Source organism: Vipera berus (assembly GCF_964194415.1).
Source record: "Vipera berus genome assembly, chromosome: 4".
NCBI lineage: Eukaryota > Metazoa > Chordata > Lepidosauria > Squamata > Viperidae > Vipera > Vipera berus.
In genome coordinates this window covers 18,852,961-18,925,049 of record NC_138206.1, presented here as the reverse complement: position 1 = coordinate 18,925,049, position 72,089 = coordinate 18,852,961, and the positions used below count along the sequence as shown (strand labels likewise).

Here is a 72,089-nt window from a genome sequence, read left to right as displayed (position 1 = left end):
CATTTCACTTTAGAGAATACAGAAATATTAAAGAAAATATGCTATAACTGGGCCAGAGTTGGTTAAGAACCAAAAACAATTGATCCTGAAGGAGTTTTGAGTTTTTTATGAGATATGGAAGATGAGCTACAAGAGGGTTTTCTTCTTAGACAAAGCCTACAAATAATAACTTAAGATAAGATAAGATAACCTTTATTGTCATTTTTTTTACTGTGGGTACAATGGCACACATCAAAAATGAAATTTAGGTGTCCGCTCTCAAAGTGAAACACATACATGACACACACACAACACTTACATAAAAGTATCTCTCTTCCAAACCCATGCCTTTCATTTGATCTGAATGTTTTATTTATGTATTTAATGATTTGATTTCTACTCATGCCAACCTAATCAGGATCAGTGTATGTAAACAGAAGCACTGAAGCACTGAAGATGTCTCCTAGTTGGATAATGAAACATCTGCAATAAATCAACCAGCAGAATTGCAATTTCTTATATAAAACTCAGGAGATCAGAGAATTGATTCCAACAAGAAAACATGGGTCAGAGCTTCTCTTCAATAAGGTCCCATTCAGTTTTTTTTAGTTAAAATAGGCATGATTTTGCTTGGGAAGGACCCTAATTGATAGTCTTTGCTTGGAGGCTGTACTGCATCACCTGGTTTCTCCAGCTACCCTAACGCTGCCTGTGTTCAGCTTCAGGTATTCCAAGTTTGGTGTTTCCTAAGGCTGACATTTCACTGGTTCAACTGGAGTAGATTTTTTAAACTGACAACCATATGAGCATGATGTTCTGTACTAACTAAAGATTCTCTATGGTTTTGAAAGCAGACCCACATAGATTCAATGTGGATTGCAGCTGTCTAAACAAGTTATTATGAGGTTGAGTAATATCAACTTTCACGTTAGCCTTCCCAAGCTAATTGTGTTGGATTAGACCCAAACCATAGCTTCCAATGCCATTCCTCTAAGCTTGACAAACTTGAAATCTAATCCATGATCTCCGAATTGTTTATCAAAGTTTGATAATTTTGTTAGATGTTAATGCACGGTGTATGAACACACTATGCAGAAATTACACTATCAAATAAAACATCCACATGAATCTCTGCAAGCAAATTCTTCTACCAAATAGGAGATTTTTATTTTTATTTTGGGGGGCTTTCTGGATCTTTTGCAAGCAAAAATTCTGGCAAAACTTAAAAATGTGAACAGCTGGGAAACAGAGTAGATGCATAAACCTCATCTTGAGTAAAGATGAGGTTAGTGAATAAATGCTAGCTAAATAGAGCAGTTTAAAACATCTATGTTCAATATATTAAAAAGAAAACAAAACAATATACATACTGTATAATTTTAACATAGATATAAATATTAACATAGTTAATATCATATACCCTGGTCAGTTGCACTCAACAACTCAGTGTGGCTTTACATGATATTTCCCCCCCTGCCCCAAGAATGAGAGGTGTGTGCTTAAGAATGGTAAGATTGTAATACTGATGTAGTATGGGGGGGGGGAGCAGAGTGGCAGCATTCATCAGAGCTCTGCCGGAGCCCCTGCCAACAACTGGTCAGTTGGGTGGCAGCTGGCTGAGCCCAAGATTGGCAGTGGTGCACAACTAATCAGGTTTCCTGGGACAGTGGTGGTCAGCCAGGGACTGGATGCAGTCACCTGAGTTGTGGCACAGGCTAAGTGTGGCCTGTGACCGGTTGGGACATCCTGGGATGAACACTTGGTGAGGGAATCTCCAGAAATGAGGAGGAAAGAGGTGGCACAGGCCAGAGGAGAATAAAAGGAGAAATTGGGGATAAAGGAAGACAGAGGAGGAGGAGGAGGAGGAAAGGAGACGGTGAACGAAAGAGAAGGAAGTGAAAGAACTGTGGAAGGGGGAAAAGGGACACTAGAGGCAAGCAGAGTAGGAGGCAAAGTAAATAGAAAAAGAGGAGAAGAGAGAGAGTGAGAGTGAGAGGTGGGAGAATACAGCACAGGACCAAGAATGACTGGGAGACAGCGTAACAAAGGAGACAAGAGGAGAAGAGAGGCTTACTGACCTGTCCTGCAACCATACCACAGTGTGGTCTCTGCTGGTGGGACTGCACAATGAGTGTGAGGCGAGAGAGAGAGAGAGAGAGAGAGAGAGAGAGAGAGAGAGAGAGAGAGAGAGAGAGAGAGAGAGAGAGAGAGAGTGCTAAGTAAGAAGGCAAGTGGGCAATCTAGTGACCAGAGGGGGTGCCAGATGCATTAGAAGACAGCAGAGTGAGATGAATCAGGCAGTGGGTGAGTCAGTGACCAGAAGGAGTGGCAGAGGCACCAAAGGAATGCAGAAGGCTGATCCAGGTGAGTGGGCAAGCCAACGGCATGTGCCAGAGTAGATCATAGGGGAATTAAGCCAGGTGAGTGGAGGCACATGTGCAAGCAACCAGGATGGGATGACAGCCAGGGCAAGGGGCAGAACAAGAGATACCGAGACACCAGTGACTGAGAGCGGGGAAGAAACTAATTGCCTGGAGAAAGGAACAGAGGGTTCCAAACTCCAGTGGCCCTTTCAGGGGTAGCGCTACACTAACATTGCCACAGAATAATTGAGAATTGACAACATACAAGTTTAATAAAGTAGTATGATTTTTATTAGCATGAAGGAACTGATAGGAATATTTAGCTCTTTTCAATCTAATCAAAGAAAGGGACCAAATTTTATATGGAATAGGGGGAGAGATGGTCAGCTAAACTTATCATATTGTTTGATTTTGCTATGACCACACACATAATCAGTCAATATTTATTTACCTAAAGAGATAAACAGAATAACCATGGGTGGGCAAAAAAGCAATGGGATCCAAGCAATGTCTGATTTCCTGCAGGCTTCTCCATTGATTTTGCTTGTGGGAAGCCAGCAGAGAACATTGGAAATCATGATCATGTTACCACAGGGATGCTGCAATGGTCATAATTTTGTGAGCAGTTCTCAAAACATGGGGATTTAATTTCTAAAGGAGTAATGAGTCCTGGATTTTTTACACATTCTTTAAGTTAGTGCCAATCTAATTTTATTGTTATTGTTATTCTTTATTACGTCTTTATTAGGTAAAATAATGCTTTTGACATTTTTTTACAGTGCACATCAATATCTTTTCAAATTGCCACACACTCTGCTGAGGAATAATGTTTTGCTTAACTATTGTCTCAGTGTATTGTATGAATTCAACTAAATGTAGCTTATTTCACAAATCACAGGCAAGAAAATTTTGACTCCATATGATGTGTTTAGCAGGTTGTTACTGATCTCTGCTGTTCCTGTAATAGCTAATTTTTTCTGTATTCGTAAGAAAACTGACTAGCATAGCTTTGTCAATTGGGAGCTTTACAAGCAAAACTGTATTACTAGAAGCTTGTTAGATTATTCTCTATGAATTTATGTATACATTTAATATACCACAAGGGGAGGATTGATGGCTCAGCAGACAACATGGGTTTGTGAACTGGGCACTGTGTAATGAATGAACTCTGGTTACTTATGCCAACTGCCCACCTAGCAGTTTGAAAGCATATAAATGCAGGTAGATAAATAGGTACAACTTTGGTAAGAAGGTAACAACATTCTGTGTCCCTTGGCATATAGCCATGCTGGTCACATGACCACAGAAATGTCTTCAGACAATGCTGGCTCCCTCGGCTAAGAAACGGAAATGAGCATTAACCCTAGAGTCAAATATCACTGGATAGGGGAAACCATTACCTTTATAATATACCACATTCTACACTGGAGCAACTTTTAGAGGAAGCATACTGATAGCCTCCCACAAAATACATTATATTAATCTAAATGTGTATGAACAATTATAATTAGCTATCCTATCCAAGAGAGGGCACCATTAATCCAACCAAAATTAGCAATAGGTACTCCTATTACAGTGGAGATCACTTCGGTCTCCAGTAACAATCACTGTAGGTGCTTCCTCAGTAATTTAGCCTTGATCATTTGTACTGAAAGTATCTATTCAGTTGAATTTTAATTAGGAATATCAGGACCTGTCCTGCATTCTTTTGTTTTGTGGCCTTTTATCAAACTGCCGCTTATAAAAAGGACAAGTATAAGAAGTGGAAAGAGGGGCACATAACTAAGGCAGAATATCAGCAAATAGCCCATGCCTGCAAAGATGAAGTGAGGAAAGCTAAGGCTCAAAATGAACTAAGGCTTGCGACCAAAGTCAAAAATAACAAAAAAGCTTCTTTCAACATATAAAAAACAAGAAAAAAGTTAAGGAAATGATTGGTCCATTAGTGGGGGAAAATGGCAAGAAGGTGACAAGCAACAGGGAGAAAGCAGAACTATTTAACTCGTTTTTTGCATCTGTCTTTACACAAAGGGAAAAAACAGTCCAACCTACCAAAACCAGTGCTATAAAAAACAGAATAGAAACGCAAGTTAAGATAGGCAAGAAAATGGTAAGTGAGCACCTGTCCAGCCTAGATGAGTTCAAATCACCAGGACCAGATGGATTACACCCCAAGGTTCTCAAGGAACTGGCAAACATGATCTCAGAACCACTGAACTATATTTTTCAAAGATCCTGGAGCACTGTGGAACTACCAGAGGACTGGAAGAGAGCTGATGTATTTCCCATCTTCAAAAAGGGGAAAAAATAGATCCAGGAAACTACAGACCTATCAGTCTGACCTCAATACCTGGGAAGATTCTGGAAAAGATAATCAAACAACAAATCAGCGAACACCTTGATGCAAACAAAGTCATCACTAAAAGTCAACATGGGTTTGTCAAAAACAGATCATGCCAGGCAAATCTTACATTCTTTGACCAAGTGACAAAATTAGTGGACCAGAGGAATGCTGTAGATATAATTTACTTGGACGTCATTAAGGCATTTGATAAAGTAGATCACAACCTACTACTTGATAAGATAGAAAAATGTGGGTTAGATAGCATCACCACCAGATGGATTCGTAGCTGGCTGACAGGCCATACTCAGCGTGTGGTTCTCAATGGAACTGCATCTACATGGAGGGAAATGTGTAGTGGGGTGCCCCAGGGCTCTGTTCTGGGCCCAGTGCTCTTCAACATCTTCATCAACAATTTGGGTGAGAGGATAGATGGGGAACTCATCAAATTTGCAGACGACACCAAGCTGGCAGGAATAGCCAATACTCCAGAAGATAGGCTTAAAATACAGGAGGATCTGGACAGACTCGAACACTGGGCACTATCTAAGAAAATGAAATTCAATGGTGAAAAAAGTAAGGTTCTACATTTAGGCAGGAAAAAACAAATGCACAGGTATAGTATAGGTGGTACCTTGCTCAATAGTAGTAACTGTGAGAGGGATCTCGGAGTCATAGTAGACAATCACTTCAATATGAGCCAACAGTGTGCTGCAGCTGTCAAAAAATCCAACACAGTGCTAGGCTGCATTAACAGAGGGATAGAATCAAGATCACATGAAGTACTAATACCACTTTACAATGCCTTGGTAAGGCCACACCTGGAATACTGCATCCAGTTTTGGTCACCACAATGTAAAAAAGATGTCGAGACTCTAGAAAGGGTACAGAGAAGGGCAACAAAGATGATTGGGGGACTGGAGGCTAAAACATATAGGGAACGGTTGCTGGAACTGGGTATGTGTAGTTTAATGAAGAGAAGTGTGAGGGGTGACATGATAGCAGTGTTCCAATATCTCAGGGGCTGCCACAAAGAAGAGGGAGTCAAGCTATTCTCCAAAGCACCTGAAAGCAGGACAAGAAGCAACGGATGGAAACTAGTCAAGGAGAGAAGCACCCTAGAACTAAGGAGAAACTTCCTGACAGTTAGAACAATTAACCAGTGGAACAACCTGCCTCCAGAAGTGGTGAATGCTCCAACACTGGAAGTTTTTAAGAGGAGACTGGACAGCCATTTGTCTAAAATGGTATAGGGTTTCCTGCCTGAACAGGGTGTTGGACTAGATGACCTCCAAAGTCCCTTCCAACTTATTATTATTATTATTATTATTATTATTATTATTATTATTATTATTATTATTATTATTATTATTATTATTATTATTATTATTATTAATTCTCAATTACACATATTAAATCCATGGTTTTATTCTGTGATAGGGCACATTTCTAACTAGCATCAATTCTTAGATGGCAATAATAGTGTAGCTGAATCTTCATTTAAAGTACTGATAGCAACTTGACATCTCTTCCATTTTGATTTTGTTTTTACTAAGGTGATGGAAAAGGGATGAGATTAAATTGACATCCTCAAATGTCAGAGTTCAGCAGAGAAACCCTAATTGTATATGGAACTTATTTCATAGTAAATGTATATAGCTGATTTCTATTTCCAATTCCAGACTCAGAGGAACAAGGGGAACAGACAGACCAATGGCTTATTTAAAATATATCAGATTGGAAAGCAAGATATACCAATGTTGTCACTTCTTTTCCTTCTGGTTTGATGTAATTGGATTTAATGATCTTGAACTTTTAAAGAGAAGACCCTGGAGAATGAAGCCTATATTTGTACATTGCATAGATTTAATTTCTCCCATTATGCATTCTGTCTTAAGTCCTAGAGCACGGGTCCCCAACCTGTGGGCTGCAGCCCGGTAGTGGGATAGGCTGGCCAGTGTGCGCACATGTGCGTGCACCCCTTGCTTGTGCTAGTACTGTGGTTGCAGGGCATGAAAACAGGATGCCGCACCATGCAGTGCAAAAATGGGCCACTGCTGTGCTGTGGGGTGCAAAACGGGACACCGTGCTGCTGTGTGGTGTGAAAACAGGCCAACAATGTGCCTCAGGGTGCAAAAATGAGATGCCGCTGTACCTCAGGGTGTGAAAACAGGCTGACGCCATGCCTCAGGATGCAGAAACAGGGCACTCTGCACAAGAATGAGACAGGGCTAGCGAGTATCACACAAGCAATAGCCCCACCCCATTTGTGTCACACACATGCTTGTGCCCTCATGCATGTGCGTGCGTAAAATGCTTCCTCCTCCCTTTTCTTCCGGTCTGCCAACCAAGAAAGGTTGGTGACCTCTGGCCTAGAGTAACATATGAAGCAGGCCATTTTTTTTAAAAAAAAAACATGTTTTAAGGCTTAATGAAAATTAACTTAGCCAGCTCTCTTTAATTAATCTCCCATGTAACACCTCTACTATGCGAGCTGCATTGGCTTCCGGTTGCCCTCCGGGTGAGATTCAAGGTGCTGGTGATGACCTATAAAGCCCTTAATGGCTTGGGCCCGGGATATCTGAGGGAACACCTGCTGCCGGCATCAGGTTCCCTTCGTCCAGTGCACTCCCACAGGGAGGGCCTTCTCAGGGTGCCACCGGTTAAAGATTGCCGGCGGGTAACACCCAGGGGGAGGGCCTTCTCAGTGGGTGCGCCTGCCCTCTGGAACCAGCTGCCCACGGAGCTCAGGACCGCCCCCGACCTTCGTTCATTTCGCTGGGACCTGAAGACCTGGCTCTTCGAGCTCTCTGGCCCAGGCTGAGAGTTTTTAATTGGGGTTTTATATTTTTTAGGGATTAAATTTAATTCTTTTTAATTGTTTTTAATTTTTGTATCTATGTTTTAATTACCCTGTAAACCGCCATGAGTCCTTCGGGAAAGGGCGGTATATAAATCCAATAAAATAAATAAATAAATAAATTAACAAATTGAATGAAGCCATGGCTAAATACCATCTGTGAATACACCCAATGCTGGTCCAAAGTGAGCTTTGTGTCTTACAGACTCTAGATTCTCCCTTTAACATTCTCTAATGCAAGCCGTATTAAATCCCTTCTTACAGATGTTCTCAGATTATTTTCCTGCTATGGCTATAAAGTTATGTTAGGCAGAGACCACAGCACCATGAGAATTGTCCAATGGGAAAACATTTTTTTAAATTTTGTATTTATTAATATATAAAACATAAAGAAAAATAGAAATAAGAAATTAGGGGAAGGGAAAAAAGGGGGGGAGAAATGTGATATACAAGGGAAAAAAGAAAGAAAAGGCGTTGAGTTCAGACTCTTTTTAGCACAGTACAAGATGAAAACACCCGAGCCTCAACTTTTTGCTTTTACACATTAGTATATAACTAGCCATTTCTATAACAACAAATCTATCTGATCGACAAAACCAAAGTCCAAATTTCATTTTTTTCATCACAAGCTCAAAATCCAGAGGTGATATCCAAGTAGAAAAAGTACTTAAATATATTCTCCTCTTTGAATAAAATGATCAATTTAACTATTCCTGCTTTGTCTTTCTTGCTATGGAAATAGTGTGTATTTCTAACCCTTTCACTTGTCTGCTTAAAAGGATCCTTTGCAGTTATAAACTTCCAAACACCTATTTGTACAAAAGAAAACATATGTTTCCTCCAAGATGACCTCGGAGGAAACATATGATGTCCTCTAGCAAAACGCGAGCCCAGTCAGGGAAAACAAGAAAGCACGAGAAAGAAACCTCTATCAATAATCAATATCAATAAACTATATTGAACTCTGGTGGTGCCTATTTCCTGATCTAGCTTCCCTTGAAAGGTTGACACCTCCCCAATGAATCCACAAAGAGAATCTGATAGGCAGTATCTAGACCAGAGGTCCCCAACCTTTTGGGTACCAGGTTACGTGGAGAGAAGTTTTTCCATGGACCGGAGGGGGCGTGGTTTTGTGTGCTGCCTGCATCCTGTGGATGGGGCTTTCCTTGTTTCTGCGGACTGGTTGCTGGCATGCTGTGGCCCGATATTGGTCCATGGACCGGGAGTTGGGGACCCCTGATCTAGACAGCTGCTTCCTGAATCTGGCAAATAATTGTTTTGATAGCTTTTTTCTGAACATCTAGTTTCAACTTCAGGTGGATTGGTATTTTTGTTCAAGGTATTAAAACCAATCTCATTAATGTTATTTTCCCCCTTAACTGAAACATCCACTTAATTCCAATTTCCCTTATATATGTTTATAGCCTTTTCGGAAAAAAAATCTTTTTTATTGTAAAGTACTCGTGGATGAGATGTTGTGTCTCAAATAATGATAGACAACAGGAGGCATCACATTATGGTTTCATCATAGGAAATGCTCTTCTCAGTTTTCATCAAATAATGGGAAAATGATAACTGTAGTAAAAACTTTATTGTCTACCCACCAGTTAAGTAACTGGTCTTCCTGAGAAAGATGGGGATAATGATGACATCTTGATTGAATTTGCTGCACAAATGACTTGACAATAAGAACAGATTTTGCCACTGGGGTCAATGGTCCTAAAAATGGGGTATCAGATGAATATGAAATACTAAAATATTCCAGTTGTATATTTTTTTTATTATTCACTGACCAGGGTTACTGTGTAATCGTAAAATAAGATTAAAATTAATACTAAATTCCATCCAACTTACCAAACATCTATTCTGATTTAACAGATCCTTTAAATCCATTGAATTCAAGCTAATGCTGTGCCATCAATATCTGAGGAAGTAGAAAATATGGTATATAAGTAATTTTATTTATTTATTTATTTATTTATTTATTTATTTATTTATTTATTTATTTATTTATTTATTTGATTTATATACTGCCTTTTTCCCGAGGGACTCAGGGCGGTTTACAGGGCAAATTAAAACAATACAATATATATACAGGTTAAAATAAAATTAAATTAAATAGCCCCAAAATAATAATTAAAAATTAAAACCTTAACCCAAAAACCCTCAGTCCAGGCCGGCAAGCTTGAATAGCCAAGTTTTTAGGTCCCGGCGAAACGAGCGAAGGTCGGGGGCCATCCGGAGTTCCACAGGCAGCTGATTCCAAAGGGCAGGCGCGCCCACAGAGAATGCTCTCCCCCTGGGGGCCGCCAGCCGGCACTCCCTGACCGGTGGCACCCTGAGGAGGCCCCCCCCTGTAATGTTCTAACAGGCGTGAATACTATATTGTCATTTTATTTCAAGTTTTTAGCATTTATTAAATAGTATAAGGTGCAAGGATTCTTCTAGAATTATTATCTTAAAATATATTATAAATTGTACCTTTCAAATTTCAGGACATTTCTTTTTTTAGTGGTTTTCTCTATTTGATCTTCTCATCTTCCACAGAAAGCCATCAGAATTGGAGGTGTCTTATATCATGGAAGGATGTAAAATAAGTACTGTATATTAACATTTGTGGAATTCAGTTTCAAACCACTTTGCTAACAACTCATCATCTTTAATAGTAGAGATATAAGATTGATGAAATAAAATCCCACAAGAGTCAAGTTCTACTATTTGCTATGGGTAAACCTTTATTTAATACAGCACTGAACTTGAACTCTGCTTCCTAAATAAACAAAAACAACTTAGCTATGATATTGGACTAAAATATTTCAAAAATCGCACGATGTACTCTAAGTACATATGTAACCGATGAATTTATTTACTTTCAGTGCCAAACTGATTTCAAAAAAATATAGATTTTTATTTGGCACCAGTAGCGGAATATGAGCTTGGTTGTTTATCTACTGGGATGTGAGCATTCCAGGCATACTATTCTTCATGGTTTTAGAAAGTTAAGAACTTAATGTTGAAAGGGTTACTGTTCTTAAATGTAGTCATCATTTAATAGATTCATGTCTTCATGTCTTTCATTCCACCTTTTTCATCTTCCCCCTCAGGCAGGAGGTACGGCTCATCATAAATACCAATCTACTTAATTGTTCCTCTTCAGTGTTCTGCCCACATTCATATCTCACTGCTCAGTCCAATTTTCTCCTCATGCTAGCTGTACTGAGTCCTGTGTAAGAGTAAGTAGAACTTCACTGTTTTATTATTAGCAGTCTGTTAAAAAGATAATAACAAGGTAGGTGGGAAGGGCAAGAATATGGACCGAATTATACAGGCTTAATCAAGCTTACTCCATCTTTAGCTGAAAGAGAAGAAAGTGTTTCAAATGCAACAAAGTTGGCATTCTGTATTTTGCTGTTGCTGAAATATATATATATATATTGCTTCCTAAAGAGCATCTGAATGGATGTTGAAGTTAAAACTGTTTACTGCTTCACCCATTAGGGACAGATTTAGACAGAGCTACCAGGTGTCAGGACTGTTTTGAAGTGAAATATATTTGCATTCTTACTCAAAATATTGTGAGATCATCTAGACATTTTAGATAAGATTGCATCATTTTGCTAATTTATAATTGTGAAAAATATAATTTGGGGGCCTGAAGATGAGATCTGAGGATATTCCCCTAAAAAGAGATCTGGGATAAATATTTCAAAATAAATATGTTTTAAATGTATAGGGCTGTACATCTAATTCTCATCACATAGTTTCTATTTCATTTCTATTCTTAACATTCTAATTGTAGTAATAATAGTAATCTAGAAAAAAGAGGATTTAGATATTAAGGGCAAATGAATTATAAGCCAACTTGTGCCATTTTTGTCATATATGGTCAGTTCTACATTCTGAAAAGACCACTTGCCAGATACTTGGGATGGCACTGATCTCTAAAAAGTGCAATCTTCCAAAAAATGGAAGATCCATCCATCACCATTACTCCAAAGTGCTTACAAAATGTTGGAATTATTCCAAAACAGTTGTCCGGTCACTCTAAGCTTCCTAGAAACATCTTATTGTAATAAAAAAAATCTTTTCAATGATCTTACTCCAAAAAAAATATCTCAACCCAAAATAGTTGCATGTCTCTTCAGTGCCAATATCTCAAAATCTGGATTTTAACTAAAGTAGAAGAGAGACAATCAAAATTATAGGGGGAGGAAAAGGGGGAAGAAGCAAAGTATTCAGATCATGCTTAAATAATACTGTACTCTTCTTTCCTAAGATTCTTGTTCTGGATCCAGAAGATACTCATGGACTTCACCATTAGTATTTGGGTCTTCTTAATCCTACTTTACTGGCCATGGGATTCAGAAACACGAAAATATGAAGCCATCCTTAAGGTGCCAAATGGAGGACGATGGGGTACCTGGGGAGAGATAATATTATGTCCCACAGGACATGTTAATGGCTTTGCACTGAAGGTATTTTACTTCTGCCACCCTATTACTCTTCTGGTTTATGAGCATGTTCCTCCAAATACAGAATGGCATAATAACTTAAACAAAAATTATGTAGAGGACAAAGGGAGGAAGAAGAGAACAAAGGGCTAGTACAAAGCCCTACATGGCATGGGTCCAGATTACCTATGGCAGCACCTGCGGCCGGCGTCAACTTCCCTCCGTCCAGTGCGCTCCCACAGAGAGGGCCTCCTCAGGGTGCCTCCGATCAGAGAATGTCGACTGGTGGCCCCCAGGGGGAGGGCGTTCTCTGTGGGCGCGCCAGACCTGTGGAACCACTTGCCAGTTGAGCTCTGGATGGACCCCAACCTTCGCTCCTTCCGGCGGGATCTAAAAACTTATTTGAGCAATCTGGCCTGGTCTGATGGGTTTGGGGTTGGGTTTTTAATATGGTTTTAACTATTGTATAGATCGGGTATAAATTATTTAATTGTTTTTAACTTTTGTACTTTGCTTTTTAATATTTACTGCCCTGTACACCACCCTGAGTCCTTCGGGAGAAGGGCGGTATAAAAATTTAATAAATATAAATATAGTGATAGAGCAGAAATGTTTTTGCAAGCATAAGGTGGCAGGTTGAAATTCTGAGCATCTTCTGTCAGTCCTATGGTAGACCAGGTCAGGAAACTGACTCCACAAGAAAGCTATACATTACAGGTAGTCCTCGACATACAAGCACACCTGGGACCAGAATTTCCATTGCTAAGCAAGGTACTGTAGTTGTTAAGAGAGTTGTGCCTGATTTCACAAACTTTTTTTTGCCATGGTTGTTAAGTGAATCACTGTGGCTGCAAAGTAAATCATGGCCCCATTAAGTGAATCCAACTTTCTCCATTGACTTTGCTTGTTGGAAGCTGGTTGGGAAGGTTGCAAAAGATGATCACATAATCCTGGGATGTTGCAACCATCATAAATACATGCTGGTTGCCAAATGTCCAAAGTTTGATCATGCAACCATGGGAATGCTATGATAATCATAAGTGCCTGGACTAGTCATAACTCACTTTTTTTTAGTGCTGTTCTAACAACTTCGAATATTCATGATTGTAATGGTTTAAGTCGAGGATTACCTGTATTTGTGTTTTCTTTTCCTTTTTTTTATACTCGTGGGATTCAAGGGGATCAGTCTGAGTCTTTTTCTAATACTTTCCCACTTCCCTGGACGTACCGCATGATTCTTCTGCTTCCGTTGCTGTCCTGATGACTTCTGGAAGCCTTTGTCAGGGGCCTGCCTAAGGCTTCCCACAATTAATGGTATCTTCAGGTATATCACATAGGGAAAAGTTCTATTTTGTGACTTTAGTAAGTCAGAACAGAGATAATATAAATGATCAAATACTCTGATGTAGTAGATGTAGCAGTGGTTTGCACTGGACTTAGAGCAAAATCTGAGGAACCTGGGATCATCTATGTCAGACATGTCAAACACAAGGATGCGGCCCACGAAGTGGTTTCATGCGGCTTGCGAAGCCATCCTGGAAACAGTGAGGGAACGGCCCCCACTGCCTTGGCCCTGGCCCAGAGACCCTCCTTCTGCCAGAGACCCTCAGATCTGTCCCACTCCTGCCCAGGCCCCCATAGGCACCTTTGATGCGACCGATGTAGAGCTGGCCATGCCCATCCAGTAGGCCATACGTACTCTAGCCACGCCCACCCAGTAGGCCATGCCCACCCTGGCCATACCCACCCGGCCCCCTGAGGGCAACCGCAATGCTGATGCGGCCCTCAATGAAATTGAGTTTGACACCCCTGATCTATGTGACCATCAAAGAGTAACAAGCATTTTGGTAAAAATATGAAGACTTGGCTTCCATGACATGGGCTGACAGTAAAAATTAGAATAACATTAACAGTTGAAACATTATTTTATGCTGTTTTTCACCTTGTAGTCCTTTAGATATGAACATGAACAATATGCATAGTTTTCAATTTAAAGAAAAAACAATTAGAGAAAATATTAAACTACTTATCTTCAAACCAGACAATAAAACAGCAGGAACATGACAGCTCAAATGAAACATTGGCAGACTCAAACCAATGTTTTTCATTCTCTTTTCACTTTTAAAACATGTAGAGAGGCATGCACAGAATTACAGAAGCCCATTCCATTATTTTTCTTTTTAAAAATGTAATTTTCTTCCAAAATGCATAGTGGTTATTCTGCTGTAAGGCACACAGCTGTTTAAATGGACACTTACAGCACTATTCTATCTAGTAGTACCATTGACTGAGGTGTCCACACGAAGGGTCAAAACAGTCAAATGGTGGCTGTGATCATTTGATTAAAGTCTCTTACTTTTTAGTCTTGTGCCATTGTGGCAGTATCTAGACTTCTTTTGAGTGCCCCTGCTGATACCCTAAACCAGGCGTAGGCAACCTTGGTTCTTTTATGACTCTTGGACTGGCTCAGGAATTCCTGGGCCATACTGGCTCAGGAATTCTGGGAGTTGAAGTCCACAAGTCACAAAAGAGCCAAGGTTGCCTACCCCTGCCCTAGACCACAGGATGTTCCATTTCATATTCCCCTTTCTTCAATCAATCAGTCAATTAACCAATCAATCAGAATAGAGCTGGAAGGGACCTTGAAGGTCTTCTAGTCCAGGCCCCTGCTCAAGCAGGAGACCCTATATCAGACATGTCAAACTCGCGACGTCACGTGACATCGTGCAATGTATCGGAACTTTTCCCCCATTGCTGGCAATGGGGTGGGCATGGTTTCCTCGTGATGCATCCGGCCTGTGGGCCGGCAGTTTGACACCCTTGCCTTATACCATTTCAGACAAGTGGGTGTCCAGTTTCTTCTTAAAAACCTCCAGTGATGAAGCACCCACCATGTCTGAAGGCAAACTATTCCACTGGTTAAGTGTCCTCACTGTTAGGAAGTTTCTCCTTAATTCCAGGTTGCTCCTCTCCTTAATTTCCATCAATTGTCTCTTGTCTTGCCTTCTGATGCTTTGGAAAATAAATTGACCCCCTCCTCTCAAATACTGGAAAATTGCTATCATGTTTCCCCTATTTCTTCTTTTCTCTAGACTGGCCATTCCCAAATCCTGCAACCGTTCTTTATCATCTTAGTTGCTCTTCTTTGCACTTTTTTCAAAGTCTCCACATCTTTGTTGTAATGTGGTGACCAAAACTGGATGTAGTATTTCAGGTGTGACCTTACTAATAATCAATAATAATTATCGATAATCTCTTGGTTGAGTTGGGAGGCTGAACTGAAATTGAATAAGTAAAATAAAATAAATAGAAGATTCTTTCCCCAGCCTGTTTCCAGTATTGTAGTTTGAGGACTCTGATTCTTTTTTGGTGAAGGGAGAGAAATCTTAATTGGGAAATAACGGAAAACTAACCCATGAATTCTAGGCCCACCTTAGGAACAAAACCAGGAAGTCAACTTTGGGCCAGTCACTCTCTCTCAGTCCCAGTGGCGTAGCGTGGGTTGTCAGCACCTGGGGCAAGGCAAGTAATTTGCGCCCCCAAACCCGTGAAAATACTGATGTAATTAAAGTAAAATGCATCTAATGCGCCCCCCAGATGTTGCGCCCGGTGCGGCCGGCCCCCCCTGCACCCCCCACGCTACGCCACTGCTCAGTCCTAGGAAGCAATCAGTGAGAATCTGCTTCTGAAATCTTGCCAAGCCAACTTCAGAGACAGTTGTGGAGGAGTCAAGACTGACTCAAAGGCATCAAAAGAAACAAACAAATTCCAGCCAAAGAAGCACTAACTGGAACAAAGTATCAAAGAGGGAAAACACAAAATGTTATGGTTTTTTTAACTGTTTGATTAAAAGCATAGATTTTGAGAGCGAAATAATACTTCATTATAAATCAGATGTAGAAAGCAACATAAAAGAGTCAAGAGAGAGGCAGTTTGGTGCGGTGGTTAGTGCATCAGACTAGAAACCTGGAGAGTGCTAGTTCTATCTTAGGTATGAAGCTAGTAGGTCACTTTGAGCCAGTCCCTCTTTTTCACCCCTAGGAAGGAGACAATGGCAAACCACCTTCAAAAACTTGCCAGGAGAACTGCAGGTCCAGGCAGCTGGCAGGAATCAAAAACTGATTTAAAGGCACACGCATACAAATTTTAAAAAAGCATAATAGCAATTTGAGTTGAAAGCATCCCAAATTAAGTTTCATTTATTGTTCAACTCAGGAACATTTTAGTAGAAATGGGCTGGTGATGATTTTGGGAACAAACCACTGCTCATTTCAGGGCAGAATGTGGCAAAGGTCTGTGAAAAGTCTGGGAAAAGTTTTTTAATCAATGAATTTTCTGCTAGCAATTCTTTCTTTTTCTGTTTTTGTTTTTGACTGATCCTAACAAATCAATCACTTATAAGAATTGCTTAGCATTTCTAAATAGTTTCTAAATGGCTAATGCACTTTTTCTCTCTTTCAGTATAGTATGTCTCCTTAGCGTATCAGGATATGGCATATTTCCAGGAGGATTCTGGGAAAGAAAAATGGCAGTTCTTATTCCTTCAAAAAGCAACTGAAATAATCTTAGAATCTGAAATTAGAATGGTGGAAGACATTCTGTTTGGAATAAAATTGAAATTACTTCCTTTCTGACTACAGCTTCTTGAAGTTTCAAAGATTTCTTGCATAAAGACATATGAAGAGGTGGTGGAACGTCTAGATCAGTACACAGAAAAGTTGCATTTTCATGCATCTTTGAAGCAAAGAATATATTATTGCAAAACAGTTGAGCTACATACACATTCACATTTGTATCCCAATAATGTGTATATAGGGACGCGGTGGCTCAGTGGGTTAGGACGCTGAGCTTGTCGATCAGAAGGTCGGCAGTTTGGTGGGTCGAATCCTGAGTGTCGCGTAGCAGAGCGCCTGTTACTCGTCCCAGCTTCTGCCAACCTAGCAGTTCGAAAGCACGTAAAAATGCAAGTAGAAAAATAGGGACCACCCCGGTGGGAAGGTAACAGCGTTCCGTGTGCCTTTGGCATCTAGTCATGCCGGCCACATGACCACGGAGACGTCCTCGGACAAGCGCTGGCTCTTCGGCTTTGAAACGGAGATGAGCACCGGCCCCTAGAGTCGGAAACGACTAGCACGCATGTGCGGGGGAACCTTTACCTTACCTTTACCTTTTAATGTGTATATGATTTGAAAAAAATATGGTTCATTCTTGATGTAGCCTGGTTGTAGGATTACCATCAGTATCAGACATGGCAGAAATTTTCATTGACATTTCCTATTTTCCATCAGATCCAACCATCCCAAACAATATGGGGTGACGATATAAGAGGTGTCAACAGTGTTCGTCTTGAATGTACTGATAGGACCATCATTGAAACTAAGAGTGGACGGTAAATTGGTTTTGCTTCATTTCTTTTGCTGACTTTGTTTTCCTGGAAATGGATAGAAAGAGGAGGTTAAAGGAAAATCAGCATTGCTGATTGAAAAGCAAATGATATTAGTCCCAAATCTTTCTGATTGCTTTTGAATGACTGGAGTCTACCAATGGTTATTTTATAGAGTGTAGGTTTTCACAGCTGCTATTTATTGGTGAAATATCTTCTGAGTAATATAAGAAAATGAATATCTGCCAATGTTCAAATTGAACTTGGCAACAGTAGTTATATTCTTTTCTACTGTCTGGGAGGAGAATGGCTACAACTACTAGGTAACTGTCACATAGCTGACATTTGATAATCTTCCTCTCTATTTTAATTGTTCAAGGAAATATTACAGAAGCAAAGAGCTGGACATCTACATTTCCTTCTTGGGACATGATCTGACCAAGTATTTTGGTCAAATGGGTGTCTAGCTTCTGTTTTGAAGACCTTTAGTGAGAGAAAACTTACTACTTTATGAGTCAGCCTTTTCCACTGGCTGAACTCTTTCCATCAGAAAATTTCTCCGAGTAACTCAATAACATTATCTCTTTCTGATCCAGTGTCTATGTTCCTGTTCTATAGGGTGCTAGAGAACCAATGTAGTCTCTCTATATGACAATGGTTTAGTTTTTTTAGCCTTGCTATCATCTCTCCTCTCAATCTTCTTCTCTGCAACCTAAGCATACATGTTTTCTGTTCAGGAATGTCAACTGCATTTGACCACACCCAGTTCCAATAATGGGTTATTTTTCTTCTCCTACTACCCTACATATTTGCAATGAAATCACAATATTTTTGTCCTTCATTTTCATTTATATTTAAAGAGTGGTAGTATGCTACATACTGCTGCATGATTAAAGGGAAGACAAATTTGTTATAATAGTAAAAAGTACATTTTTTTCAGGCTTGCTCAGAAAATATGGAAAGTCAGAAAAAAATGCACATGCCGGCAGAATGGAACCGCCATCCCCTGATGCAAGCCTCCCTAAGATATGCAGTTCACATATGCAGTTATACCCAGGAAAGCTTATATACATTCTGATTGTTACATTGACACTGAAGCTAATGGAGGCATATTTGATCCCTATTTTCAGCCAAACCTTTGAAGTTAAACTTCAGGATATCATGGTGTACATTATTAAGCCCTAAATATTAAGAAAAGTGGATCTAAAACGGGACTCATGTTATTTCTGCTTCTTAATGATTCACAGATTCTTGATCTTAATTCACTTTGAAATGTTTTTTTTTTAACAGATGGGGCAACTGGACAGAATTTCAGGAATGCCCCAGAGGCAACTTCATTTCTTTTGCTCTCAATATGGTAGAACATGGAGGTTTACTTGATAATATGGCAGTTAAAAACATCAAATTTGGTTGTGAAAAAGGAACTGTACTAATGGGACCATCACATAATGGGCAAAACTTTGGTCCGTGGAGCAAACTTTGCCATGTTGGCTCCATATGTGGAATGCAGGCAAAGACTGAGGAAGTTCAAGGACGGGGAGATGATACAACAACACTCTGTGATGTGAAGTTTTTCTGCTGTGTTTGAACCAAAAGTCTTTGAGACCACTAAAGTGCATCTGCCTGTGCTCTACTGGATTTGTCTGAAATGAATCCAAGCACAATTAATCTTAACCTTAAACTAGGAGTTTTATGCGATTTAACAGTTCTACTGTAAATAGCATGGTTAATTACATTAAAAATGAATTGTTTATTTCATTAAAAATGAATTGTTTAGTTTTTATCTGTACGCACCAACATGGCAAATGTTTAATATATATATCTTAAAATGTACGATGTATCTGGAATTATGTTCAAAGCAGTGTAGTTTAATAATCATTCTGCAATTATTATTGCTACATTATAGAAGTATATTCTTGATTGATTGGTCATGTAGCTAAAGGAATTGATTTAAAAGGGATATATACAGTATATAGAAAATAAGAGATGGGTGTAATTATCAAGATAGCATAACAGGCTAAATCACATACAGAAACACACACACTGACACAAATTGCCAAAGAAAGCTAAGGAAAACAACAAAAAGGGAATTGTTGACTATACCATTATTTTAAAATGCTGCTAAGCTTGTAAGCCGCCCTGAGTCTTCAGAGAAGGGCGGGATATAAATGGAATTAAAATAAATAAATAAAATAAAATAAATAAAAAGTTCTTTTTCACAAAAGGAAACTGAGCTGAAATGAAATAAGCATAACAACTGAAAATAGTGGGGTGTAAAGGAACTGTATTTGGTGGGACCATGAACAGAATTTCTTCTGCATGATACCTGCCTTTTGGAACATCATTCCCTTTGAAGTAAGGCCAAACCCAACACTGCTGGCCTTCTGGTATTCTGATGGTGGTGGGTTAATCCTGCTTCCCTGTGGCTGTGGCTGATGACTCTTAGATTTTTGGTGTGAGGGGTTGTTGATTCTAGGGATCTTTCTTCCTAATCCCAGTTTCCTGACTCCAGTCTTTCTGACAAGATGATCACATCTGCAGTTCTGCAGACTTGGTTTCTGTTTGGGACAGAGAGACTTGGGGTTGGGGTTGGTTTCTGCTTTTAAAATCCTTTAGGAAAATATATTCTGCCTTTTAAATATTTCCAAGAATATTTCTTTCTTAGGTGTGTGTGTGTGTGTGTGTGTGTGTGTGTGTGTGTGTGACTTCCCACAATTGTATAAGAGGATACAAGAAATAATGAGTTTATATTATGAAGAGGATTTTCCTAAATGGCAAATAGCAGTAATGCCACTTTGCTTGAGAGATTGTAGACTTTTTCACTGAAGGATTTTAAACAGAGATTGGATGGCCATCTGTCCAGGGTACGCTAGGGATCCAGGCAGGGAACTGAATTAGAATCTAAAAACTTAGAAGGACCACTCCAGGGTTTCTTCTAAGTTTTTTTTTATAGCCATGCCACTGTTGAATAAGGCTTAAGTTCCAAGGTCCATTTGTCAACATTAGAACACTAAGAGAACTACGGTATCTCCTGAGTTGTTCCAAAGCTATGAAAAGATTCTTCAGTATCTTTGTTACTTTCAGGACAGACATGGACTTTCCATTCAACCAGGACTTTTCAGTCGGAATGAATCCATTTACAAGTAGCATAAAGGTGCTTGACTAATATTTAATTGCTTATTATTAGCAGCTCAAGCATCCATAAGGTATATAAGAAAGATACAAAAGCAAACCAGTGTAAGGCCTTTATTTAAGTTGTTACCTCTAGGAGACATTGCATATTCCAATGACTCCTTTGGAAGTTGAACAAATGAAGCCTCTGAAGTGTTTGGGTTTTTTTAGTAGACCTTTATTGCATCTTTAGTAGATTAAAGGTAGGCAGATATACAGATTTGTATGTCTGTGTGTGTGTGTGTGTGTGTGTGTGTGTGTGTGATTTCAGTAGAGGTAATCTCAGATCTGGCAATGCCTGTCACTACTAAGGCAATTGATATCTTTATGGCTACACAAAGACAAAACATTAATGTAGCAATTACTTAAATATTTGCCCTGCTCTGCTTTTGCAATTGTGAAAAGTGAGGATTCTGATTTGGCTGCTCAACTAACGTGGGCTATATTTACACTCTATATAATACTGTTGTTGCTGTTCCTTATAATTAACAATTCATAGCTGTTTCACCATTATATATCATAATTCACTTAGGAACCTTTGGAGAGTGCCTTACCATGTGATCTTAGGTTTTCATATAAACACGTGGGTCTCAACATGTTCATGTTTAAATGTCAGGAACAACATTTTCAACCGGGCCTACAAGCAAATTATAAAGCAATGGCATAATAAAGACAGATCATCTAAGTCTTGTTCCATAGTCTTAGAATTTATTTTGAAACCAGTTTTTATGGTCTGGGATCAACCTTTGGGAATTCCAGTCACAACTATTGAAAATCAGAGGCATTACTTCCTGCCATTTTGAGGACCAAAACCCATGAAAGTATAAATAAAGAAAAAAGGAGGAAAGGAAAACTAGTCACTGCAATATTTTTAAAAAATAACCTTCACCAACAAACAGCATTGGAGACATTTTAGAGGAGCACCTTTTCAAATCGGGGGAAATTATTGGGTGTCTATTGTCAAAAAATAGTTTGATAAAATTTGACATTTGAGTCTAGAGAACAAAGGAGATAATTCTGAGAGGATGGCTGAGGAAATATCTGGTGACGTCCATAGGAGTTTAGGTACTCCAATGACTGAAGTTTGATCTAAAAGCAAACGATACAGAAAAACAAAGAGCTTAAGGAAGATCCAAGATGATTGGTTTGCACCTTAATTACTTTTGTCGACTCAACTAGTTTCCAAACAAATGGTAGAAAAAATATAAAGCAATAGAAGCAGAATGCCTTTGTATTCCTGCATCATAAAGAAAATACTTCTCAATCCTTCCCCTTCCCATTCCTTGTTAACAAACATAACAGCACACACTCCTGGTCCCACCTGTTGAGCCTCTTGTTGTCAGTGAAGAAGGAGAGTGCAAAACTTGGGTTGAAACTTAACATTAAGAAAACCAAGATCATGGCATCCAGCCCTCTCAATTCCTGGCAAATAGACGGGGAAGAAATGGAGGTAGTGACAGATTTTATTTTCCTGGGCTCCAAGATCACTGCAGATGGGGACTGTAGCCAAGAAATTAAAAGACGCTTACTCCTCGAGAGGAAAGCCATGGCAAATCTAGACAGCACACTAAAAAGCAGAGACATCACCCTGTCAACAAAAGTGCGTATAGTCAAGGCTATGGTCTTCCCAGTTGCAATGTATGGCAGTGAAAGTTGGACCATAAAAAAGGCTGAGCGCCAAAGAATTGAGGCCTTTGAACTGTGGTGCTGGAGAAGACTCCTGCGAGTCCCTTGGACTGCAAGGCGATCAAACTGGTCAGTCCTAGAGGAGATCAACCCTGACTGCTCTTTAGAAGGCCAGATCCTGAAGGTGAAACTCAAATACTTTGGCCACGTTATGAAAAGGAAGGACTCACTGGAGAAAAGCCTAATGCTGGGAAAGATTGAGGGCAAGAGAAGAAGGGGACGACAGAGAATGAGGTGGCTGGATGGAGTCACTGAAGCAGTAGGCGTGAGCTTAAATGGACTCCAGAAGATGGTAGAGGATAGGATGGCCTGGAGGAACGTTGTCCATAGGGTCGCAATGGGTCAGACACAACTTCGCAGCTAACAACAACACTTGCCATCAGAATGTTTTGGTGATTATCTACTCTTATTGATAAATGCCATTGCTAGGCTGTTTTTTGCAGAAGTTGATGCAATCCAAACAAAATATTTATTGGAACAAGACCTTAGGGCATGTTCTCTTCAGGTCATAAGTTACACTAAATATGGCAGATTGACTTAAACTGATAAAAAATAAGTTTCCATGAGATTATTGCTTTCACCATGAGATAGTTCAGCAATTTGTTCTGACGGTTAATTTTTAAAAATCATTTCAGCAATTAGTTTCAGCAATTTGTTTAAAAAAACATAGTTTGAGCAGTTAGCTTCAGTATTTGTTTTAGATCTGCTTAGATAATCCATTTGAAAACTTAAAGGCAGTAAATGTAGAGTCAGTAGAATTTCTTGGTTAACTATTCCAGAGGAAAAGACCTGTATAGACACCCCACTTCTAGAACAAGATATGCAAATTGTTGAACTGAATGGCTATGATACCAAGACTGTATGAGACAAGTAGAAATAAATAAATAAATAAATAAATAAATAAATATGTGCACATTTTCAAAATTAAGAACTTAATGGGATAAAGGAGCTTTTAGTTTTGAAAATGTGCAAGTATTCCAGGGCATTTTACACACTTTTTCTTTTCTAGCAAAAACAGTCTGCATAGTTATATAGTAGCTGTTGAGTCTGCTGCATCTCTGCAGCAATCTTTGGAATAACCATGCAATAGTGGCATTAGCATGGACACGTGATTAATAAGGTTGTCTTCCCTCAAATACAACACACACAAAACTGTGTGTTTTATTTGATTTAGTAAAAAAGAAGGAAATGTATTCCTTCTAGTGGCTGGATTCATGCATGGTGGTAACCCATAATATGGTTTGTTTGAGCTAGTGCTATGGGGACTACTGTTGTGTTGAACAAATTATGGCTTATTGCAGAAGTAGGCAACTTGTGCTCCCCCATCGTTTGTGGGATTCTCAAGTCTTTTCTGACTGTAATTATTAAAAATTTGCAATTTGATTTCCTGTTATTTCAAGGGTGTAACTGTATAAGATCTCCGTGTGTGATCATCTTAAGCACAATTTAGTGTGTAAAACTAATAGTCTGGGTTCTCATAATATACCAAATAATAAGCATCTACACAAATATGTTATCTTCTGTTCCACAAATAATGGCCTCATTCCTACTCACTTTGCATCATCATCATCATCATCATCATCATCATCATCACAACCACCACCACCACCACCAGCATACTTAATATGGAGCTCTCCCCTTCCTTGCTAGATGTTAAATATGGTTCACAGCTACTTAGGCATCCTCCTGGATGCACGACTCAGTTTAGAAGACCACGTTGGAGTCGTGGCCAGGGGGGCATTTGCACAGGTTCGCCTGATGCGCCAGTTGCGACCCTATCTGGACCAAGATGCTTTACGTATGGTTACTCATGCACTCGTCACCTCCCGTGTAGATTACTGCAATGCTCTCTACATGGGGCTGCCCTTGAAGACCACCTGGAGGCTTCAGCTGGTGCAGAATGCGGCCGCGCGGGTTGTGATGGGAGCATCCTGATACTCCCATATTACACCCCTCCTGCGCAAGTTGCATTGGTTACCGGTTGCCCTCCGGGTGAGATTCAAGGTGCTGGTCCTTACCTATAAAGCCCTACATGGCTTAGGCCCGGGATATTTGCAAAACCGTCTGCTGCCAGGAACGATTTCCCATCGCCCTGTGCACTTGCACAGAGAGGGCCTCCTCAGGGTGCCGTTGGCCAGACAATGTCGGCCGGCAACCCCCAGGGGGAGGGCCTTTGCTGTTGGGGCACCTACTTTGTGGAATCAGCTCCCCCAGGAGCTCCGGATGGGCCCAGACCTTCGGTCCTTTCATCGTGACCTTAAGACATATCTTTTCCAACAGGCCGACCTGGACTGATGATAATGGGGTTTTAATTATGATTTTAAATATTTTTATTGGTTTTAGTGGGACTTCGACATAATTTAATTCTTTTTTAATATTTGTATTTATTGTATTTTATTGTTGTTAGCCACCCTGAGTCCTTCGGGAGATTAGGGCGGCATACAAGTCTCACTATAAATAAATAAATAAATAAATAAATAAATAAATAAATAAATAAATAAATAAATAAATACTGAAAGACCGCCCATACCTTGATTAGATATTGTTCAGCATCTTTAATAAATGTAATTAATTTAAAATATAATTAAACCGAGTGCTAGCCAAGCATTCAATGCACTAAAGCAAAATGTAAATAAACTAGATCTTGTTTTCAGTTAGCAACCACAGTCATTTTTTTTATTTCCTGGCTCCACCCACTGAAGGCAATAGAAGGTGCTCGGGTTTCATGACCCTGCCCATATTTCTTGTCCTGCCTACACAAAGGTCTCCATTTAAAGTCTTTTCCATTCTGGCTGTGAGACAATTGACTGTAGGAAGACGGTAAGTGGAGCTGCAGTGGGTTGCAGGGAGCTGGGAAGGGGTTGTGATTGAGTCAGAATTACACACATGCAGTTTGGAAAAGTAGAAAACCTGGTTCAAGTGGAATATGGATAACTGTTCTTGCTCTGTGTATAGTGTGAACATAAAAGTGAGAGATGGCTTTCACGGTTTAGAAGGAAGGAGAGACTGAGACTTTAAGGCAAAGAAAAAGAAATGGACAAAGAATCTATAGAGTATGGAAAGTTCATAATATTCCAATACATCCATTATCACTCTTAAATTGGACCGGGATGCCTTGCGTACAGTCACTCATGCGCTCGTGACCTCTCGTTTGGACTACTGCAATGCTCTCTACATGGGGCTGCCCTTGAGGACCACTCGGAGGCTTCAACTGGGGCAGAATGCAGCCGCGCGAGTGGTGTTGGGGGTCTCCCGATACTCCCATGTTACACCTCTGCTCCGCGAGCTGCATTGGCTGCCAGTTGCCCTCCGGGTGAGATTCAAGGTGCTGGTAATGACCTATAAAGCCCTACATGGCATGGGTCTGGATTAACTACGGCAGTACCGGCTGCCGGCGTCAACTTCCCTCCGTCCAGTGCGCTTCCACAGAGTGGGCCTCCTGAGGGTGCCTCTGATCAGAGAATGTCGATTGGTGGCCCCCAGGGGGAGGGCGTTCTCTGTGGGCGCGCCAGACCTATGGAACCACTTGCTGGTTGAGCTCCGGATCGCCGCCGAACTTCGCTCCTTCCAACACGATCTAAAAACCTATCTATTTGAACAATCCAGCCTGGTCTGATGGGTTTGGGGGTTTTGGTTTTGGTTTTAGCATAGTTTTAATTACTGTATTATATTGGGCATATTTATTTAATCTTTTTTAACTTTTGTATTTTGTATTTCGATATTTATTGCCCTGTACACCACCCTGAGTCCTTCGGGAGAAGGGTGGTATAAAAATTTAATAAATAAATAAATAAATTTATTTCTTTGGCAAAAAAAACCCATTTTGGTCTGAATGTATAAATTCAGTTAGGAATCTTTTCAGTATGTCTGCCATTATTTTATAATCCACATTTAGTAACAATAAGGTAAAGGTAAAGGTTCCCCTGCACATGCGTGCTAGTCGTTTCTAACTCTAGGGGCCGGTGCTCATCTCCATTTCAAAGCCGAAGAGCCAGCGCTTGTCCGAGGATGTCTCTGTGGTCATGTGGCCGGCATGACTAGACGCCAAAGGCGCACGGAACGCGGTTACCTTCCCACTGTAGTGGTCCCTATTTTTCTACTTGCATTTTTATGTGCTTTCGAACTGCTAGGTTGGCAGAAGCTGGGACGAGTAACAGGCACTCACTCTGTTACGCGGCACTCAGGATTCGACCTGCTAAACTGCCAACCATTTGATCGACAAGCTCAGCGTCCTAACCCACTGAGCCACCGTGTCTCTTTTAGTAACGATATCAGTCTATAATTTTTTATCTGTGTCAAATCTGAGTCTTCTTTTGGTATTAAGGTAATATTTACTTCTATGCATGTATTTGGGAGTTTAGCCTCCAACAAATGTTCATTGCAAACGTCTTTCAGCAGTTCACTTAGTATATCTTGTAAAGCTTTATATAACTCTGCCGCTAGTCCATCTGGCCCGGTGTTTTCTTGTTGTTGTTTTGTCTTCTTATGGCCTCTGTTATTTCCATCATTGTTATTTTTTCCTCCAAAATAATCTTACAGTTTTCTGAAATTTTTGGAAAATTATTTTCTTCCAGATATTGGATCATTCTCTCTCCTGGAATTTCTTCTGTGTCATACAGTTTCTTATAATATTCTTTAATTATCTTTTTTTATGTAGGCAACCTTTTTCATCTACTAAATCATTTATCATTTTCTTCTTCTTCTGTCTTTTAAGTTTATAAGCTAACCATCTTCCTGGTTTACCGGATATTTTCATTTTCAAAAAAGTTTTGTTTTGCTCTTTTTATTTGCTGTGCCAATTTTTCTGAATGCAACAGATTTAATTTATTGTTTCCATTTCTCTTTTCAGAATCTTCTTTTGCCAGTTTGTTTGCAGTTCTAATTCTAGTTTTTCAAATTTTTCTTTTAATAGTATATATTGCTGTCTTTTTTTTGGGACATGTATGTTGTAGCTATACCTCTAAAATATGCTTTGGCTGTGTCCCATACATTTTGTAATGTTGTATCTTCTTTTTTGTTTTCTTTGAAAAAAAACCTCTATCTCTTTCTTTTAATATAGATTGGTTCAAAGTCCATCTTGATTTTTTTTGTATTCTTCTCCATGTCACTTTTAAAGGGTTGTGATCTGCTCATGTACATGGTTCTGGCTCAATTTCCTGCATATTTGCCCTCAGTTCAGATGTCATCCAGATCATGTCAATTCTGGACCAGGTTTTTTTACTGTTTTAATAAAATGTGTATTGTAATTTTCCTGGATTGATTTCCCTCCAAACATCTTGTACTCCAATTTCTTCTATCATATTAAAAAAGGTCTTAGGTAATCTTTTTCTTCCAGTTTTTCCTGTTTTGCTACTTTTATAGTCTAATGTCCCATCCACTATCGCATTAAAGTCTCCTACTAAATAAATATTTTGGTACTCCATTTCTATTATTTTTCTATGGAGATTTCTATAGAATTCTTCCTGGTTATTATTTGGTGCATAGATTACTACCAACAATGTTTGTTTTTGATGTAAGTATGTTTCTACCATCACAATTCTTCTTTCTTCATCTGAATAAATCATTTTAGAATCTATTGTAGCAACACCTCTTTTTTCTGTTGTGCTGATGCATGGTAAAGTTTCCCAATTTGGGGGTATTCCAACAGCTTATAATATTGTCTTTTTATATGTGTCTGTTGCAAGCAAATTATATCTATATTTATTTTCTGTAGCTTTCTAAAAATGTTGTTTCTTTTTGATGGGGAGTTTAGTTCATTTATATTCACTGAAAAAATTCCTTTTTCTTTCTCCATTTCAATTATTTATATTTAGGCCTAGTTGATCTCGTAATCCTCTGTTCTCTGGCGGTTCCTTCAATCTCTTGATCCAGTTTCTCTTTCTGTTCTCCTGTTTGTATGATTACTTCTTCAGCTCTTCACTTTCAAAATAGCTGGCTTAGGAATCTCCTGCATTCACAAAGTGATGGCCATGTGGGCATGACCAATCCCAAAAGAAACCCATGCATCTGAAGGCATGGTATTTCCATAGGGTTGAAAGGTAGTGTTATCAATAAACAGTGGAAAAAAACTCAGGGTTTGCAGATGGTTTAAGATCTAAGGGTATCATGTCAGCCCTGGATTATAGGTGCAGAAGGGAAACAATGAGGTAGAGTCTGAGAATAAGACTCTGATAAAGGGATATGGACTAAAGAAAGAGGGTTAAACAAGGGAGGTTAAGATGAGTACTAAAGTAAAGTAAGTAATGAACGGAGAACAACATTACCAATGGGATGGAAGGAAAAGAGGAAACTTGTGTCTGAGTAGAGAAAAGATTTGTGGGTTGGAAGAAGATAGGTTGAAGTTAAATAAAGTAGAACCAGAGATTCAGCTAAAATATCTAGGCTATACATTTTGAAAGCTCTGATTCTTTTATTAAGATAATAGATACTGGATAATACATAATGGATAATGAATAATGGATAAGAGACAAGAGATAAGAGACAAGAGACGAGATGATGAAATAAGAGATGATAAGAGATAAGAGAAAGGACAGGATGAGATGAGATAAGCTTTATTGTCACTTTTTTCTGTGAACACACTAGCATACATTAAAAAATAAAATTCTGATACCTATTCTCAAAAGGGTGCTGGAGAAGACTCCTGCGAGTCCCTTGGACTGCAAGGCGATCAAACCGGTCAGTCCTAGAGGATCTTCTTTAGAAGGCCAGATCCTGAAGCTAAAACTCATATACTTTGGCCACCTCATGAGAAGGAAGGACTCACTGGAGAAGAGCCTAATGCTGGGAAAGATTGAGGGCAATAGAAGAAGGGGACGGCAGAGAATGAGGTGGCTGGATGGAGTCACTGAAGCAGTAGGCGTGATCTTAAATGGACTCCAGAAGATGGTAGAGGACAGGAAGGCCTGGAGGAACGTTGTCCATAGGGTCATGATGGGTCGGACACGACTTCACAGCTAACAACAACAACAATTCTCAAAAGAATATATATACCATACCCATACCATGCCCATGCACACTTACACACACACACACACACACACACACACACACACACACACACACACACACAAACTAATTACAGAATACATTGCGGAAAAAAGAATCTTGAGAATAAACATGGTTGGTGCTATATATGGTATAAAGCTATTACAGAATCTGTTTGTTCTGCTTCAGACACTGTGAAGTCTCCTCCCAGAAGCTAACAAAGAAAACTGGTGATGGAGAGAATGTGTAACATCCCAGACAATACTGAGGACCCTGGTCAACCAGTGCTATGTCCTGGATAGAAGGAAGTGAACCTCAAATAATCTTTTCTGCCATCCTCACTGCTCCCTGCAAGCCTTCTTGTCCAAAACAGTAATACTTCCAAACCACTCAGTAATACAGTATGACAGGATGCTTTCAATTGTCCCTCTGTAAAAAGTGGTAAGGATACGACACAGAAAATGCAGGTACTGATGTGCCCACTTCACCAGTGTCTCACTGTTGAGCGGGCAAGCTAACCTGCTCATCAGCTGCACACTCAAAACCTTGATAAGTATTATTTCTTATTTTGATCTTCACAGAATTGTCTGACAATGGACCCCTACTTCAGCTCTGCAGTGTTCCTGATCCTTTGCTCTTGGCTTTGGAATGCAGAATGTCGAGATTATAACTTGGTCCTCAGAGTGCCAAATGGAGGACAGTGGGGAGAATGGGGGAAAATGGCCATATGTTCAAAAGGCCATGCAAATGGATTCTCCTTGAAGGTAAAAGTCTCCTGGTCTTACCCTCTTCCAGGGGTAGGCAACCTTGGCTGTTTTATGACTCGTGGACTTCAACTCCCAGAATTCCTGAGCTACACTGGCTCAGGAATTCTGGGAGTTGAAGTCCACGAGTCATAAAAGAGCCAAGGTTGCCTACCCCTGCCCTATTCAGACCTCATGAGGCTAAAACACTCTTGCAGTTGTCTCTCTAAAGTAGTCCTAATCCATTTTGGGATCCGCTAAAACTTCCCTCAAGCTTGGGGAAACTAAATCATGGAACTTGATGTGATAGTACTAAAAATGGGGAGGTAAGTAAAGGAAAAGAAAAAGTTTTGAGTGATAGTCAGATGAAGTGTTTTGCTACAAATATTTAGATCAGCTGTAGGTCTGATGGAAGTAGCTATGTTCCATTTGTTCATTCTTTGTACCTAATTCAGGCATAATGGCTGCAAGAAATCTAGAGACTATTCAAGATGCCCTAATTTATTGAACACTACTCATTGCTTTCTAATAATGTTGATTTTCATTGTCCTCTGGAAGCAACATTAAAAAGTAGATTATACTATATTGCCATTCACTTGGCCAATATTATTGTGTTATATTTGGTCAGTCCACTCTAGCCAAGATTCTCTGCAGTTGTAATTAGTAACTTTGTTCTTAAGGTGATTTTCATTCATTCATTCATTCATCCATCCATCCATCCATCCATTCATTCATTCATTCATTCATTCATTCATCCATTCATTCATTCATGTGAGAAGGATAGATAACTCATGATCCTAAGCTTCTTTCATTGTAGTCTCCAGAGATTATATCATCAGTATTTGGTGGCAAACCTAGAGGCACATTTTCTGAGCATAACATTAAGATTACTGAGTAATAGTCTCTTAATTACCCTTTTTATTACTTCACATCAGTTTATTGTTTTATGGCAACAGAAAATAGAAGAAAGTTAATAATGTATTAGTTCTGATTGCTGTTTCAGTTGGTTTTAAAACAGCAAGCTCAAGTGGAATAAATAAACATGGAAACTTCAAGTGAGATCTTTTTAATAAAAGATAAAACTGTTCTGAAAAAAAAACTTAATACTTTTGTGTCAATTCCCAAAGGACAGCATTACACTTCACTATATTTAAAAGAAAAGAAAATCACCACAAATCAGGACTTGGTGTTGGGTAGATAGGAAAGGGCAGTAGAAATTTCCTTGCCTCCCCTTCCCCCCAAAAGAGATCCCAATTCCTGATTACATTGAAGTATGAAGTAATCCAACTCAGATATGCTTCATTGCAAGTTTCAGGCCTCCAGCTCCCTGCTCCAAGGAAATAGTGTGGGGTTGGGGACATCTTGACAAGTCAGTAGAAGATTGAATTTCTCCACTTAGTTTGCTAAAGGTCTTAATTAGATACCACAGAATCAGTTTCGAATAGAATAGAGCTGGAAGGGATCTTGGAGGTCTCCTAGTCCAACCTCCTGCTCAAGCAGGAGAACCTATACCATCTCAGACAGGTAAATGTCTAGTCTCTTCTTAAAAATCTCCAGTGATGGAGCACCCATGATTTCTGGGAGTAAGCTGTTCCACTGTTAGGAAGTTTCTCCTTAATTCAAGTTGCTTCTCTCTTTGATCAGTTTCGAACCATTGTTTCTCATCCTTCCCTCTGGTGCTCTGTTGAACAATGTGATCCCCTTTCTTTGTGGCAGCCCCTCAGATACTGGAATACTGCTATCATGTCACCCCTATTTCTTCTTTTCTTTAGACTGGCCAAACCCAAGTCCCGTAGACGTTCTTCATATGTTTTAGTCTCCAGGCCTTTGATCATCTTAGTTGCTCTTCTCTGAATTTTTTCCAAACTCTCAACATCTTTCTTGTGATATGGTGACCAAAATTGGCTGCAGTATTCCAGGTGTGGTCTTACTAGGGTTTTATAAAGCGGTACTAATACTTCACGTGATCTTGATTTTATGCCTCTGTTTATACAACCCAGGACTGTATTGGCTTTTTTGGTTGCTGCTAAACACTGCTGCCTCATAATCAAGTGATCATCCACTAGGACTCCAAGGTCCCTCTCACAGTTTTTGTTTTTGAGCCAAGTCTCACCTAATCTGTATTTCTACCTTTGGTTTTTCCTGCCTAAATGTAAGACTTTGCTTTTTTCCACATTTTGTTGGATAGGGCCCATTGTTCAAGTTTGTCAAGATCTTTTTGGATTCTGAGTTTTTCTTCCGCGGTATTGGCTACTCCTATCAGTTTGGTGTTCATCTGGAAATTTGATGAGTTCCCCTTCAATTCCCTCATCTAAGTCATTTATGAAGATATTAAAGAGTATTGGGCCTAAGACGGAACCTTGTTGTACCCCACTGCTTACTTCTCTCCTTGTGGATGTAGTGCCATTGAGGACTATTCATTGAGTAGAGTTTGCCAACCAGGTACAGAGCCATCTGCTGGTGATGTTGTCTATTCCACCTTTTCCTAGCTTACCAAAGAGTAGGTTGTGGTCTACTTTGTCAAATGCCTTACTGAAATCTAAGTATACTACGTCTACAGCATTTCGCTGATCTACTAGTTTAGTCATTTTATTGAAGAATGAGATAAGATTGGTTTGGTTTGGTATGATCTGTTTTTAACAAAACCATGCTAGCTACTAGTTATGACTTTGTTTGCTTCATAATATAGGTAGTCCTCAATGTATGGCTGGCTACTTATTGAGCATTCAATGTTATGAGGGACCTCAAAAATTCTGCTTATGACCTGGATTCAAAGTTATAATAGCTGCCCCCCCCGGGGATCATGTGACCATATTTATGGCCATTTGCAGCATCTTGCCATCACATTATCTTGCTTTACAACATTTTGCCATAAATCGGTATTTATTTTCAGTTTCCGGAAAAAAATGCCCCAGAGTGAACAGTGGGTTCACTTAATGACCCCAGCTTCCATTGGTACAAAAGAGGTAATAAAATCAGGTGGGGTCATGTGATGACCTGCTTAATGACCAACTTATGACCAATTGTGGACTCAATTACAATCATAAGTCGAGGACTATCTGCAGTCTTGTTTTTTTTTCTTTTGTATTAGGTTCAGCCACCTCAAGGTGGTGTTATAGATGACACATCTCTTAATGGCATCCGTCTTTATTGTACAGAGGGTGAAGTGATTCAGTCTGCTACTGGAACGTAAGTATCTTTTAGATTTGTCTCTCTGTTTGACTTTGTAGGGTTGGAAGAAATATGTTATGCTACATGAACTGATGTGAGAAAATAGGATAATTTTTAGTCATGGCATTCTCTGGTCTGTGCTAATATTATAAATCCAAAGAAAATAAGACAGAGAAAGCAATAATCACTGTCTTCCTCAACTCCAATGTTAAATTGCTTGTCAAAAATGAAGCTGAATTTGAGGAGCAAAAAATCCACCATATTCTTAGTCCATGAGAACAGCTAGTTATACAGAAAGTTTTGGTGCTGATTTATTATCACAAATCATGAGTAATCACCCATGATGTACAGTGCTACAGGACACTAAATTTATGCAGAACAAAACTTCAGTATGATATATGGTAAATGATTGAGGGAGCAAGATATGTCTAGTTTAAGGAAGAGAAGGATTAGAGGAGACATGATAACTGTCTCCCAGTACTTGAGGAGCTGTCACAAAAAAGAGGGGATTGACTTATTTTCCAAAGCATCAGAGAGCAGGACAGGAAGTTACAGGGAGGGGGAAGCTTGTTAAAGAAATATCCAACTTAGAACTAAGGAGAAATTTTCTGGTTGTGAGAACAATCGATCAATGGAATAGTTTGCCTCCCAGAGTTGTTCATCACTGGATGATGAAAAATAGACTGGACAACCATTTGACTGGTATAAAGTTCTTGCCTTTGAGCAGGGGGTTGGACTAGAAGATCTCTGAGAACTCTTCTATGTTCTATGTTTCTTCTGAATATTGTATTTTCTTACAGGTTTGGAGTTTGGGGAGATGTTGAGAAGTGTTCCGATGGCAAGTTAATGTCCTTTGCTCTCCAGGTGGAAGCGCCTCAAGGACCGGGTGATGACACAGCAGCGAATAATATTAAGTTCACTTGCCAAAATCGGCAAGTGTTGAAAGGTTCTTCAAATAATTGGGGTACTTATGGTCCATGGAGTGATTCCTGCAAAGTTGGGGCCATATGTGGTATCCAGACCAAGATTGAGCCTTTGAGTACTTTACCTGTTTCTGATAACACAGGGCTTAATGATGTGCAGTTTGTCTGTTGTGATTGAAACTTTAGTGATGTGTTACTGAACAACATTTGGGTGTATGCAAGTATATAGAACATTTTAAAAAACCCTTACAGTTGAAATTTTTAAAAAGCTGCATGTCTCTTTTTAAAATCATGTTTCCTGAAGCCCCTGCATATTTACAAACTTCCCTCACATTATGCTATGTTTATGTTTCCCGGGAACTTCAGCTATAGCAAATTCACCGAAAGTGAGATCCTGAACCAATGGGAAAAAGGGCATGAGGTCATATTTGTAAGCAAAATATGTATGATATAGTCAGTGGTGGGATTCAGATATGTGAATAACTGATTCTCTGTGTGGATGCCATTTCCAGAAGTCCATTCTGTGCCTGGGCAACAAAACATTAGCTATCGGTTCTGCCAAAGTGGTGTGAATCCCACCACTGGATATAGTTGCCATTACTGAAACTAGGTGAGAAACTAGGTGCTAATCAATTAATGAATGTTTTTAGGAAACATAGCACAGTAATAATAGAAGACTTTAACTACCCTTATATCAACTGGAAGACAAACTCGGTAGCAAGTGGGAGATCAAACAGATTCCTAGCCAATCCAGCTGACAACTTTGTCATCTAAAAGATAGAGGAGGGAACTAGAGGAAAAGCTATACTGGACCTAATTCTTAGTAATAAAGAAGAAGTGATATAAAGGACTTGAACTTGCCAGAACTTTGGGTGAGAGTGACCATGTCATATTGGAATTCAACATTTAGACTACTGCAATGCTCTGTACATGGGGCTGCCCTTGAGGACCACTCGGAGGCTTCAGCTGGTGCAGAATGCAGCTGTGCGAGTTGTGTTGGGGGTCTCCCGATACTCCCATGTAACACCTCTACTCCGCGAGCTGCATTGGCTTCCAGTTGCCCTCCGAGTGAGATTCAAGGTGCTGGTAATGGTTTTCAAAGCCCTACATGGCATGGGTCCAGAGTACCTTAGGAATCACCTGCTGCCAGCGTCAACGTCCCTCCGTCCAGTGCGCTCCCACAGAGAGGGCCTCCTCAGGGTGCCATTGGTCAGAGAGTGTCGGCTGGCAGCCCCCAGGGGGAGGGCGTTCTCTGTGGGCACGCCAGACCTTTGGAATCATTTACCGGCTGAGCTCCAGATGGCTCCTGACCTTCGCTCTTTCCGCCATGACCTGAAAACTCACCTATTTGAACAAGGCTGCGTGGTCTGATGGGTTTTGGGGTATTTAATTGTAATTTTAATTAACTTTTTACTGCAATTGGGCTATTCTATTTAATTCTCATTTTAACTTTTATATATTGTATTTTTATTGCATTTTATTGCCCTGTACACCGCCCTGAGTTCTTCGGGAGAAGGGCTGTATAGAAATTAAATAAATAAATGAATAAATAAATAAATAAATAAATAAATAAATAAATAAATAAATAAACATAATTCAAACACAAGCAATAGAATATCATCCTAGAACTAAGGAGAAACTTCCTGACAGTTAGAACAAATGAACAGTGGAACAACCTGCCTACAGAAGTGGTGAATGCTCCAACACTGGAAGTTTTTAAGAGGAAACTGGACAGCCATTTGCCTGAAATGGTATAGGGTTTCCTGCCTGAGCAGGGGGTTGGACTAGATGACCTCCAAGGTCCCTTCCAACTTATTATTATTATCCAGCCAGTGTCCTAAACTTTAAAGGATCTGATTTTAACAAATTCAAAGAGACCCTAAGAAAGATTCCATGGATGAAAATCCTAAAAAGGAAAACAACTTAAGAAGCATAGAAATCTCTGAAAAATATGATCATAAGAGCCCAGTCCAGCACAATACCACTGGAAAAGAAAAGTAAGAAATCTGTTAAACTGAAAGACAAAAAAGGACAAGTACAAAAAAGGGAAAGAAAGACACATAACTAAGGCAGTATATCAGCAGGTAGCCTGATTTCTTTTTTCTGCCTGTTTGTGCTCGTTTTTCTACCTTGTTATTTATTTAACCTTCTTACTATTATGTTAATTTTATTTATCCTTTTCTTCCCTCTATTTTTTTAAAAAAGTTTTTGAGCTCCAATTCCTTTTTATTCTTTCCTGGGGGGTCTTTCCTCCCTTCCTATTGCGACTTCAAACTTAATTGTTGCCTTCACTTCAATTGCTCAATGCTCTAGCCTGTTGTTGTTTTCTCTGCTGGCTCCTTTCCTTTTTTGGTGCTTGTCTCTGCTCTGGTGAGGTCTCTGTTTAGCTTTCTGGTTGGGTCAGCTCTGCTGTCTGGTCTGCTCCTCTCAGCCGGCCACTCAGCTTCAGAGATCAGAGCTCCCTTCTTCTGCTGCTGCTGCTGCATTTCTCCCGGTCCTCAGGTTTTGCCACCACCGATTCCTCACAGCTGACAGATTGCTATAGGCCTTTTGTCTGCTGCCATACTAGGATAGCAGGAGGCAGGGGAGGGGGCTGCTGTTCTTCCTGGGGAGAGAATGCTGGTCTGGTTTTTCACCTGGGGCAAATCTCCACTGGGGAGGTTTGGGGAGCTGGAAGGAGGCAGGGAGAGGGCAGTAGTAGTCGGGCTGTCTCTACTTTGCTGGGCCCTGGGTTGGGCTGCCTGGCTGCCCCCTCAAACTGGGCTGCCTTGATTTAGGTGTGAGCCTAGGCAATTACAGAATATGCTGTGACCCACCGCTTCACTGCTTCCAACAGTCTGCCTCCTTGTCTGCTATTCAGCTGCTGGTTCGCTGCTCTCAGTTGCCTCCCCCCACCCCCCACCCCAGCATTGGGCTGCTTGGTTGTGCTCCAGAGCTGGCTCTCTCATTCTCTGTTGCCGGCTGCCTCCGACTCCATGTGCAGCCATTCATTCACTGGGCTCCTGTTTGCTGTTTTTTTTCCTCCTTGGCCCAATTTCTTCTTTTCATTTATCCTTTCTATCTTCCTTATCTAACTTTCTGCTTCTCTTCCCTCCCTTCCCCCCCTCTCCTAGTACCTTCCTACTTAGTTTGGTAACTTATCTCCCCATGATCTGATACTGCTGCCACCATCTTGGATCCCCATTATCCATTACCTGCAAAGATGAAGTCAGGAAAGCAAAGTCTGAGAATGAACAAAGAGTTACAACAAAAGTCAAGGATAATAAAAAAAGGTTTCTTTCAACATACAAATAACAAGGAAAAAAAAATAAAGGAAACAGTAGGCCCACTAAAGAGAGAAGATGGCAAGGAAGTAATAGGAAGCAGAGAGAAAGCAGAACTGCTTAATTCATTCTTTGCATCAGTAGCCTAACCTACCAAAAAGTTAACAATAAAAGACAGACTAGAAATAAAAATTAAAATAAGCAAGAAAATGAGATAACATCTATTGTGTACTGGGTTCTTTGTAAGCAGGAGACGAGGCGAGAGAGTTCAGGCAGTAATATGCTTTATTGAATAACAGGAACTGAACTAGTAACCAAGGCTTCTACGCAGCTATTTATACTGCTGGCCACTAGGCGGCAGCCAATAGGTTTGACGGAGCCTATTGCCACCCTAGAGCCTATCAGTGGTTGTTCTGGAGACTGCCTGTCTGAGAAGCCAGTGACCGTTACACAGACTCCCTGATTAAGCAATCTCAAACAGCATTCAAAGAAATGTGGTACAGTTCAAGTGAAACAGGCCCAATACATTACACCCCTCCCTCCTAGAATGTACAAGCATTATAAAAAATAGTTGAAAATAAAGTACAGCACTGATACAATTATTTGCAATAACACTATCACTTCAGAACAAAATCTTGCAAATAGGTTGGAGATCTATGTGACCTTGCAGATCACTTGGGGGATCCAGGCAACTCCCAGTCTACCAGCTTGCCTGCTGAGCTGGGTAGACCAGGACTCATGAGTCCACAAGAGTTAGACTGACTCGAGTCCCTTTGGCTGGCCATTCCAGGTTGGCCCAGACCAAAGTCCAATGTAGGTGCAGAGTTAGCACAGCGGCTGTCTTGGTCAGGTTGACTTTTCCCATCAGGGGACACATGTTGCACTCCCAGGCTTTGCCCATCTATAACCACCTCCCCATTGTACTGACTGGTGGAGGCCTCAGAGCATGGGTAGGCTTGGCTGCTGGTTTCTGGCTCTAGGAGCGGACCCTTCATGAGGTCCTTGCTTTGTGGCCGTTCTGGGAACTGCTTCCACAGCTGATCAATATGGCAGCGAATGACTCATCCGCTATCCAGAGCCACCTCGAAGGAGAGGGGGCCTGAGACTTTGACAATTTTACCTGGCACCCACAAGTTCCCATGCCCATAGTTCCGGGCCCACACCCCATCACTCACTTGCATCCCCCTCGGAGGCTTTGGGCGATAGGTATCTGCTGCCACCCGGTCTGAATGCAACCTGTCCAGTTTAGTGATGAGCCTTCTTCCCCAGTGAAGTTCTGCTGGGATCTTGCCTGTTGCTGTGCAAGGCGTAGTATGCTGGCAAAGCAAAAAAATCCTTTGTGGTGCACACCATCCATTTGGCCTGCCCATTAGTTAAGGGGTGAAAGGGAGCCAAGGTAGCATGCCTTATGAGGTTAGTCCTCAAGAAGGCTTGAAATTCTGCCGCTGTGAACTGGGCCCCGTTATCGGATACTACGACGTCCAGCAGCCCGTGTGTTGCAAAAAGCTTTCTAAGCACCTGGATGGTCCTAGCAGTAGTCATATTTGTGATAGGAATAACTTCTGCCATTTAGAATGGCTGTCAACCACTATCAAAAATTGCTGTTCCTGAAAGGGCCCAGCGAAGTTGATATGAATCCTTGACCAAGGGATATGAGTCTCCTCCCATCTGTGGACACAAGCATATGGCATTTCAGATCTGGACTGTTGACACATGTAACACCTGTGTACTTGAGCCTCGATAGCCTTATCTAACCCAGGCCACCATAGGGAGCTTCGTGCCAATGCCTTTATCCAGACTATGCCCGGATGTCCCTCATGCAAAGATTGAAGTACCTTATCTCTTAATGAACTGGGGACAATGACCCTGCTCCCCCATAAAATGCAATACTTGTGAGCTGAAAGCTCGTGTCTACATGTGAAGTAGCTCTGGAACTCGGGTCCAGGAGTATTTTCAAGCCAGGACAGCACCCTGCTTAAAACCTTGTCTTCAGCAGTTTTTGCAGCCATATCCCCAGCATGGAGGGGAAACTCAAGCAAATCCTGAATTGGCAAAATGCGAGCTGCTGGAGCCAGATCTGGCTCTATCTGTCGCAATGGCAACCAGCTAAGGCCGTCTGCGTGGCCCATGTCTTTGCCGGGTTTGTGAACCAGCCTGAAGCTGTAGGCTGACAAGAAAATGGACCATCTTAACATCCTAGGGGACAGAATTTAGGGCATCTGCCTATCTGTAGTAAATAACCCCAACAGTGGCTTATGGTCAGTGAAGACCGTGAATTCCCTGCCATACAAGTAATCATGGAATTTCTTCACCCCGGCCACAATGGCCATGGCCTCTTTGTCAATTTGCGCATAATTGCGCTCAGCAGAGGACAATGTCCTTGAGTAATAGGCAATTGGGACTTGAGTCCCATCCTTTTCCAAATGACTTAAAATGGCCCCTACCCCATAAGGGGATGTGTCACTTGCAAGGCATACAGGCAATAACTCTTTAAAGTGGGTGAGCACTGAATTGGAAGATAGTAGTGACTTTACTGCCTTAAAATTGTTTTTGTGAACCTTGGTCCACTTCCATGGGGTGTTTTTGTCTAAGAGCCAGTGTAACGGCTCTGCCACTACGGCCTTGTTAGGAAGGAATACATGGTAAAAATTAAGGAGACCCAGGAATGCCTGAAGCTCTCCTTTTGACCTGGGGCTAGGTGCCAGCTGAATGGCCTTCAGCTTGGACTCTGTAGGGTGGATGCCTTGAGCATCAGTACGGAAACCCAGGAACTCAGTAGAGGGGACCCCAATGCTACACTTATTCTTTTTAAGTTTAAGGCCCGCTTCATGGAACCATTGAAGGACAGCTTTGAGCCTCCTTGCGAGCACCTCAGTGGACTCACCGGCGATGAGCACATCATCAAAATAGGGGCAAACCCCTGGAATGCCCTTGAGTGTACGCTCCATAACACCTTGAAAAATGCCAGGGGCTACACTAACCCTGAATTGGAGGTGCTTTACTTTAAAAGCCCCCTTGTGCATTACAATGGTTTGTGCAGCTGCTGTGGCCTTGTCCACAGGTAACTGCTGATAAGCCTGTGCCAAATCTAACTTTGCAAAAACAGTACCCCCTTGCAATGATGTCAAGATGTGGCTAACGACTGGCACCGGGTACGCATGCTGCTTAAGTGCCTTATTTATAGTGCACTTGCAATCAGTGCAAATCCTGACCTCCCTGTTGGCATTAAGTGGTGTGACAATTGAGGTTTCCCATTCACCTCCATTTACGGGCTGTAATACCCCCTGTTCAACTAGCTTATCCAGCTCTGCCTCAATCTTATGTTTAAGCACAAATGGCACTCTGCGGGGTTTGATTCTGATAGGCATTACAGCAGGATCAAGTTTAAAGGCTATCGGAGGACCCTTGTACGTTCCTAGGGTAGTGTCAAAAATGTCCGCAAACTCCTTGCATACTGATGCCAAGTTTGCCGCTTGTGTCCGGTGTATTCTGATGACCTGGATGCCCAGAGCATCAAACCAATCATGCCCAATTAAGCTCATTCACTGGCCCTCCACCACAATAATGTCCAGAGGCCCTGAAAAACCCCTTGAACTTGACAGCCAATGTGGCCTCACCTTTGACGGCAACTCGAGAGTTTTGGAAGTCAGTCAGGATGATGTCGGATGGCCTAAGCTTGGCCCACCTCTTGCTGCAGTTGCATATAAATGGAAGGTTTTGAGGGAAATGATGGACACGGCTGAACCAGTGTCCAGTTCCATCTTGCAAGGGATGCCTTGCAGCTTGACTTGAAGTCACCACTTGGGCTTAAGGGGGCAGCAAGCTCCCGTGCAGCAAACGCTCTGACAGCTGGAGCAAAATCCTATGCTAAGCTGCCCTGGGGCCCCGGTACCTCTCCTGATCGGAATGTCCAATTGGCGTCCTTCTGTCAACCTCTACAGACTGAAGCAATGTGGCCGGTCTTCCCGCAGGCCTGACACGTGGCTGTCTGGAACCTGCAGTCCATACGTTGGCCGCCACAACCTGGGCACCGAGGAAAGGGAACTGCCTTGTAAGTAGTCCCTTGTTCTTTGTCGTTGTGCCGGTGAAGCTTGTCCACTTCGTGGCTGCAGTCGATGTTTTCTGGGAGCTCGGTGTTCTTGTGGTGGACAGCCTCCTTGTGCTGAGTGGTTTTGGCAGGCCACATGGGTTTCATGGCCCTGCCAGCGGCTTCGCCTACCATGATCTCTTTCAAGGCTTCCTGGAGTGACAGAGTCTCTTTCTGCTGCAGCTCTCTGCTCCAAAATCCACAGATGAGTTGGTCTCAAAGCCTTTCTTCTAAGTCAGAAAATTGGCACAGACATGAAGCTTGTCTCAATGCTTTCCAATGGGCTGGAAATGGTCGCTGAGCCATTTCTTCAAGTCCGTGTATGTTACAGACTCCAGCTGCACTGGTGTGACCAAGTTCTCCGCAATATCGAAGGTTGCAGGCCCGCAGACACACAGGAGCATTGTGGCCTTCAGGCTGTCTTTGGTGACTTGGTTGGTGCGGAGGTAGTTTTTGACCCTGGAGATGTATGATGGACATCTCTCTGGGTGAATGACATCAAACTCCTCAAGCTTTCTGACTTTTGCCATCTCGGGAAGTCTTCACAGCTTGGGCTTCTCATCTTCCTTGACCTGCTTCTTCGGGGGCCCTGGGACTGGTCCGCAGGGCTGGTGGTCGCTAGCATTGCATGCTAGGCCGACCGAGAGGGGGGAAAACACATTCCCTACCAGGCGCTTGCTGGCCTCACCCCTTAGTGACTTTCAGCTCTCCCGAAGAAGAAGGATCCCACCTTCATCGCCAGAATTGTGCTCTACACTGAAGCTACAGAGAGGCCCAACTAGGGAGGCACGGAAAGGCTGAAAGGTGAAAAACCAAATTCTTGGGAGACCAAATTCTGGCCGTTCCCACAGTAGAGGGTCTCCTGCTTCAGCAGGGGGTTGGACTAGAAGGCCTCCAAGGTCTCTTCCAGTTATATTTGTATTTTTTTTATTTTAATCCCATTTATATCCCGCCCTTCTCCGAAGACTCAGGGCGGCTTACAATCTAAGCACAAATCAAATGTGCTTAGCAATTTATTCTGATTGAGTGAAAATGCTTTTATGTGCTCATACATTTGTAGACCATTATTAGTGAGCACTAAGTACATTTAGTTTCTTATCTCATGTTTTGTGTACAGTGAAAGCATCTCTTCCATCTTTTTGGATTTCTAATATGTATGGTTAGCACAGAAAAGAGGTAGAGTGCATCATGGCTCTAGAGTATTTATTGGCATTCGTCATTAGTTGCACCATTAGGTTTGCCCAGGTTAAAAATTTATCCCAGGGCTGAGGAGTGCACCATCTTCAGTGTAATCTAATATGTTCAACTTTGGTTCTAGCATTGTAGAGGTCCTTTTTAGTAGATAGGACAAGATATTAATGGCCATTTTGACTCTATCATAGCAGTAGTAGCTATTGCACGTAGGGAAGTAAGTGGCAGACGGGATGCATTATTGGAACACCCACCCAACACAAGGGTAAATGCATGAATGAGGGCAGAAAAGGTTTTAGCAGAAACATAATGAAGTGATGTTAATGGGAGGAGGTCTTGGCAGTGTCAAGAATTTTAACACAAATGAATGTCTAAGCATAAATCACATATGTGGATATGAAAAGTCTGCACACCTCTGTTAAAATGACAGGTTTTTAAGAGGTAAAAAAAATCAGACCAATATAAATCACTTTAGATTTTTTTGTACCTTTAATATAATGTATAAGCTGTATATTTAATTGAAAAACAAACAAAAAATCTTTGAGGGGAAAAAGTAACAATAAAAAACTTATAACATTAAAAGACTATGATTGAAAAGTGTGCATACCCTCTTATAAGTAGGGATGTCACTGTGTTCAGAATTAACTAACCACATTCAAACTAAAGTTAAATAATAGTACATACCTTCAATCAACTAAAGCAGGGGTCCCCAACCTATGGGCCATGGCCCACTACCAGGCAGCAATCTCTTAGCCAGTAGACCACCAAAATGGCTGGCTGGTGCTAGCCATGGCTAGCCCCCCACTCACGCTAGTGCCCACAGCCCCATTTGTGCTTGCATGTGGGTGTGAATGGGGTTGCTAGCCCTGGCAGGTGTACATGGCCCATTTGCGCATGCGTGAACGGGGCCACTAGTGCCAAGTGGATTGCGTGGCCCATTTGCGCATGCACAAATAGGACTGATAGCCTAGGCGGGTGTGTGTGGCCCATTTGTGCATGCATGAATGGGGCCACTAGCGTGGGTATGTGCATGGCACATTCATGCATGAACATGGCACCAGTGCATGCCACATGCTCAAACAGGGCTGCTAGTGCCACACCAGTGCACACAGCCACATTTGCGTGTGCATGCGTGCACTAATTTGGAAGCTGTTCTCCTTCCCTCTGGGCTGTGAGCCTGGAAAGGTTGGAGACCTCTGAACTAAAGTGACTCTGATCAATCCCATATAAAGTTCAGTGGCTGTAGTAAGATACTTTTGACATTTATTTAGTTGCCTCTAACAACAAAGGTCTTGGGCTGCAAAGAGCTTACAAAGCATTAAAGAGATCTCTCTTTTTTTAATCCCATTTATATCCCGCCCTTCTCCGAAGACTCAGGGCGGCTTACAATTTAAAGCACAAATCAATGTGCTTAGCAATAGCCTTCATTCTATTTATATGCCTGCTTATTAGGGCTTTCGCCCCTTCCCCCAGTGGCATTATTACAAAGTCAGCATATTGCCCCCAACAATCTGGGCCCTCATTTTACCTACCTATAGAAGGAAGGAAGGCTGAGTCAACCTTGAGCCTGGTGGGATGCGAACCTGCACTAATTGCAGGCAGCTGGTGTTACTTAAGGAGGCATTAGCCCACTGCTCCACCAAGGCTCTTGGTGAAAGATACCAGTCAGAAGAAAGGTACAACTTCCAAGGCATTGGGTATAACATGGATCACAGTGAAGACACTCATCAACAAGGGGAGAAAATATGGCACAACAGTGATATTACCAAGAACTAGATGTTCTTCCAAAATTGATGAAAAAACAAGAAAAAAACTGGTCTGAGAGGCTGCTAAGAGGCCTACTAAAGTCGCTGTAGTAGTTTATGTCAAATATTGATTGTGTACTATGTGTGACGACAATCTCCCATATTCTACATATGTCTGGCTAGAAGGTAGGGTGACAAGATTGAAGCTTTTTATTACAAAGAAAAACATCCAAGCCAATCTACATTTTTCAAAAAACAACATTAGGTTTTACAAAAGCTTCTGGGAAAATATATTATGGTCTGATTTGATCATGGACTCATGGATTCATAGAATCGTAAGACTGGAAGAAGCCTTGGAGAACTTCTATCTAGTCCAATTCCCTTCCCAAGGCAGGAGTTGGCTATAATTCCAAGAAGTATGTTTGGTGCAAAAACAACATAAAAAGGTAAAGGTAAAGCTTCCCCCGCACATGCGTGCTAGTCGTTTCCGACTCTAGGGGCCGGTGCTCATCTCCGTTTCATAGCCGAAGAGCCAGCGCTTGTCCGAGGACGTCTCCGTGGTCATGTGGCCGGCATGACTAGACGCCAAAGGCGCACGGAACGCTGTTACCTTCCCACCGTAGTGGTCCCTATTTTTCTACTTGCATTTTTATGTGCTTTCGAACTGCTAGGTGGGCAGAAGCTGGGACGAGTAACAGGCGCTCACTCTGCTACGCGGCACTCGGGATTCGACCCGCCAAACTGCCGACCTTCCAATCGACAAGTTCAGCGTCCTAACCCACTGAGCCACCGCGTCCCTAAAAAACAACATAACCAAAAGTATACTATACCAACAGTGAAGAACAGTGAAGAATATTACTACATCTTTCAAAAAAGACCATTCTTGCTTACGGAAAGCAATCCTGTGTTCAAAATGAAAAATGTGTTTCTTTTTATGTGGAATGGATGTTCGTTAAACTAAATGCACTTGTAAGCCCATATTGTAGACTTTAATTAAATGTGCAAAAATCTAAGATGACCTATGCATGTGCAGAGGCTTGTATGCATTTCCATGTAGTATATTTACCTGAAGACTTTGAAAAACAGAGGATGTACCTATGTATTTATTAGATTTTTATCCTGCCTTTGTTTATAAGTAACAGAGCAAAGAATATACATAATTCATCGTCTTCCTCCTATTTTTTCCAGAACAAACCCATGAGGTGGTTTGAGCTGGGAAAGTGATTGGCCAAAGTCACCCAGCCAGTTTTCATGCCTAAAGTGGGACTAGAACTCAGTCTTCGGGTGGCTAGGCCAGCACATTAATCACTAGGCCAAACAGGTTCTCTACAGTATATGGATGGAAACTAACCGAAGAGAGAAGCAACCTAGAACTAAGGAGAAATTTCCTGACAGTCAGAACAATTAATCAGTGGAACAACCTGCCTCCAGAAGCTGTGAATGCTCCAACACTGGAAGTTTTTCAGAAGAGACTGGACAGCCATTTGTCCAAAATAGTATATGGTTTCCTGCCTGAGCAAGTGGTTGGACTAGATGACCTCCATGGTCACTTCCATCTTTTATTATTATTATTGTTGTTGTTGTTATTATTATTATTATTATTATTATTATTATTATTATTATTAGACGGCTATACATATACATTTTCTTGACATTGGCACTGATATTGGTCAACGCCTGAGGAATGTCAGGCATTGACATTCCTTTACATGTAGAAGTACCATGAGAAGCTGGTTAGGATACAGCAGCTAATAATATTCAGTTCACCTCTACTGACAGACTCCTCAACTGATTGGGTGTTTTTGGTCCATGGAGCAATCACTGCAAATCTGGTGCCATATGTAAAATTCAAACTAAATTGGACATGAATTTGAATGAGAGCAACAGCTCTTAATGATGTAAAGGTTTTCTGTCCTCACTGAACAATAAATGTTTCACAACAGCTGTATACATTCTAAGGCAGAGGTCTCCAGCTTTTCCGGACAGCAGCTTTCAAATTAGTGCATGTGTGCGCATGTAAATGGTGTGGCACTAGTGGCCTCATTTGTGCATGTGGCATGCACTGGCACCATGCGCATGTGCAAATGAGCCATGCACACCCACCCGGTGCTAGCGGCCCTGTTTGCACATGTGCGAACAGGCTGCACACACACACTCATGCTAGCAGCCCTGTTCACACATGTACAAATGGGCCGCACACCTGCCTGGGCTAGTAGCCCCATTCGTGCATGCGCAAATGGGCATGCAACCCTCTCGGTGCTAGCAGCCCTGTTCATGCATGTGCAAATGGGCTGTGCACACTCGCCCAGCACTAGCGGTCCCATTTATGCCTGTGTGCATGCGCAAATGGGGCAGAGGGCACTAGCGCGAGTGGGCAGCTAGCCATGGCTAGCACCGGCCAGCCATTTACGCGGCCTACTGGCCAAGAGATTGCGGCCCAGTAATGGGCCACGGCCCATAGGTTGGGGACTCCTGGGGTAGGGGCCACAACCAAGAAGACTTTCCTTCTACCCAGAAGATATGGATTTTTAAAAGATCCATATCGGAGAGATCTTAAGGAGGCCTTTTCTAGATAACAAGATAGAATAGCCAGAATCATTTTGGGTAAGGCAGACTCCAGCGTAAGCCAGTGTCATGTAATGTTAGACTTGGTAGATATTAATCAACACTTTGAATTGAACCTGGAAGCCTACTGATATGAAAATATCTTTTCTGTCAAGGTAAGATCTGCCTACCAGCATTTGGTTATTGAATTCTTTATCTGCTATAAACTTTCATTTCCCCTTCAAGGGAAGTCCTCTAGAGGGGATATTGAGTGATGATAAGGATGTGTCATTGTCACCAATGCTTTCTAGGTCAGGTGAGGCTGTAAATGAGTATAAGACCTACATGCTGCTCAAGGAGAACTTACAGGTCCAGGAGGACCCCACAATCTTATGAGTGACAGATATGCTCCTTTTTCACTATTTACAGATCTAGAAATGATATTTCAGGGTGAATGAGATATTATGGACTAGCAATAACTCCGACTTGCCAGGGTTTTCTAAGGTACAGGGAACAACTTTAGCAAATTACATTAATTCTTATAGTTTTCCCCTAGTTTTCAAAACAACAGAAAGGAAACTGTTCCACTTTGGCAGCTTTAAGATGTTTTGAAATTGGTACACTGTTTAAGATGCAATTAATCATACATGTGAAGGATTTTACCTAATGAGAATCTTTTTTAATAGTACCACAAATACTGCAAGCTAATTCTGCCTACAGCCTGGAGTTTGATCCTGACTGGCTCACGATTGACTCAGCCTTTCATCCTTCTCAGGCGAAGACCCAGATTGTTGAAGGAAATATGCTGACTCTCTAAACTGCTTAGAAAGTGCTATAAAACACTATGAAGAGGTATAAATCTAAGTGCTATCACTACAACTGCCTGGACATTTTTAAAAAATATCCCGCTTTTTAAATAAATGTACAGGTTGTCCTTGACTTACAACCATAATTGGGATTGGAATTTTAATTACTAACTGATGCAGTTATTAATTAATTCATCACATGACTGGTCCTGATTTTATGATCATTTTCATAGCTGTTAAGTGAATCACCAAAGACATTAAGCAAATCAGGAAGTTATTATGTGAATCACATGATTGTTATGTTAATCTAGCTTCCCCATTGATTTTCCTTGCTGCAAGGAGGCCAGGAAGGCTGCAAATTGCAATAGTTGTAGACTGCTGCAACCCTCATAAATGTTGGCTGATTGCCAAGTGCCCAAATTGCAACCACTTGACTATGGGAGTTGCAATGGTTGTAACTTCAAAGACAGGTCATAAATCACCTTTTTCAACACCATTGTAAATTTGAACCATTGTTAAATGAATGGTTGTAAGTCAAGGTCTACCTGTGCATCATAGAACTACATAATACTTATACCAGTTTTCATGATCTGGCTTCCTTCAATGGATTCTGAGCACTGTAATTTGAGAACTTAAATTGAGATGTTGAGGGACTAAAATAATTCAAGTAATGACTCGCAGATGGTCAATTGCTGGGGAAATTAGGGGATTCAGGCAGTTCAAATGAGCGTAAATATTTATTGCAAGGTTTAGCTCTCTAAAAAAATCTGAACTAATAATGGTCAAGGGAAATTTGTGGAAGTTAAGGATAGAAAGAAAATAAAGGTGAGCTGGACTTAGATCTCTTGGAAGTGTGCAGGAACTCGTGACTGATGACATGTTTGATCCCTCCCTTGGGTTCAGCTTGGTCATCTCCTTTACTGCACCAGCATGAAGCAAAATGGCAAAAAATCAGCGATGAGATATTGTCAAGAAATAATCAGAACCTGTTGGGTTTTTATAAAAGTATACAGTATATTTAAAAATTTGTGGTGCCTCATACAATCCATACTGACAATGTGAAAATTTTCTTAGGGCAAAATTTATTGTGTCACATGAAGCATACTGCAATTTTCTTCCAGCTCTTTACCTCTCTATATAATCTGCAGTAAGGTATGATATGGGGAGGGGGGAAGTCAGAAAAATAGGTACTTTACTAAGAGCAATTTTAGATTATCATGACAATTTTAGCTGCATTTACCTATCTACTTGAATGCTAGTCATTAAGGAATTGTAATTTGCTTTAACAGTTTGATGTGGGCTGGTGGATAATTTTATGCTTTAGAAGTTTTCATGCTGGTTAATGCTTTTAAAATCTAATTGATTCAATATCTGAGTTTGTTCAGATGAGGACCGATTAAAAATACTATTTCATGCTTACTGGTATTAGTCTTGTAACCTGATATTAGGACATAGGAAATGAACAAAAGGAACAACAGAATTACTATTAAAAAAAGCTGTTCAAAAGAAAGCGTCACATTGTGAAGATAGACAGAAGGTTATTTTACAGACTTTGGCCTCAAAGGAGGAGGAGTGGCTCAAATTGGTGAAGGGTCAAGTAAAATTTTGGGCATAATGAATACTCCCTAAAGACAAGTCACAATCTCCTGATTTCTAGGCTGGCATTTTAACCACTATACCAAACTGAAGGCCTGAAATACAACCTTGCTTTGAGAACAATTATAATGGTCATGACTGGGACTACACAGCCAGAGAGCGCTTACTTCCCTATTTGGATGGAACTAGGTAGTTATAGTTTATTTATTTATTTATTTATTTATTTAGTTACATTTATATACCGCCCTATTCCCTGAGGACTCAGGGCGGTTTACAGGAAATTAAAAAATCCACCATACAAAAGTTAAAAAACCAAATTAAAAAATATTAAATTGACCCTGTATACTTAAAACCCCAATTAAAAATTTCTCCTCAGCCTGGGCCTGAGAGCTCAAAGAGCCAGGTCTTCAGGCCCCGGCGGAATGATCGGAGGTCGGGGGCAGTCCTCAGCTCCACCGGCAGCTGGTTCCAGAGGGCAGGCGCTCCCACTGAGAAGGCCCTATCCCTGGGTGTCACCCGCCGGCAATCTCTCACCGGCGGCACCCTGAGCAGACCCTCCCTGTGGGAGCGCACTGGGCGAAGGGCGTTTGATGCCGGCAGCAGGTGTTCCCTCAAATAGCCCGGACCCAGGCCATGTAGGGCTTTATAGGTAATAACCAGCACCTTGAATTTCACCCGGAGGGCAACCGGAAGCCAATGCAGCTCGCGGAGTAGAGGTGTTACATGGGAGTATCGGGAGACCCCCATTACAACTCGCGCGGCCGCATTCTGCACCAGTTGAAGCCTCCGAGTGGTCTTCAAGGGCAGCCCCATGTAGAGAGCGTTACAGTAGTCCAAACGGGAGGTAACAAGCGCATGAGTAACTGTGCGTAGGGCGTCTCGGTCCAGATAGGGACGCAACTGGCGCACCAGGCGAACCTGTGCAAAAGCCCCCCTGGTCACGGCTCCTATGTGGTCTAGTTGCTAGCCATGGATGTTTTCTGTCCACCCAAAAAATTATTAAGTTCCAATGTGGATGAAAAAAAATGACCTTTTTGCTTTTTGACGCATTAGTCATGTCTAATGAACTGGATCAGATCTTCAAACATATATTGCTTCCTTGTGGAATAAAAAAAATAGACTCATTCACAATATTCTTATGTTCTAAGTAGTTTTTGGCTTTATGGTGTACATGCTTCAGGTCTGCACATGGATGAGCCAAAAGTCCTGGAGGTTATTATCCAGAACCACTCAAAAGGTTATCACTGAATATTTTTCCCCAATGTCACAACTGAGCTGGTCATTGACTAAAGCACAGTGATTTGATCCAATTTAATATGGCTTATTAGTTCAGGCATAGCATGTAACATAGTCACTGTTTGGTTAACCCAAGTTTTATAGATGAATCCAGCTTTAGTTTAGCCATTCCAAAACTGGCATAGAAAATATGTGCATTTATATAACAGATGATAGTCCAGCTGCTCACACATAGGAAAGATGATGGCTGTGATGGCTGCTGTTACCCCAAAGGAATCTGTCCCAAACTCTCTACCAGTCTTGTCTGTTAATCAAAGCACTTTTGTTGGTCTTCTTAAGAACTACTAAAACAACCAAGCTTAGAGAGCTCCACAACAACTAAAATGCCATTGAGGAACGTGAGAGACAATTGTCTGTTTTTTATTCCAGCATTATTTTCCTGCAAAAAATGAAATCAAGAAGACACTGAGACTCAAAAGGAGAAAAAAAATAGCAACACTTTATTTATTCAATTAAATCCTTTCATAGATTAAAAAAATATCTAGGTTTGTTGTAATGAAAGGGGAACATTTTAGATATTTTGTGGCTGATCAGAAATAAATAACCCTCATACATGGGGCTCCTAAACCTATAGAAAGATGTACAGTATATTTTGTATAGATTGTAAATACTTTATTTATTAAATTTGTATGCTGTCCATCTCTCTAACAAGTTACTCTGAAATAACAAATGAAATCTTTTAGTCATAGACTAACATATATTGTAAAAATGGTCACTAAAATGTATGCCTTGATTCAGAGGAAGCAGGATTTGTACTATATTTTAAAATTATTATGCCTGTTAAAAATAAAAATATTTGGTATTACAATATTGATATGATATGATATAATATGAATATAAAGACAGTATGGGAATATGGGTTAAAATAAGTGAAGAACAAATAATAGTACTTTATATTGCCAGCCTAACAGGATTTTTTTTAACTACAAAAATTTCAAAGATGCATTAATGGAGATGGGGAACTATTCAGCGGCAACACTGATACAACAGGACTGAATGATGTGAAATTCCTCTGTTGTGCTTGAACTAGAAGTTAGTTGAATTCCAAGGAGTGACCTGCATTTTGATGGTTTGTTGAAGTGAACATTATCGATAATTAAATGTGGAGCCAAAAATGGTATGAGCCATTGGCTCTTGGATTAGATGGCAAAAATGAAATAAAAGTATGGGATCGTAATATTAATCTTTAAAAAGTTTTTTAGAAGCACTAGTGGAAATATGAACACTTTTAAGAAATGTATCAAAACATTCCAGTTCTGTAATAGTTTTAATTTCATGTCTTCAATCAATTGGGTGGACCCTATTTGTGGTTTTAGTAGAAGGTGCAGATCACTGGGGTAGTGCCCAAGAAGAAAGGTAACCCCTTTTCAGTGTTGTATCATTGTTTTGGAATTCTCCAAAATACATGCTACCTGACTTTAAAAAAAATGTATGCTTCATGCTCTCTTTTGTAGGACAAGAACTTTAAAGGACCAGTCATTTGAAAAAGGAGCCCTTGTGCCTAATTGTATGTTTAATAGAGGTGATATTATTGTTTTCTTGAAGATTGTTTTATTGTTCTTCTGTATGTTGCCAAGGATTAATCTGAATGGCCATTTAATAGAGTTAAAACTAATCTAAAGGATATACCAGTGGATAATTCAAAGGCGTTTCAATTTTTACATATTTTTCTCTCCCTCTCTCTGACTTAGAGGCTGCTGTCATTAAACTGACCTGAAGTAAAATGTTTTACTTTTTCAGTGAGTCTCAAAGCATTCCTTTTGATTCTCAAAATGGGAAAAGAACCTGATTTTGAGGTAGCCTTAAGGATCAAAGTGTATACCTTAAGCTTCTGCATTTTGCTCCTTTAACCTTTCCATCCCTACAAAACACACAAGCATGGACATGCATACAGACAAAGGTAAAGGTAGGGATAGGGATAGGGATAGGGATAGGGATAGGGATAGGGATAGGGATAGGGATAGGGATAGGGATAGGGATAGTGAAAGAGACAGAGAGAGAGAGAGAGAGAGAGAGAGAGAGAGAGAGAGAGAGAGAAAGAGAGAGAGAGAGAGAGAGAGAGAGAGAGAGAGGGAGGGAGGATCAATGAGGTACATGAAACATCTGTAACCCACAGACCAAGAACTGCCTAGGTAGAAATGCACATTTAAAAATAATTACAGAGATTTAAACAGAAATGTATCAAATCCCAGGAAAGTTGGTTCCAGATGGCCACTTGGCTGCTTACTTCATTATTTGAATGCTAAACTGCTCCTGTGTGTGCTTTCCCTTCTTAAAAGCCATTAAAGGCAGATGTGCTGATGTCAATCAAGTAGTGACGTGCTTCTGGGCTGTATGGCCACAATCTAGTTTAATGACAGGTGAGGCAATCCAAAATAATAAACAATAATAAATATATAGTCAAGGATAAAGCACTACCAATGGAAATGTAATAATGTAAATGATCTCTTATATTGAGATCATTACAGACCAAATTGAATAAAATTATTAGACAAAATACAATCTAAAAACCATCTTCAAAACAATGAAGAAAATCTAAGAAATCATTCCATTACCCATAGATGGCAGAAATCCATTTTAATTATCTGGACTTTACCACATATCCTGTAGTTGTGGACAGGTATATATTGGAACCAAAAAATGTAGCATTAATATTCTATTACTACTACTACATTCATGTCAGGACCTTCCAAGGTATTTCTGGGCTGAAAGGATTAGCTGGTGACACCACCATTGCCCAGGGGATGCCCAAGGGGAGTTCTTTCATGTCCCTGTTATTTTCCCTCTGGTGGTACCTATTTATGTGCTTGCATTTGCAAGGGCAGTAGCTGGTGCAAATTTATAGCTGCTCATTCCATCATATGGGGTTTCAAACGGCTGAGCTGTTGACATCTCAGTGGTCTTTTGACTTGGTGTTCTAACCACATGAGCCACTGCAGCCCTTTGAAATATTCTATTGAATGTATATGAAAGGCATTGCCTTTTCAATAGAGGCTGAACATTCAGTAATGGAACATGTCCTGATTCATAATAGACAGAAAATTCAATTCAAAAACACATAAATATTGGCAACTACTTCAGACCATGACATACGATAACACATAGAAACTATTGAGATACATAACATCCCCACAACTTGAACAAGAAGAAAGGGAATTTGAAAGTCAACAAAATTTGGATCCCAACTTTACATTACACCAAGATTGAACAGCCCTTAATTAACCAACTGCAAAAGAGTCTGTGGAAGCTTCACATACAAGAAAACCAATCAGTAGGTGTTTCAAAGAAAGGTCAATCAGGAATTAATTCTCTTAGAATTTCCTCAAAATAAACCAATCTGAAGCTTACCTGGACCAAAAAACCAACCAGGAACCAGCATTTTTTAGATTCTGGTGACATGGACAACTCTTTGTCTGTTCAACTGAAAGATCAATCAGAATGCCCAGAATCTGTAACGGATTAAAAGGTAAAGGTAAAGGTTCCCCCGCACATGCGTGCTAGTCGTTTCCGACTCTAGGGGCCGGTGCTCATCTCCGTTTCAAAGCCGAAGAGCCAGCGCTTGTCCGAGGACGTCTCCGTGGTCATGTGGCCAGCATGACTAGACACCAAAGGCGCACGGAACGCTGTTACCTTCCCACCGTAGTGGTCCCTATTTGTCTACTTGCATTTTTACGTGCTTTCGAACTGCTAGGTGGGCAGAAGCTGGGACGAGTAACAGGCGCTCACTCTGTTACGCGGCACTCAGGATTTGACCCGCCAAACTGCCGACCTTCCGATCGACAAGTTCAGCGTCCTAACCCACTGAGCCACCGCGGATTACCCACTTACAAAAAAGATCAATCAGAATCTGTAACAGATTGCCCAGATATAAATACAAAGCTGAGTAAGTCCTTCCTCAGTAGCCTGTCAACTCTTGACAAGTATGCTATGGAGGAGATCCCTTTGCCTTTGTACTGTATATGCCAACCAGAATATTAGCCTAGAAACCCACCACAACTTTCTAAAAACTAGATCATCCTTATGATGAATTCAAATCCCTCCTGTAACTCATTCCTTTCCAAAAATCAAGTGTTTGCTCCCCCTTTTAATTAAAGCTGAAAATGGTAGATTTAGGTAGGAGCAGAGCATAGGGACTCCTGTTCTTCAGAACAGTCGCACATTTTCCTGCAGGTACCTGGAGAGATTGTAAGTAGGTTTGCACAGTACTATTTGGAGCAAAGATTAAAAGGGGGTCAGAATTAGGAAAGTCTGACTCAGGTGACATAACTAGGGGAAAATATTTTAGTATAAAAAGAGTTAAAATCTGAGTTGGAAAAGTTCACTTAGGTCAGTGAAACCAATCTTTGTTTAGTGCAGGAATGCGAATCAAAGCACCTCAAACAGATGACCATCTAATTCAGCTTGAATACATTCATTAAAAGGGAACCACCACCCCCATACACTATTGAGCTGCTGATAGTGTTGAGATTTACTTGGGATCTATCTTCCTAGAATTGATATATCCATTGCTCCTCTTATCACAAAGAGACTCATCTGTATTAAAATAACACAGAATATTCATCTGTACTAAAATAACACAGAATAAGGAGGAGTAACTTCAAAAGGATGTACAAATAGTCGAAAGGTACTTTATCCCCTGAGAAAAGGTTTCATACAAAAAAAAGGATTATATGTTACCAGCATGCCAGTCTATGTGGGAGCTGTCTCTTATAATATCTTTCTACTGGCTACCTGTTCTCACTCTGCAGTATGAGATAACTTTGACAAAGAGTAGGAGGACAAGGCCTGGTTGTTCCATTAAGTGTGAAAAAAGAAGTGGAATGCTCACATTCAGTGTCGGAGTCCCTGTACTTGTTATGGCAGATTTTCTGGGAAAATCTCAAAGATCTCCAGCTTTTGTTTCTCCTGATGTTGTCTTTAGAAAACTTATTAATCCAGGGGGAAAAACCCACACAGCAGTCTGACAATATAACTTACTCTTTTGAACTAAGATGACTGTGGGTTTCTCTTTCTTTTAATAGGTTCTAAGATGATGGGAGAACAATCTGTTGAAGCCTAAATATTCCCTGGAGCAGGTAAAGAAATGGGTCACTTAAAGAAGGGCTAAGCAAGCTACAGAAAGCTTGAAGACCATTGTTTCTGGAATTCTTTTGGACCCCTATTTAAGGAGGACAGAGTTGACAATATGCTGAGCTGCTGTTCCACTATTTCTTTCTTGAGATATATTGAGGGAATATTATCTGAATATTTTTTCTCTGCAGCTCCTGGCAGAATCTGGATAATTTTTGAACTTGATATTTCCCCCCTAACACACATAGTATTTGGTCCTATTCTAGTTAAGAGAATGGAATTGGAAGGGGGCACAAAAAACCCCTTTCTCTATTTGAGAAGTATGCATGACTTTTTGTGACATGGGGGAAAACTTGACATTTGTATGAAATTTCGCATTTATGTGAAGCCAAGTGACTCACAAACAGACTCTGTTGAGGGAAATGTGGGATGTAAGAAGGTCGACAGCAAACAATCCCTATGGTGATGATGTTTTATCTGTTTATGAAGAAGTGACACCTGGAAATCTCTTTCCTTAAATAATTATACCTTTCTAAGCATTACAAAGCAGTGCTTTGTGAAGTTTGATAATTGTGTCCTCTTCAAGGTTCAGCAAAGTTGCTCTTGCAGCTCATCAGTGTATGCACAGGCAGCCCATTCCCTGGGACTTGAATCCCGAGTGCCACGTAACAGAGTGAGCACCTGTTACTCGTCCCAGCTTCTGCCAACCTAGCAGTTCGAAAGCACATAAAAATGCAAGTAGAAAAATAGGGACCACTACAGTGGGAAGGTAACAGCGTTCCATGCGCCTTTGGCATCTAGTCATGCTGGCCACTTGACCACGGAGACGTCCTCGGACAAGCGCTGGCTCTTTGGCTTTGAAACGGAGATGAGCACCGGCCTCTAGAGTCGGAAACGCATGTGCGGGGGAACCTTTACCTTTAGTAGTGCTTTTAACTGTTTAAAGAGCTTCATAAGTATGCTTTCTTTGTCATGTAAGTTCTGTTAAATGCAGTAAAAGACATAGGGATCATACTAAGTGTCACTACTGATATGTTCTTTGGTCCCCACCTTTACATGTTCAACCCAGGGTATTAATCTAATCTTGGACATTATGGTGGGGTTTCCAAAAACCTAAAAACTAAGGCTGAAATTTCATGATATTAATAGATCTTATCAACTTCTGTAGAAACATGTAAGAATTCAGTAAGAAATTAAGTTTGCTGATCCCTTCCCCCCAAAAACACCTCGTGATAATTCAGCAGTCTTTGTGAAATTAAGAGACTGGTCATTCAGAGGCCAGAAAGATTTATTAGTTACTCTGGAATGAAGATCTGATGTGATCTGAAAATTAATCATGAGTTGATAACAGACATAGATTATGTATGGACAATTACAGTGAAATCTGGCCATTGACTGAAACAGTGGTGTAAAATTTTATATCTATTTGTGTAAATATGACAAGCCTACATGAAGGGTAAGAAAAATTACAAACACAGAGAGATCATCTTGTTTTGCTGTGTTTTTATTTCTCCTTTTGCCACTGATTTATAATATATATTGTATATTATATAATATATTTATTATTATTATAATGAATAATAATGAAGTTCTAGAGATGCCATTAATAGTGTGGTAGGCATATAAATACTATAAGTTAATTGCACCTGACCTATCTATATTTAGCCATGACTGGAAACCTTGCAAAAATGAGATTCTATGTAATGAAATACTTGTACATAAATTATAGTTATATGTGCAGTTATGGTCTTTTGCAAACCTTCCACCAAGAACATTCAGTCATAAGAAAAATCCAGAAGGTGAAATCATGCTTTCTTTTATCCTACTCATTGAACAGGTAAACAAGATTCTGGTTGAGAATTTTACCACAATCCCATAATAATCATTGTATTACCAACAATGTAATACATTGGAAAGATGGAAAGCTATGGAAGAATACATGTATGGTGTTGGTGTAGTTCAGATTTAGTGGAAGTAATTTTCTCTTTCCCCTTTCTCTTAATTTCTTTTACTAACATCTTCTTGATTACTAACAACTTTCTCTTCTTTCCTTAAAGTTGTCCATTCTGAAAAGAAGTAATCTTTTCTATCAGTGCAAACCAGTCTTGATTCTATTACTTTCCTGTGCCATAAACAACATATGCAATTAAAGAACCCAACCAACACTCTTCTAATGTCACTACAAGCATCCATTACACATTTATCCATAAATACATTAAACAACCAGAAGAATATTATATATCATTGGCTTACTCCCTACTCAGTGTTGAATCACTTGCTAAGCAGCCCTTTTATTTTAGAAATGCTAAACTTCTATTATATATGCTCTGGTCCCATTCAGCAATCAACTCTATATTTGTGTAATATACTTTAAGTGCACGTGCGTTCTTTACATCAACAAACATATACCATAAAGCTTTCTCCTATTTAGAGGTTTCACAATTGTTGCTTGCATATAACATACTGTGACACCCTTCCACTCAATGATTATATTATGGCTTAATGCCCACATTCATACAACAGAGTAAGCCTATTACTAGTTCTCACAACATACTGAACCACAAAGAATTTTATTATGTTGTAGCATATTATACAAAAAATTTATGGCATAAAGATAATTCAAAGCAGAGGTTTTCTGTAATGGAACACTAGGTAGAATTTAAAATGTTTTCATACTTTAAGCCAGGCTGAGTTCCTGAAATTCAGCTGGGTAAAACATGATTAAATAATTAACACTATTCATGTGAAGTGCTTCACTGACACCATTCCTTATTTTAATGCTTCTTGCTCTTAAGGTCTGAAAATATTTTTAAATTGGTTGCAGATCAAATAATGTTCAACTGCATATTTCACATAAATCAGCCTAAGCGTTATATTGCCATTGTTATTTTAAATGCACTTTCAAAAGACTTCTAAGTTGCCATGTTGCCGGATTAATGGGAATTTTATCGAAGTGGAAGTATTTAAGCTATTTGGGAGTTTTCTATCCTAAATATGTAGCTTTTCTTTTATGGTTTCAAAAACAGTGTAAATTAGTTAGCTCAGATCTTTAGTAAGAATCAAGACAGCTACCACCTTTTATTGTTTTCATTTTTAAGAAAAACTTTTTTTATAATGTACGTAAAATGAAACTACAATATAGAGATGGATAATATTCTGCAGACTTGTGGTTTTGAGTGGGCTTCCTTGTTGATTTTACCATGCCACTACAACATAAAAGATTCTTAAGAACTGGAGCAAATCAGTAAATCATAGCTGCTTTTTTTCAAATGTTGGAAAATTCCAGTCCCTCACAATTTTTGCAGAATTAGTTTTTACCTTTCCCAGCACGCTTCTACTATAGATAAAACTCACAACACAAAATGGCAATCCTGATTGGTGGATGCTTTCTTTCTCATTTGATTACGGATGCCAGTGATGCACATGCACACAAAAACAATCACACAGAGAGAGCACTTCTCTCACTTTACTCAGCAGAGGTTAGGGAAAGAACCTCTAATGGAATCTCCCAGCATGGAACTTGTTCTTGTTTTGTTGCTATATCATTTCATAAGCTAACTTGCCCCACTTGCAATGCTGATTTGGCACCACTGAAGAATGAAAGGTTCTCTGGCTTCTTAGTGCATTTGCTGGTGTTTCAAGCAAATTGGCACCACCCCTTCCCATCCCCTTGGTGGGAATGCTTTCAGTTTCCCAAAGCAATGCAATACATGAACTCTGCAACTTATTTATTTCTCTTTCTATGAGGGAAAACAAAAGGGCCTTTGTTTAGTTCTTGGAGTCTTGGAAACTCAAGATTCAGGCAGTAAACTCAGCAACAGGCAAGTTTAATTAAAAAAAATACACTGATTATCTGGCATGCTCAACACTCAACCCTTGGCTGGCTTGGGCTGAGTAGTTTTTGGCTGAAATTTTCTTCTGCAAGGTTCAGCATCATAAAGCATCCCATACCATTTGTTTTTTTTAAATCTAAGTAGGAAAGGACTATGGGGATTAGATATTGCCTTTGAAGAATATTATTGCTGAGTGACAAATGGCATGGAGGATGATAGGGCTTTTTTTGTCATAGAACGCTCAGAACGGAGTTCCGGCACCTTTTTTGGATGGAACCTTGTAGGGTAGGGAAGGCGGGTTGTATGCAATGTGTGAGTTCCGGCATCTTTTTCTTTTACAAAAAAAAGCACTGGAGGATGGTATGGCAAAACTCCATGTTTCTCTCTCTCTCTCAGTATATGTATACTGTGAAAGCTTCGTTCAAAAGTGTGGTTCTGGTATGGGGCCTTCTATGACCTTATTGGTTACCCAGTCTCCTGGTTGCTAAACATAAATTTGATACACCCCTTTGTTGATATTTTATCAAACTAAATCTTAAATGGATCCCCTTACATACAATATATGCCCATAGAATATTGTACGTGACAGGGATCTGATTTCTACACTCATCCTGCCTCTCATCTTCAGGCTGATCTTCACCCATTCCTTCGTTAGAAAATTGCTTATTCAAATAATGCTTGTTTATAGTTAATAATTACTGTGAGAACTTCTCTTTTTAGAAACAATATATCTAGAAGCAATGTTCTAAAAGGAAATACGAGTTCCACAGGTGCAATTTTCAGATTGTCAAGAGGCACAACAGTGAGTGGTCCAACTTTTTGATCAGGCAGAGCAGAACCTTGTGTTCCTTGTTTGCAGATTTTATTTTAATTATTTCATGTTAACACTTTTAATGAACTGGGATCCCAAGTCTTTCCAGAGCCAAAGGATAGGATTGTAAAATAAATTGTACAGCGGAACAATGTTTGGAAAGTTGCAATAAAATAACTAGACAGAGTCAGTTTTCATGAAATAAAAATGGCAACCCGAATAAGGTTCTAAAGCAGGGGCAGGCAACCTTGGCTCTTTCATGACTCGTGGACTTCAACTCCTAGAATTCATGAGCCAGCTATGCTATGCTGGCTCAGGAATTCTGGGAGTTGAAGTCCACGAGTCATAAAAGAGCCAAGATTGCCTACCCCTGTTCTAAAGGGACAATGGAAATGCTCTGCCACATTCTGTTCAGCCAGTGCTCCTCACAAACACAGATTTCCTTCAAATGAAAATGATATTTGATTTTTGTCAGGACTGTAGAACGTGAGGAATACTTTATATTCCTTTCCCACCAAGATGATAATTCTGATGAATATATAACCCCAAACAGACTTTTTACATTTTTTAAAAAAGTTGTGCAATAAACCAAGAGACCTGTTTAATATGACAGACTGTCTGGCACTATAGTGAGACTAGGTCTAAAATGGAAAAGCACCTAACGTTGTTTTGATGGCCAAGTTTGTTACAGCCAATTTACTGGTAAAAAATAAGGTATCTCACTGGATAAAATGGCCTGATAAAAGGAGGAATTGGGTCCAATACTGCTCCATGGAATGTCACCAAGAGTGAGGTATTTGAGTCTGGCATTACTTCCCACAACAGTTTTTCAAAACAAACAGAGACAACTCGAGATTCCTTCTTCACAGTGAAGCAGTAATTCTGGCTTTGTAGGGTGTGGTGAAGAATGTGATCTGCAGGTTAAAATATCAACTCCACCTCATGGAACGGCTGACTGTGTGCAGTTGGCATTAGATACCTGAAGAGTCAGGCATCAGTTTAGTAACCAAGAGACTGTGAGTTCTAGTCCTGTCTCAGACATGAAAGTCAGCTCGGTGACCTTGGGTCAGTCACTCTTTCTCAGTCCACTCCACTTCACATGGTTGTAGTTGTGAGGAGGAGGAAGGAGTATTGTGTCTGTTCACCACCATGAGTTATTTATGAAACAGTAAAGGTGGGAAATAAATAACCAAAATTATTACTGTTTTTAACAGAATAGCAGAGTTAAAACGAATCTTGGAAGTCTTCTAGTCCAATCCCTTGCTCAAGCAAGAGACCCTATACCATTTCAGGCAAATGGTTGTCCAATTGCTTTTTAAAAACCTCTAGTATTGGAGCAGTCACAACTTTTGGAGACAAGCCATTTCACTGATTAATTAATCAATCACTGTCAGGAAATTTCTCCTTAGTTCTAGGTTGCTTCTCTCCTTGGTTAGTTTCCATCCATTGTTTCTTGTTTTGACTTCTATTGCTTTGGAAAACAAGTTGACCCCCTTTTCTCTGTGGCACAAATATTGGAACACTGCAATCATGTCACCCATACTCCTTCTTTTCACTAAAGTAGATATACCCAATTCCTGCAACTGTTCTTCATATGCTTTATCCGCCCACCTCTTATGATCCTTATTGTTCTTCTCTGTACTCTTTCCAGAGTCTCAACACCTTTTTGTATCATGGTGACCAAAACTAAATGCAGTATTCAAAGTGTGGTCTTATCAAGGCCTTATAAAGCATACTAACAGTTTGTGTGATCTTGATTCTATCCTTTTGTTAATGCAGCCTGGGATTGCATTGGCTTTTTGGCTGATGCTGCATACTGCTGGCTCATATTTAAGTGGCTGTCCACTACCAAGGGACGCAGTGGCTCAGTGGGTTAGGACGCTGAGCTTGTTGATCAGAAGATCGGCAGTTTGGCGTGTCGAATCCCGAGTGCCGCGTAGCAGAGTTGAGCGCCTGTTACTCGTCCCAGCTTCTGCCAACCTAGCAGTTCGAAAGCACGTAAAAATGCAAGTAGAAAAATAGGGACCACTCCGGTGGGAAGGTAACAGCGTTCTGTGCACCTTTGGCATCTAGTCATGCCGGCCACATGACCACGGAGACATCCTCGGACAAGCGCTGGCTCTTCGGCTTTGAAACGGAGATGAGCACCAGCCCCTAGAGTCGGAAATGACTAGCACGCATGTGCGGGGGAACCTTTACCTTTACCTTACCACTCCCACTCCAAGATTCCTCTTGCAGTCACTGCTATTGAGTGAAGTTTGATCTAATCTTTACCTGTACATTTGGTTTTTCTTGCTTAAGTGTAAAACCTTACTTTTTTCTCCATTAAATTTCATGTTGCTAGATAGGACCAATTGTTTAAGTCTGTCATTATCCATCCAGATCTTAACCCTACCTTCTGAGGTGTTGACTATCCCTGCCAGTTTGGTGTCATCTGCAAATTTGATGAGTTCCCCTTCTAATTCCTCATCTAAATGTTTTATGAAGATATTGAAGAGTACTGGGCCTAAAACAGAACTTTGGGTACCCCACTGCTTCCTTCCTTCCATGTAGTTGCAGTTCCATTAAGGACTATACATTGAATGTAATGTGTCAGCGAGTTACAAATCCACCTAGTGATGATGCTATCTATCCCATGTTTTTCTCTCTTCTCAAATACTTTACTGAAATTGAACTATGTCCACAACATTTTGCTGGTCCACTAATTTAATCACTATGTCAAAGAATGAAATAAGATTTGTTTGCCATGAACTGTTTTTGACAAACCCATGTTGGCTTCTGGTTATAACTTTGCTTGCTTCTAGGTGTTCAAAATTATTATTTCTTACAGTTACTATTCTTTAATGCTGTTTCCACAGTTACAGAGAGGACTACCTAGTAATGGAAAATTCCATCAGTGTTGTGGTCTTTCTGATCCTCTCCTGCTGTCTCAGGGATGAAGGGGCAAAAGCTCATGACTCTGTCATCTATGTGGAAAATGGAGGACCCTGGGGCTATTGGGGAAGAAAAGAATTTTGTCCAAGCGGCCACGCTTCTGGTTTTGTATTGAAGGTAAACACAAATATAAACACCGTACTTGTCCTTACTGTACCAGTTTTTCCCCCTCAAACAGCTTTCTGATGAACAGCAAGTACCTCCCATTATCACTGAAGCTTCTGCAAAACTCTGCATAGTTCTCAGAGGCTTATACATTAATTAATGGTTTGGAATAGTTTTAGAACTTGAGAAATATACATTAATGTTACTTAGGATTCAGAGAAGGGAAATTAGGGTAACTAGGGTCAATAAATCAAAAGCTGTAAAGGTGGGTAAGTTTAGTCCTAAGAAAATAAGACTGAGGGAGGAGATGATAGCATTCTTCAAACACTGAAAGGAGATTATGCGGACGATGGTCAAGTACTGTTCTGTGCCAGAGTGGAGGAAATGAATTAATGGCTTTAACAGGAAGGCAAATTTGGATTGAATCTATGGCTGGCATCCTTTGAACAAGTTGGGGATTGATTAGAATTCTAGTATTAGATTCTTGATTGATCTGATATATTCCTAGCTGGTACTTGGGTATTTTCTTAGGGATCTGACAGGACACATTGCCATATGTCTTGTTGGTATTTGATCACAGAGACAATGAAGTGCAGGGTTAGGGTGATCTGAGAGATGGTTACTGTTTCTATGAGTGAGTGGAATTCCTACTACCTTGAAGGAACCAGTGATGCATTCACTCTTGAAGAACCCAACTCCCAACCTAACTGCTGGACAATATATACTGAAATCCAATTTCCCCTTCTTAGAGAAAAGTTTAGAGAAAGTAGTAGAGCAAAAGCTGCAGAAAAAAAACCTTGGAGGAGGCAAATTATTTGATTCCCTCTGAGCTGAGCTCCAGAGTTGGCTGAAGGATAGAAAGTGCATTAATTAGTTTTGTGGAAGTCCTTCATCTGAACTTGGATGGAAAAACTGGAGACTCCTAGTCCAAGTCCTATTATAATTTTGCGTTTGTTGTCATTATTCATGACATCTTCTGGACTAACTAAAAGAGTTGCAAATAAGAAGGTGTTGTTTTACAGTGGTTCTACTTCTTCCTGAACTAGTTGATGAGGAACACAATTATGAATTCCTTTACTGCTGCTGTGTGAGATGTCAGACACCAGGTTTTTTTTTTACACTTATTGATTAACATCTTCATGAAAGCATTGAGAAAAAATATCAATTGCTAACAGAGGGACGCGGTGGCTCAGTGGGTTAGGACGCTGAGCTTGTTGATCAGAAGGTCAGCAGTTTGGCGAGTCGAATCCTGAGTGCCGCGTAACAGAGTGAGCGCCTGTTACTCGTCCCAGCTTCTGCCAACCTAGCAGTTCGAAAGCACATAAAAATGCAAGTAGAAAAATAGGGACCACTACAGTGGGAAGGTAACAGCGTTCCATGCGCCTTTGGCGTCTAGTCATGCCGGCCACATGACCACGGAGATGTCCTCGACAAGCGCTGGCTCTTCGGCTTTGAAATGGAGATGAGCACCAGCCCCTAGAGTCAGAAATGAATAGCACACATGTGCGGGGGGAACCTTTACCTTAACAGAGGAGAATAGTTGTAGCTCAGGAATGAAATGAAGGGTTCTTAGTGCCTTCTGAGCTTTGATGTTTTCATGAAGACATTTCATTACCCAAACTAGGTAACACCATCAATTTTAGTGGCTTTATACTGTATTCTAGTGGCTTGCCCTGTCAGCGTTGCTGGGAGCAACCTAGGTGGTTCTTTGGTTGGGCTGTTTACTGTTAGCCTTTTTGTCAGTTCCTTGATTGGGGTATTGCTTGTTTTTTGATTGCTGGTCTGATATTAATCTTGATGTTAAACTATGTACATTTGGGTATTGATTGAGGGTGGGGAGCTGCTTTGATGTTTTTGTTCCCCTTTTAGCTTGATTGTCTCTTTTGCATGGTATGTAGATGTTATCTATGTCTATGTGCCTGTTGATGGTGATTTGTCTGAATGCCAGGCTTCCAGGAATTCTCTACCATTTTCGAATTGGTTTGGTCTAAGATGCTCAAGTTTCCCAGTTAAAACTATAATTAAGTATATCATTGTGCTGTGAAAATTAGAGTTTTTACCATGTCTTCTGACTGCTAGTGGGTGTTAATGTATGTGTTCTGCATCTATTAGTTCACCTATAAGAATCATTGATATGTGGATGGTAACCAGTTATACATTTCTACCCCACAAATTGTAATAGTTGCCCTTACTTGTTGTTTGATAGCCATGATGGTTTGGTGGAACAAACAAAATAATAGAAAAACAAAAACTAACTAACTAACTAACTAACTAACTAACTAACTAACTAACTAACTAACTAGGCTCTGGCATTGGAACTGTTAGATTTTTTAATGGCTCCTGTCGTAGTCTTGGGTGGAATCACACTTCTGTAAAAGACTATGTCAAAATTTGAGGTTTCTGGATTCAAAGATTCTATGTCATCGGCAGATGGAATGAGATGTTTTTTTGAAAGTGTTTAGAAGTAGTATAAATTTTACCCATTAGGTTTTAGGAAATATCACACATATTTTTCAATATTTTAATTGGAAAAATGGATAAAAAATTTTGTCTCTGAAAATCATTGGCTGTGCTACAAAATACTAAGGACATGACTTGGGGATATTTTGAAGGCTACAGATTAGTCCTGGGGAGATACCTTCTGCTGAAGGACCACATACAGTAAAATCCATTTCTCTGTAGGATTTTGAAAAAGCAAATTAAATTAAAAATAAAATAGAACAGGTCTTTGGACAGAGCTTCACTCCTAGAGAAAAGGGCAATTTTCTTTACAGTATCTCCACAGTCTGCTTTAAAAAGGGTGGTATTATTTTTTAAAAGAAGTGTCTTAAAGTATGCTAGTTATTTTGATCTGGTTTCCCCCCCTCTTTTCTGCACTAGGTTGAGCCATATCAAGGTGGCAGAAATCATGAGGATGATACAGCCCTGAATGGCATACGCCTGTTCTGTAATGATAAAAAGTTTATTTCATCTGTTGTTGGGAGGTGAGTATCATCTTATCTTATGCACCGGAGAGAAATTCCTTGTGTGTCCAATCACATTTTGCCAATAAAGAATATTCTATTCTGTTCTGTTCTGTTCTGCTCTGCTCTGCTCTGGTTTCTGAATTATCACTATCACTGTTTAAACATGTGTAACCCTGTATGTTGTGTAGCCCTATTACCAATGTTAGTCAGGGATTGGTTGAATTAAATGAGAGAGCATCCCAATTATGTCAACCATATCACTGAGCTGGATTAGGCATTCAGGTCAACCACAGTTACAGTCCCTAGAACTATCTTCCACATGTTCTTTCTACATTGTGGGGGCCACAGCTCCCAGAATTCCTTCCAACCAAGCAGTATCCACTGAGCTGGACAGTTGAAAGAGTCAGAATCCTGGTACATCTGTCATATATTAAATTGGGGAGGATTGTCTTACAAAACAATAAATCTGGAAGTATGCTTCCTCTTCAGCATCTTGATATGAAATGTTATTGCTATCAGATCTTATCTAACTGTTTCAGATCATGTACTAGAATGAAAATTATCTAATATTTTGCTCCTCTTAACATTGTAATATCCAGAATGGTAACATATAAACAGATGAATTGGAACATTCTCAATTTCATCTGAAAGACAGTATCATTTTAAGCAAAATGAGGCTCCTTTGTTTTTTGAGGTAGTACTTTGAATTCCCCCTTCATGGATTACTGCCTTGTCATGGTGAAGGGGCTTGTGTAATTCAATGAAGCTATGAGCTATGCTGTGCAGGGCCACCCAAGACGGACAGGTCATAGCAGAGAGTTCTGACAAAACGTGATCCACTGGAGAAGGAAATGGCAACCCACTCCAGTATCTTTGCCATGAAAATCCTATGGACAGTACCAAAAGGCAAAAAGATATGACGCTGGAAGATGAGCCCCTCAGGTCAGAAGGCATCCAATATGCTACTGGGGAAGAGCAGAGGGCTAGTACTAGTAGCACCAGAAAGAATGAAGCAACTGGGCCAAAGCCGAAAGGATGCTCAGCTATGGATGTATCTGGTGGTGAAAGGAAAGCCTGATGCTGTAAAGATTTTTTCTCCATAGGAACCTGGAATGTAAGATCTATGAATCAAGGAAAGCAGAACGTGGTCAAACAAGAGATGACAAGACTGAACATCGACATCTTAGGAATCAGCAAACTAAAATGGACAGGAATGGGTGAATTTAACTCAGATGACCATCAGGTATACTACTGCGGGCAAGAATCCCTCAGAAGAAATGGAGTAGCCTTCATAGTCAATAAAAGAATAGGAAAAGCAATACTGGGATACAATCCACAAAATGACAGAATGATCTCAGTTCGAATCCAAGGCAAACCATTCAATATCACAGTAGTCCAGGTCTATGCCCCAACCACCGATGCTGAAGAGGATGAAATTGACAAGTTCCATCAAGCTCTACAGCACCTTATAGAACTAACTCCAAAAATGATGTCCTTATTATCATGGGGGATTGGAATGCTAAAGTAGGAAGCCAAAAGATAAGCGGAATAACAGGCAAGTTTGGCCTTGGAGAACAAAATGAAGCAGGGCACAGGTTGATAGAATTTTGTCAAGAGAATACGATGGTCATAGCAAACACTCTTTTCCAACAACCCAAGAGATGGCTCTATACATGGACATCACAGAAATCAGATTGACTATGTGCTCTGCAGCCAAAGATGGAGAAGCTCTATACAGTCAGTAAAAACAAGACCAGGAGCTGACTGTGGCTCAGACCATGAGCTTCTCGTTGCAAAATTTAGGCTTAAACTGAAGAAAGTAGGGAAAACCACTAGGCCACTCAGGTATGAACTAAATCATATCCCTGTTGAATATACAGTTGAGGTGACAAATAGATTTAAGGAATTAGATTTGATAGACAGGGTGCCTGAATAACTATGGACGAAGGTTCACAACATTGTACAAGAAGTAGCAACTAAAACCATCCCAAAGAAAAAGAAATGCAAGAAAGCAAAATGGCTGTCTGAGGAAGCTTTGCAAATAGCTGAGGACAGGAGGGAAGTGAAAGGCAAGGGAGAAAAAGAAAGATACACCCAATTGAATGCAGAATTCCAGAGAATAGCTAGAAGAGATAAGAATGCCTTCTTAAAATGAACAGTGCAAAGAAATAGAAGAAAACAATAGAATAGGGAGGGCTAGAGATGTCTTCAAGAAAATTGGAGAGATGAAGGGAACGTTTCATGCAAAAATGGGCATGATAAAGGACCAAAATGGCAGGGACCTAACAGAGGCAGAAGAGATTAAGAAGAGGTGGCAAAATTACACAGAAGAACTATACAAGAACGAGCTTAACGTCCCTGATAACCATGATGAGGTGGTCACTGACCTCGAGCCAGACATCCTAGAATGTGAAGTGAAATGGGCCTTAGGAAAGCTGAGCAACAACAAAGCTAGTGGAGGTGACAGTATTCCAGCTGAGCTATTCAAAATCTTAAAAGACGATGCAGTAAAAGTTATACACTCAATTTGCCAGCAAATTTGGAAAACTCAACAGTGGCCACAGGATTGGAAAAGATCAGTTTACATTCCAATTCCAAAGAAAAGCAGTGCCAAAGATTGTTCAAATTATCGCACCATTGCACTCATTTCTCATGCTAGTAAAGTTATGCTTAAAATCCTACAAGCTAGACTTCAGCAGTATGTGGATCGAGAACTACCAGAAGTACAGGCAGGATTTTGAAGAGGCAGAGGAACTAGAGATCAAATTGCCAACATATGCTGGATCATGCAGAAAGCTAGGGAGTTCCAGAAAAACATCTACTTCTGCTTCATTGACTATGCTAAAGCCTTTGATTATGTAGATCACAACAAACTGTGGCAAGTTCTTAAAGAGATGGGAGTACCAGACCATCTTATTTGTCTCTATATGCGGGTCAAGAAGCAACAGTGAGAACTGGACACGGAACCACTGATTGGTTCAAAATTGGGAAAGGAGTCCGGCAAGGCTGTATACTGTCACCCTGCCTGTTTAACTTATATGCAGAGCACATCATGAGAAAGGCAGGGCTAGATGAATCAAAAGTTGGAATTAAGATTGCCAGGAGAAATAGCAACCTAAGATATGCATATGATACCACTCTAATGGAGAAAGTGAAGAGGAACTGAAGAACCTCTTGTTGAGAGTGAAGAAGGAGAGTGCAAAAGTTGGGTTGAAAGTAACATTAAGAAAACCAAGATCATGGCATCTGGCCCTCTAAATTCCTGGCAAATAGATGGGGAAGAAATGGAGGTAGTGACAGATTTTATTTGCCTGGGCTCCAAGATCACTGCAGACGGGGACTGCACCCAAGAAATAAAAAGATGCTTGCTCCTGGGAAGGAAAGCCATGGCAAATCTAGACAGCACACTAAAAAGCAGAGACATCACCCTGCCAACAAAAGTGCATATAGTAAAGGCTATGGTCTTGCCAATTGCAATGTATGGCTGTGAAAGTTGGACCATAAGAAAGGCTGAGCGCCAAAGAATTGAAGCCTTTGAACTATGGTGCTGGAGAAGACTCCTCCGAGTCCCTTGGACTGCAAGGTGATCAAACTGGTCAGTCCCAGTGGAGATCAACCCTGACTGCTCTTTAGAAGGCCAGATCTTGAAGTTGAAACTCAAATACTTTGGCCACCCAATGAGAAGGAAGGACTCACTGGAGAAGAGCCTAATGTTGGGAAAGGTTGAGGGCAAGAGAAGAAGGGGACGACAGAGAATGAGGTGGCTGGATGGAGTCTCTGAAGCAGTAGGTGTGAGCCTAAATGGACTCCAGAAGATGGTAGAGGACAGGAAGGCCTGGAGGAATGTTGTCCATGGGGTCGCGATGAGTCGGACATGACTTTGCAACTAACAACAACAACTTTGAATTCATTTTTTTTAAATGCAGAGAAGGTGGGTGATTTTGTCTCTCCAGCAAACTCTCTTCTTGTGAAAATAATACCTTATTTTCTTATATCTTATTAAATTAATTTGCTTTAAAATTATTTAAAAGAATGTCAGTGAAATATATGGAGAATCTGAGTAGACTGCTGCTTCTCTGGTTTCTCATTAACCAGTGGAACAGCTGGCCTTCAGAAATCATGGGGGCTCCATCTCTGGATGTTTTTAAGAAGAGGCTAGGCTGTCACTTATCTGAAATGGTATGGGTTCTCTTGCTTGAGCAAGGGGCTGGACTAGAAGACCTCCAAGGTCCCTTCCAGATTCTACTCTATTCTGTTCTGTTCTGCACTGCTCTGTTCTGTTCTATTCTTGTCTTTACTGCTATCAAAGCAAGGCTGCTAATAATTCTCTCCTAGAAAAATTGGGCCTGGTCAATTTCTCTGCCCACAAATTTGCTGGAGGATCTAAGAAATCTATTTCTTCTCAGCTCTGAATAAAACTTCAACAATTTACAGTACTCTCAGATGTGTGTTTTTTGATCATCTCTTTAGATTTCACATCTGCACTCCCCGTAGACAGACAGGTAACTTGCAAAGAAGCAAAAATAGAAATAAAAGCTCAGTTCCTGTCAGTAGCTGGTAGATTTGAATATCAGCAGTCATTTAAAAAAATACTTATATCCACTGGAAACTGGGATTAAGAATAGATTATCACAGTTCCTTAGCTTTGAATGTACTGTGTTTTACCATAAAAATGAATGCCAGTTGATATTTTTTTTGATCCACCAATTTTTTGATCCACCACTACAATAAATATATTATCTTGATTACTCCTTCTGAAGTTTCTGTTGTCCACTTCTGGATAAGCTGCTTAAGCTAATACTAACGTTTTCTTTGGCAGATGGGGTGCCTGGTCTGACATAAAGTATTGCAGAGGACATTCCAAACTTGTGGCTTTCTCCCTAAGAGTGGAACGACCTAGGGGGCCATCAGATGATACCGCAGCCAACAATATTCAGTTCAAGTGTAGTAATAATGAAATATTGGTAGGTAATTCCCATGAATGGGGGAAATTTGGTTTATGGAGTTCCTCCTGTGGTCCTGGAACTTATATATGTGGACTCCAGACAAAGGTGGAAATAGTACAAGGAATGGAGGATGACACTGCATTGAATGATGTGAGGTTTTTCTGTTGTAGTTAACTCTACGGCAGATGCAAATATAATGTGCTTTTGTCAGGTAGCTTTATTAAATCTATTTCTATTTATTAGATGTATATTCCCCCTTGTCTTCCAGGAGCTCAAATTCAGGCTCATCCTCAATTATGAAAGTTCACTCCATAAATGTGGACTAGTCACATTCTCTCAGTCTAACCTATTTGAGAGATCATGGTTGTGGGGAGAAATGGAAGACAAAGTGCATTGTTCATTGCTTGGAGCTCCCAGAATAAGACAGAATAATTAACCTAACTCATAAACAAACAAATAATTTGAGAACCAATTTGATCTAGTTGTTAAGGCATCAGGCTGGAAACCAGGACATAGTGGGTTCTAGCACTACCCTTGGCATGAAAGCTAACTGGGTGACTTTGGGCCAGTCACATTCTCTCAGCCCCACAATGTCAGCTTTGAATGACAAACCAGTTAATCAATTCCTTATTCAAACAATGGATCAACAATCAGGAGGATCTGCACTTGTGGGGAAAACACTAGGAAGGAAAATTAATATTATTTGTTGATTGCATATTTGAAAGATAACATTTAGATATCATATCTCTGTATGTACAACAGTTGTTAATTCATATAGTCTGTATCAGCTTTGCCCATCTGCAAACTACCAGATATCGTAGGTTACTGTGCCAGGTATTTT

At 40.4% G+C, this 72,089-nt stretch overlaps 1 protein-coding gene across 1 annotated transcript; it reads left to right on the top strand.

The window, feature by feature from the left end:
- Positions 1–11,847: 11,847 nt before the first annotated feature.
- Positions 11,848–71,422, top strand: LOC308668053 (vitelline membrane outer layer protein 1-like; the record flags this gene model as incomplete). The annotated part of the gene is made up of 3 exons (XM_081327713.1): positions 11,848–12,018; positions 66,217–66,320; positions 71,122–71,422. 3 exons carry the CDS (start codon positions 11,848–11,850, stop codon positions 71,420–71,422), a joined length of 576 nt encoding a protein of 191 aa, XP_081183839.1.
- Between the last annotated feature and the right edge of the window lie 667 nt (positions 71,423–72,089).